This window comes from Diospyros lotus, chromosome 10, assembly GCF_014633365.1.
Source record: "Diospyros lotus cultivar Yz01 chromosome 10, ASM1463336v1, whole genome shotgun sequence".
Classification (NCBI taxonomy): Eukaryota; Viridiplantae; Streptophyta; class Magnoliopsida; order Ericales; family Ebenaceae; genus Diospyros; species Diospyros lotus.
In genome coordinates, this window is record NC_068347.1 from 5,834,890 (window position 1) to 5,906,978 (window position 72,089).

Genomic DNA, 72,089 nt, shown 5'->3' on the forward strand with positions numbered 1-72,089 from the left:
TGAGGATCAAATTAGGCATCCCAATCACAGGTGAATTTGAATTCCAAGTCACAATTATAACAAACTACATCTTGACACGAAATTTAAATATGAAATTATTCATAATTCGTTATTCCAACAAAATCATAGAGAATTAATCTCCTTGATGAATACCAAAGAAATCCACAACACGCTTACTATAGTGGATATCTTCAACTACACTCAAAGCATAGGCAACAAGATCACCCTCAACATCTCTTTACCAACCTTAATGACTCCATATTCACCAATATAAATCCACCTTGATAACTCCATCTTCATCTAAATCCATCCGTCCAAAATTACACTCATCATAACTTGCCATAGTGAAAATCTAATATTTCAATCCAATAATGGAATATCATACTTCAAGGTAGTCATTATGAAGATCAAATAACCCCAAATAATATCAAACGATAGATAAATAAAAGCCTAATAGAAAACATACCAAGATAGAGAATCTGGGCTAGATAGATTTGGTAGGTTTGATCTAGTTTAATGGGTTAAATCTGACCGAATTTGGGTAGAGGCAATTTGGGCACAACTTGAAGCTTAAACCATGTGTCAATGGCGAAGCGTGAGGGTTGACGACAATAGCGTCTTGAAAGATGACAGAAATGGCGACCAATGGTGGTGGCTTGGAAACCAACGACGACAACAGTAGAGAATGCCACTGATATCATTGACAATAGCTAGAGGCAGAGAGATGGTCGACAATGGCTGCTCCAAAAGTGAAAAAGGTGGCAATATGATGGAGATTGGCGGCGATCGGTAGCAACAAAGAATAAGTCCAACAGTAATGACTGTACCAAGCTAAGAGATGGCTGACGACAGTGAAGGTCGCCATGGTCAATGACGACAGAGGCGGCGGCAGTGACAAGTCAACAAAACCCTAGTTATGGAAAATGAAGAAAAAATGCAGATCCAATTGTTGAGATCTGACAAACATTGATGGTTTGATTCAAAGGCTCTGATACCAATTTATTACGAAATTAGATTTGAAAACAAACCAAAAAACAAATTGTCAATCACACACATAAACACAGAATTTTACATGAAAAATCCAAATTGGGAAATACTACGACTAGAAATAACAAAATATCACTAATCAAATATTGCTATAATAATTCCAGTGACCTAGGCACCTATTTATTGATCTAAAATCATCTATAGATGCACATAGGAAATCTTATCCTGATCAGAAGATGATTCATGAGGATATTCCTTCAAATGAGATAAGTTAAGAGGATATTTCTTCAGATGAAATAAATTCCAAACAAAATTAAATTTGATAACATCATAATCATAGTTAAATTCAAAGTCTTAATCATAGCCAAATTAGGCATCCCAATCACAGACAAATTTGAATTTCAGGTCACAATTACAACACTTTTAATGATGTATTTCTTTTATCTAATTTTTATTCTCATTTTTGGACGCCTTTGAAATCTAGTTTTATATATATATTCTATTTAATTCGAGATTAAATGATTTGTTTTCTAGGTATATTACCTATTTAATCTTTTAAATTTTTATTTTTTTCATCTACTCATTCTTGGCAATTGTAACTGCCAAGAAAACATGTAAACTTTTACCAACAATTGTAACCGTCTAGAAAAGTTGTGAGTATTGTTGATGACAGTTGCAATGCCAACATACCCCAGATTTTGTTGATGATGAGCTTAGTGATGATAAAGCTCACTTTTATTGACGATTTTCATTTCTCCAACGCTTGTCCTCTCAACAGTTGGCAAAAACACTGGAAGACTATTGGGAAAACTTTTCTAGGCGATTTCAATGCCTTCTCCTGACAGTTTTCACCCGTTAGGAAAGATCGTTCCTCTTATAGTGTGGCTTAAGTAATTTGCATTGGGTAAAAGTACCTTAACTGATCATTTTAGACCTTAACCTATTTGGGTTATTCTTTGGGCCAAATTTGAACACAAATCAAGGTTAGGATTCAAGCTTTTCTAAGCCTAATAAGCTTCCAGCCTGAGGTAGTGAGGTTTTCTCTAACTCTTTAAAGATTCCCTTCATTAACCTGCCCAATTTTTAGCTCGTTTAGCCCAAATAAATAACCTAATCAAGTCAAAGAAAGACCTCTATGTTTTTGCCCTTTATAACGTGGCTTTATACATGTCCAAATTTGTGAACACCATAAAAACATTCAAATAGGGATTTCAATGGGGTCTGAGAATATACAAAATCTTGAAACTATTCTGTACATAAACAACAATTTTAGCTTCATCAAGACCATTATTTTCATTCCCCTCCCAATATCATACTTAGGGCACTGATATGATGGACCAAAACTCACGGTCCGAACGGGGTCTTTTCCTCCCTAAATGAGATCCCCATGAGCAGTTTTTCATTTAAGAAAAACTTGTAGAATGACGAGCTTAAACCATCTGGTAGGGGCTTTCTTGGTGATAATGGTGGAAGCGATGGGGCGGTGACAGGTAAGGATTTTGTCGAGTCTGATGCTTTTGGGTGGCCAAAATAGAAGCTCCAGATGGACAAACCAAGGAACACAATAGCCAGCACAATAAGTAACATGGTCATGAATAATGCTATTTGGTTCATTTTTTAAAGACAAAACTGAAAAATAATAAATGAGGTTAGTAAAAATTAAACAAAACTTTTCATCTAAAAATAAAAACAAAAACAAAACTAAAATAGAAGAAGTGCCATAAACAAAAGAAGAAAGGAAAAAGTTACCTTGTAATCGAGAAAATACAAGTTCAACTCACTTGCAGCAAGAACTTACCTTTAGTTATACTTATATAGAAGAGAAAATTAGCTTTTGCCACCACAATCCCATCACCCCACCTACCACATTCAAATCAAATTTACCTTATGGCTCCCAATAGAAACTTTTACTACTGAAACTGGTGCTTTGAATAGAAAAATAGTAGGTTAAATGGAAAAGCGACAAATTAATGTAACCGACTCTAGTTTTGGGTTCCTTTTTGAGGTCGATAAAAATTCATATAAAAAAAAGGAAAAAAATACATTGGATTAAACCAATTTGGTGCTCCTTTAACATGATTTGGTCTTCGATCCAAGAATTTTAAAAATTTTGATTCTAGTTTAATTCGATTTGGTCTAGAGTAAAGGAACAACCTTACCAACCATCTTCTTTTTTGGATAAAAATCCCTTATTCAATAGAGATTTTAAACTCTCAATCTTTCAGTTTCAAAGAAAAAGTCATGGTGGCAATAAATGAGGTGAGTTAAAAGAAATATAAAAAGGCTATATGGAAGCTAGTGTCTACAAACTCATTCCAACCCAATTTATTATCTATCAATACTTATGAAAATATGTAACAAGTTTAAAATATGAAAGATAATTTGTTTAAGAGGGGAGTGAATTAAGCTCACCCAAATTTCAAAAAATTACTTAAAAGAAAATAAAATAAGAATGTAGCACACATCAATTTATGGTGATTCAGCCCCAACTGCTTACTCTACTACCTCAACTCCTCGTAAGAATTTTCAACAATTTGCTATATGTAGCTTTTAAAAGCCTAAGCTGGAACCTTTAAATAGATTTTACAATGATATAGCTAGAACCTTTACACAGTGTGCTTTTGAGGCTCAAGCACGTAACTTTTTAGCTCAACAAGCAAAGGGTTTTATAAGTAAAAATACTTAGAGAAGCTAAACAATTTTGCACTCTAGATGAATGAGGCTTCTCACTTGGGTTTCAGAGAATAAAGGATATCATAATTGCAACACACTTTCTATTAGAACAAAAAACAATAGATATAATTTTAAAGAACTTCTTTGAGTTTAAGACTTAAGTAGGATTTTCTCAAATCAACATTATCTATTTTGTCTTAAGTCTCTCAATATATATAGCTTTTGCTTCTTCAGTGCACTTGTTAGTTTTTCTAAAGAATAAACCTTTAACACATGTAACTTGCAAGTATTTGAAGTTTTTTTGTTTATACAAAGTACATAGTCATGTGTTGTCATAGTCATAGGTAGTAGTGGAGTCATCATGTTGACTAAGTCTTTAGGCGTGTTTTTATCCTTATTTGTTACTACACGTTGGGAATTTTTCAGTCATTTTACCTGGTCAGTAGGGATTTTGTTTTACATGATGTGTAGTGTCTACTTCAAATTTGATTTATTGTGTGTGGTTCGACCCTATGTTTGATTTGATTTTATGCAAATGATTTAACTTGTGAATTGTTGTTTTCATGTGGGAAGTTCGTTCCAAAAAGTTTTATACCAGTGCATTTAGTTTTGTGTGTTAAAATACATGCATTGAAATGTTGATTTTATGTGATGCATGGTAGGTAATAGTGGCATTGGCATGTTTGTGTTATCCGTGTGAGATGTAGGATGTCAACCTAAGGTAGAGCCTTGAGTGATAGCACTCGAGATGAATGTCAAGGAATAATGCTATGTGACCCACTTGTGACGAGGCTGAGAGTCGACACCACCCTATGGTACTCAAGTGATAAGGCTGAGAGTCGACACCACCCCAGATATGCTTTTGAGAAATAACATTATTGTCAAGGTGAAAGTTGATTACGAGGATAGTGCTGATGTGATCCTCTTGTGGCCAAGGATAGTATTGATGTGATCCCATTCAAATTTTATTCAAGTTCAAAGTAAGTTATATGAGTAACTTATTATATGTTTCAACTAAATTCAGATTCGAATAACTTTTAATATGGTCAAGAATTTCTTCAGAAATTAGATTCTACAGGTTCATCTCAATCCCATCTACAAAGCCCCAGTATTGAGCTCAACCTAATTTATCTTGATCTTATTGAATTTTATACTTAAAATTAGCTTTCACTTCACAAATTTGGCCAATTTATAATACTTAACAAATTACACTTAGGCCATATTTCTTCATAAATTTTCGTTAAGTTCTCCTAGAGTCCTCCTAGTGCCCGTTAGTTCAACAAATGATCACAAAGCCCCCTATCAAATCTTAATTCAATTAGTTCAAAAATAATTTTTAATATCCAAAATTCTCTACAATTTTTTAATATTACATTTAATAGCCCTTAAAGGAATTTTATTCCCAAAAATTTCCTTAACCTTAATTCCTCCAAATTTTTATAAAAGTCTGGGGTGTTACATCATAGCCCAAACTGCCTAGCCTAGAAACTTATCCCCCTTTAAACCTGATTTTTGCTCAACCTTTGAAAACCTGCACATGTAAGAGCTTGTCAATGTTTTAATGATTTCATCTAAGCATAATATGGCAGTTTAGCACAATTCTAAACAGCTTGCGAGTTGTGTTAGCCAAATTGTCTAACCCTTTCACTCTTGTTTTTCTCATTTGCCTCCTACTTAAATTTGCACGCAAAACATCCTTAAAGAACCTAAGGTCCTTGTTAACATGAAATAAAACCTTTAATTATTAAGAAAAACAAAATAAAAGACTTTACCAAGCACTCCTCAATCTCATAATTTTGAAATGGGATTGAACTTTTTTGGCCTCTTTATCTTGCTACTCCTTGTTCTAACCTAGACCGTCCAGCTCCAATCTGGCCCCTCCCTCGTGGCCAAATCTTGACCCATCCCTCGGCCCAATCTGGCCCCTCCCTCATGGCCCAATCTTAGCCCAATCTGGCCCCCTCCCTTATGGCATAATCTCAGCCCATCTCTCAGCCCAATCTGGTCTCTCCCTCATGGCCCATTCTCGACCCTACGCTAGTCTACAACAACATCATTGCAGCTTCTACTGGGTATCCGCGCGTCCACCCCAAATCTTATCCTCATTAATAGCAGATCACATCCACATTAATAAGGGTCTCATCGACACCATACTACTACCTGGGAACCCACATTGGCGCCGGATACTCAATCTCATCACCTACAAACGCACGACGCATGGATGCAGGAGGACGTCTCCCCCTCCTATATCAATCAGCTCTTTTCAGAGTCAAGGTATGTTCTACCCTCTGACCTACTAATACACTATCATTTCTTTACTCTCTCACTCACTCAAGCGTCGGAGTGCTTGTAAGTGCCAGTCGCCCCCCGGACAAACCCGTTGCTGGAGCCCACGCCTTATCGTCGCGATCCCATCTCCAATCGCTCCCATTGGTTAGGAAGGAACATAACCCAACCCAATTGTTAAAAGGTAGGGTTTTCACCATGAAAACACGTTCTTCCATTTCTTCATTTTCTTTTTCTTATTTCTCTTCCTTTCTTTCGAAGATGTGACCAAAAAAAATGCAAAATGAAATTTCAAAACTCTAAGTGTCCTTTATATGAGGCTCATGAATAGCCTTATAGCCTTGTTCCCATTCAAATAGCCTTATAGCCTTGTTCCCATTCAAAATGCTCTTAGGGCTTTATAATTTTGATTTTAAGACTTTCTAAAAATGCTCCTACTTATCCTTGGCTTTGATAACTTTTGTTGTTGTCAAAATACAACAATAGAAACTTGTTTTGAGTGAGGAAAACTGTCGTCTAAAGCCGTATAAGATGTTGTCGTTTGAAAGTATAGCAATCGAGAGAGCCGGTCTTGTAGAGAGACTCCACTGACCTGGTGCCTAATTCTGTTGAGGGCTTTCAGAGGGGGATTAGCGCACCTCTCAGAGAGGACTGGACTGGCTTCTGAACTGGCACGAGAACACTTAGCGTGGAGTTGTAATGATGTCGCTGCAGATTGGTGCAGGGCTAAAATCGAGCCTCAGGCTTAAGGCTACAATCGGACTAGAGACCATGATTTGGTCGAGATTGGGGCGTGGGTTGATGATAAGGCCACAGGCCGAGATTGGGGTGTGGGTTGATAATAAGGCCACGAGCCGAGATTGGCCCGTGGGCTGCCAAGGCCAAAGGTTAAGATTGGGCCATGGGCTGCCAAGGCCAAAGGCCAGAATTGGGCAATTGGGCCATGTGCCAAAGGCCGAGATTAGGCCGATACGATCTAAGGGGCAAAATTGTCACTTGACATTATTAAATAATCCATCCAATGTCCTCCAAAATATTAAATAATCAATAATACACTCAATGCCCTATTATTGTATTTCGTATACTTAAATTCATTAAACGCATAACATAATATATTAATACAAAAATATCACATTAAATCTCAATTTTAAATGTCCAAATAATATTTCTATTAAATAATCCATACTTCAATAAAATTAAATCATTATAATGTTTGGACTAATTAATAAATTCACATATATAGATGTGAAGTTTTTTCTTTTAAGAATAAATTGTTCTCTTCGTATTTCAATTTTTAGTATTGATTTTTGAATTCATTTTTAATTTTATATTTTGAGTGTGTTTTGAAATTGTTGAAAACTTATTTATTATCTATAGTATTTTTGCATTTTAAAAATTTTATACATGTTTGTGATGAAAACTAAAATGATTTTTTTTATTATGAATTTTCTTTGTAAAATTTTTTATTATTATTTAAAATATAAAAATAAACACATTTATATTACTTTAAAAAATTAAAAATAACTTAAAAATAGTAAAAAGAACATGGCTTATCTGAATTCTAAAATAAACTAAATTTATATTTTCATCTTCATATTTTAACATAATTTTTTATTATTTTAATTATATTTTTAAATTAATTTAATTCATATACTTTAATATTTTTTTATAACAATTAAATTTTTTTTATTATTTCAATTACATTCATGAACTTAAAATTTCAAATTGATTTAAAAAAAAATTTATCATTTCACTTTATTTTGTTTTTATACATAAAAATATAAAAATTAAATTAACTCAAAAATATTTCAAGTTGGCACACCAAAAAACTCAAAAGTATTCGAGTTAAATAGACTTGAAAATTAAGTTTAAAGATATAATTAAAATAATAAAAATTTTAAGTGATCATGCAAAAAAAAATTTAAAAATATAAGAATAAAAATACGAATATGGCCTTTTGTGGGGTGGAAATCCCATTTGGACGCTGCATTCGCGCACCAGAGTGTCCAAACGCAAGGGGGCCGAATATGGTTCTCATCCGAATCAATTACGGACCAGAAAGCAGTCCTGAAAAGTAGTATTTCTTGCAAAACCAAAATAAGATGTCCGCGACTCGTATCAATCAACACAGTGCACTGCCGACTTAACAAATTATATTTTCGCATTTAACTAAGTTCCCTAAACTAAAATGTCTAAGTCTCCAGCTAAAACTAGAACAGAAATCCCAACAAGGCCAAAAAGAAAGATAAAGCCAACACCAAAATCCTCTAATCGAAGAGGCTGAAACCCATATCCTGCGACCAACGAGAAAGAGCACACGTCAGAAAAAGAAGTTTAAGAGTCCACAAATCAGATGCCAAGGTTCAAAAGAGAGTTTACCCCATCAGATTCCTCTTCTACTTTCTCCTCTTTCTTTGGCTCTTCTGCAGGAGCAGCGGCTGCAGCAGCAGCAGCACCACCACCACTACCAACAGCAGCTGCCACTGCAACACCACCGCCACCACCAGCTGGAACTGAAGCCAATTTTTCTCTTCCACAAGCTATCAGTTCAGTAATGTCTTTTCCCTCAACTTCTTTCAAGAGGAATTCAATTTTCTCATCCTCAGCCTCAGCTCCAACTGTCCCCAATGAATAAAACAAAAATAAATAAAAAGCTTTCATTGAGGCAGCTAACTAATCTACATCTCTCACAACAAAATCAAAAACTCCTGTATCAGTATCAATATTTACTCACAAGTAACTTTCAGTCAACAGTTTACATGCTCGGCATATGTAAAAATGATCAGGACCATGATAATTGGTCTGGCGTAGTTATACAACCGCATTGGGCTAACCCCTCATCCAATGTGGTTAGATAACTGTATTGGACTCTCAACTCATTATCCAAATTGATTTACATGCCCAATGAAATATTACATTAGATTTGAAAGGATAAAGGCACGTATAGTTGTGGCAAACAAGAGAAACAGGAACAACAAGAACACAACTTTAGGAGTAACAAAAATCACACGCATCCTATGCCCAACCATCTGCATGGTTACCTAAGCCTGTGATACAAATAGAAAGATTCAACACTTACATAAGCATCATATCAGAGTTAAAAACCTGGGAAACACAAGAAATTAAACTGCTCATAATTCCTTTACAATATCTAATCATAAGCTCCATTATAAGAATCTGGGGTAGCAGAAATCGTTAACCCTATTAGCAAACCTTAAAACAAACTAGCAACATCCAATGCAACATTGTCAGCAGCCCCATTGCCAATGCCAATCCAACAAATATCCCAAGTCACAACTCTAATACCAATATATAATAGCAATCAGTTTTCTGAACAAGTTTGCCCCCTTTATCAAAAATTAAGGACATTTTGCTCCATACCATAAAAGCAGCATTGCTCCATCACAAAGGATTACCTGTACTCCAAATTTTAGTATGAAGATTTAATGAATAACGTTTGTGCAAAAGTTGAGGGTTCATAGTTAGAGGATGGTGTTCATAGTTAAGAGGATGGTGTTGTGGCTAAACTATATATTCTCGTTATGTTGTTTTTTTCTCAAACAATTATAATACAACCTAACTACTGCTATTCTGCTAATCTAAAAATTCAACCACAACAGCAGCTCATGCAACCACATAGATTGAAGCCTAGGAACAAAAAAATATATAATATTATAACAGCAGACAAATAGAAAATATAAAAAACAACAGAATCCAACCTAGGATATACATGAAATATAACATTCAGAAACACATATAGGTATAAAGTTCTGAGAGAGTGCGCCTTTCACTTTTTAATACTAATATTAAAAAAGTTTCGAGAGAGGAATCAAATATACCGCGATCGAATATAGACGAAACTCTATATGACCCTAGAAACATATGGACGGAAAATATAGACCAAAACCACGAAATCATACCAACATTACTGATTAATTATCATCCTTTATCACCAAAGCTAAGAACAGTATAAAGACGGAAAACGATCGGAGTGCGGACATTTCTAGGCGAGACGGTACCTGAACAGAGAATGTGTCTCAAATCATCGGTGGAAGGGCTGGCGTTGCCTCCCAAAACGGCGAGCAAGTACGCAGCAATAATCTTCATTTTCCTGAGGCTGAAATCCACAAAGACAAACCACGCTATGAATTCCTTTAGATCTGAAAGACACGATAACAAATCACTCTATGAATTTCTTCTTCAGATCCAGAGAGAAGATTCAGAGCAAATGAGAGAGAGAGAGAGAGAGAGAGAGAGAGAGAGAGAGAGAGAGAGAGAGAGAGCGTACCAGCAGGTTCAGATCGTTTGGAGAGAAACTAGGGTTTTGGGTTCAGATCGTTTGGAGGTCCAGAGAGGTACTAGGCTACGGCTGAATTGCTAAGGTCCTGTTTGATATTTAGATAGTACATTATATCTCTTTTGATGAAATTATTTAATAATATTTAGGTTCAATTTAGAGTTCCTTCCTTCACGAAGAACTTTGAATAATCATTTTAATTATAATTAACGAACAAAAAGAGGAATTCATGAAGTTTATTGAGATTATTAGGCATAAAATTAGAAAAAATATGAAATAAAATTAAAAATTTCCTAATTCTTTTAAGAAATGACACATCTCAAGAAGATAGGGGTGTTACATTTGAGGAAACCATTAAAAGATCGTTGGAAAAACTTAGGTTGCGTTCTCTTTATTTTTTAATTTTTAATTTTGAATTTTAAATTTATTTTCAATTTTCTATTTTGACATTCTGTTTTTAGAAAATTAAAAAGCGTGTTCCCTTTGAAATTTTGAAAATAATTTTTTAATGATATTTTAGTTAATAAATTTGATTATTCAATAAATTAGAAATATTTAATTTTAATATATTATTAAAAAAATATACATTTTAAAGTTAATGAATTTTGTAATATTTTTTTCATTACAATAATAAAATATGAATAAATAAATAAATAAATGTATTTTGAGTTTAGAGTTTGTTTTGAATGAAAACACTCAAAATAATTTTTTGTTATTTTGAGTTTTTTTATAATTTTTTTTTATTTTCAAAAATATATTTTTAAAAATAACAAAAAAAAATGAGTTTTTATTATTTTAAAAAATCAAAAACTAAAAATAACTTACAAAACCATAAAGAGAAAGCAACTTACCTTAGCAATTTCCATGCCTTTTCTTACCTTATCAATTTCCATGCCTTTTCTTCAACCAACAGGAAAAATCCTCTTGATTACTTGATTAAAATCTTTTGTTACTTAATAATAAGTTTTTAATCGATTAAAAGTTTAAGTATAAAGACTTGTCATTCTGGCCAATATTTATTACTAGATTAAAATATATATTACTTGATTATTTAGTCAATTAACTATTTAGATATTTGATTAAAATTATTTCATCACTTATTCAAATAAAACACAATTAATGGATAAAAAAGACCAGAGGAACAAAAGAAAATCATAAAAATAGTCCTACTCTTAGGGGTGAGCAAAAGTTCGGTTAAACCAAACTAACCGAATCGAACCAACAAATTTGGTCAGTTCGGTTCGATTTTTCAAAATGAACAGTTCAGTTCGGTTATTTTTGCCCTTAAAAATCAATTCTTCGGTTTGGTTCGGTTATTTTAGTAAAAATAATCGAAAAACTGAACCGAACCAAATAACAATACCCCCTCCCCTCGAACCGAACCGCCCCTCTCCCTCACGCTGGCGCGACAACCCCCCTGCCGAACCAAATCGACCCCCCCTCCCTCACACGGGCGCGGCACCCCATGTCTGCTACCGTCTTCTCTTCACTCTTCTCTTCGTCATTCTCTCTCTAAGACTCTATCCCTCTCGCCATTTCGTCTTTCTCTTTGAGATCTGGCCGGCTGCAGCACTACCTCATCTCATCTCTTCATAGATCTCAGATCTAGTCGCGCGGCAGCACTGCCTCATGGTCATATCTTCGTCCCTTCTCTCTTCCTCCACCACCACTCGCCGTTGTCGATGGCGAAGACAAAGGCTCTTCGAGTTCGAGGCTTCATAGATTAGGCCGCCTCATCCCTTCGTCTCTTCTCTCTCCCTCCACCATCCCTCGTCGTCGTCGATGGCGAAGACGAAGGCCGAAGACGAAGATGACGCCGATGCGAGCTGCTGCCGATGGCCAGAGACGAAGATGACGCCGATGGTTTTTAGATTAGTTTTCTGGGTACAACTTCTCTTTTGCATTGAAAGTTTGAAACCTAGATCTACTAAAATTTAACCATTAGATGTTTTTAATTTTTGGGTATGTGGGTCACCGTGGTTAGGGCAATCCGATGATCGGTTCCAATCATCGGAATCACTGGCCGACTAGGTGGCCGGCGACAACAACAAGGCAGTCTCTTGTTTATTTTTGTGTTATAGTTCATTTTTGATTCATTTTCTGTTCGATTCGGTTAGTATGGTGTAGGCTTCGGTTAGTTCGGTTTCAATTAGTTCGGTTAGTTGGGGTGGGTCGATCGGTTCGGTTCGATTATTACATATAGTTCGGTTCGGTTCGGTTCATAATTTTTGAGCGGTTCGGTTCTGTTATAACCGATTGCACACCCCTACCTACTCTAGAAAGGAAAAACAAAAACAATGATTGCTTTTGAAAACAAAAATAAAATATATCATATGATTTTTTACCTTTATTTTCAAAAAACAAAAATAGATAAAATGAAGCATTAACTTTTTGGGAATTTTTAGAAATGCCTAAATGGCGTTTTTATGCTAGGTTGGGTCTTTCAACCCAATACCATTTTAGATCGTAGCAAAGAGGAACTCACACTTGACTTTTAATTGCATGACAATGGATAGCTTGCCTTCGAAGAAGAGATATACCTCTTATGACCAACTTCATATTGTTTTTGGCCCTCTAACGACCTATTAATAGTCATCTAACAATCTTACTTTGCTAACAAGTTAAATCATGGTAGATCAAGCTACAACATACCTTCCTAATCTCGAAGGATCCTCTGACAACCAACCATTGTTCTTCCCCAACTCTAATAGTCCCCTAGTGTGTAGATAGCAAGGTATAAGGAGGCACTTGCCTCTCTTGTCTTGTCTAAGTCCAACTATATGTCTCTCTCATTCAAGAGCTATTAAAAGCTTTACATGAATCCCTAATGACATTCATCGACTTATAACAACCTTTGACTAGTTTCAACCACCTCTAACAACCTTGATTACCTTTGTTATTTTTCATTTACATTACGGTTATCTTGGCATGACATTTTAGACAAAAGTTCTATTACTTATATCCTAATTAATTACATTTATCAAAAAAATTCCATCACCATATGAAAAAGAAACATATTTTTGCTTCACTTTTCAAATTTTTTAAAATAACAATGAAAGTCAAATAACAAATTTAGTTTTTATTTTTCAAAATCAAAACAGAGACTAGATATAAAAATATGAAAACAAACATATAAAAGTGAACAACAAAATCATATATGACAAAATGAACAATAAAAATGGGAAAAAAAATTCCAATTCACCATGTTGAGGGGATTTGAGAGTTTATATTTTATCCCAAATTGGATACCAATTGGGATACGACTTCTCTATATTTCTTTTCTACTCCGCTTCTCTTATTCATCAACATAGTATTAGAGCAAGATTCTTAACAAAAAAAAAAAACTAATACATCCTTAACCCATCTCATCTTGTCTTATGTTATTTTCTTTTGTTTCCCTTTTTTATTCTATCTTGATGATTTGAGAAAAACTACCCAACACTACAACAAAAATGATTTGTTGATGCATCTTTTTTAGGATATTTTTTAAAAAGTGCCCTCTAAAATACCATTTTAAGACACAATCTAAAGAAATGCCCCAATACAATAACTCTAATGAGGCACAACAATTAAGTGCTCTAAAAGATAAATCTAAGTGCCCTATGAAATATCATTTTACGGTATAATTTAAATAAGTATTCCAATAAAATAATTCTAATAAGGCACGACGATGAAGTGCCCTAATAGACAAATCTAAGTGCCCTAATAAACAAATCTAATAGGGCATAATTTTTTAAATGCTCAATTAAAATAATTCTAATGAGACACTTTGATGAAATGTCCTAATAAACAAATCTTAAGTGCCCCAATAGAATAATTCTAATGAAACTTAGATATACTATAAAATTAATATACACATATATTAATAAAATAATGTGTAAATTAGGTGGTCACACGGGTGCAAGAAGAAGGAAAAATTCAAGGTTCAAGATAAGGGGAAGGGTAAGTTGGAGTTAAGAAAAGGCTTTGCAGAGAATGTGAAGAATAAATTTATAGTGATTTTTGAGATATTTTTAAGTGTCACAACAAACTTAAATTTATAGTTATTTTTTAGGCATCTGTAAGTGATTCAATACGTTTTGGGGGCACAATTACACGCGACATTATTATTAGTGCCCTAATAGTTAAAATGCTCTAATAAACTATCCATTAAGGTATTTTTAAATGTCTCTTAATCCAAAATTTGTTGTAGTGCAACGGTATCAACATTAGGAAGCAACTAAGGCGACGTGCAAAGTTGTGTTGTTATCAAGAGCCATTCATATCCTAGAGAAAATAGGGTTGTTTATATCGGCGAGCATGTCGTTTTATCACACTTATTCACAAAGGTTGGGTTGCTCACAAGGGTGGTGTTAGTGATATGCCCTAATGTTAGATTTAGATGACATATGTTGGGCAATATGATGGTATTAGTGATATACCCTAATACTACATTTAGATGACATCTATTAGACAATATGATTTATTTTTGTGAATTAATAAAATGGTCATATATCTTCATTCATATATCTTCAGTTTTATGTGATTGAGCTCTTAATCTCTTATTGAAAATCTCATTCTTAAGTTCTTAAGAATAGTGTGGTAAGGTTCTTTAATACAAGCTTTCTTAAAATGTTAACAGTGCTTAGATTTCTCAAATAGGGACTTTGATTTTTCAATTACATACTAATACATGATTTACTGCATGTGATTAGTATGAGATGCTAATGATAAAGAATAATGAGTCACATGCCATATTACATGAAATGCATATAGTGAACACGTGGTGGATGTTGGTTAAACATTTGTTGAAGGTGATCTGACTAACAAATCGCATGGCTGAGAAGATTAATGATCTATTATTAGTTGTGATTGTGTAACTAATTCTCAAACTTGACGCGACAGAGTTGTCCTGTATGTTGGTGTCAAAGATTTGCTGGCATGCAAAACCATCCAAGTGAGGTGAAAATGCTCACTGTGTGGTCTCTCTTCTATTAATGTATGGAGGCCAGTGATTATTAGATAGGATTTATTAACCTCCAGTATGAGGTGAACATCTAATGCGATTTTTGTTGGTGGTTAATTGGTAAAACCCCTAGTCAGGGTAAGAAATGTTGAAAGTGAGTTTTTAATGTGTCATCTCAATCACACAAAATTAGATCTTGGTATAGTCATCAAGTTCAATGAGCTTAATCAATCCATAACTCTCACTTGATCGAGATATTAGTTAATGAAAGGATTATATTACACAAAAATCATCAGTCGAAATATGATCACATGAAGCATGACTTCATTACCTTATAGGATAGTCTTGATATAATGCTAGTTGTCACTCAAGACCTTTTAGGATATTTTGAGAAGATTGATAAATTCTCAAAATAGGTTGAAAAGAGTTTGATCAATGTCAAAGGGGTTTGACATTTCCTTATTGTTATTTGGTAATGAACCTAGAAGGTCACATACTCGAAAGCAAAGCAATAAATTAGTGATGCTTAGCAATGAGTTCTTGATCATCATCAAGAGTTAATTACGTTAAATATTGTTAAGAGTTAACAAGGGGTCAAAGTACTGTGAAGAGATAATGGGGATATTGTTAAGAATTAAAGAGCATGTTGTTAAAGAGTTAACGGGTGTCTAAGTTCCATTAAGAGTTAATAAAAGTGCTATTAACAATCAATAGCGAGCCTAGATTCAATTAAACGAAAGTTTTAATGGAATATACAAAATTGTCACTGGTAATTCCAGCAGATTTTGATGGTGAAAAAGATGAGGAAATGTAGCAATCTATTGAAAATGTACAACAACCAATCAAAATGTTCCAACAGATGTTCATAGCTCACTTGCAGTAGGAGCTGAAATAGAAGAAGAACGACCCCAGCATGTTAGAAAAAGATATGCTTGGATGATTGATTTCGAGGTATCTGATTTCGATGATTCACTCGCACATTTTGCTTTATTTTCAGATTGTGATCTTGTAGCTTTTTGAAGATGTTGTAAAAGAATCAAAAGGGAAAACGGTTATGGATGATGAAATTGCGGCTATAGAAAGAAACAACACTTGGAAATTGACAGAACTTCCAAAAGGGGAAAAGAATATTGGCATGAAATGGATGTACAAGACAAAGCTGAAAGAAAATGGCAAAGTCAACAAGTACAAGACGCACTTAGTAGCTAAAGGATATAAGCAAGAGTTTGGCGTGGACTATAGAGAAGTCTTTGCTCTAGTAGCACGACATGACACAATCAGACTGGTGATTGCATCGGCAGCACAAAACTCATGTCCTATCTTCTAATTGGACATAAAATCAGCTTTTTTACATGGATATTTGTAAGAACAAGTATTTATTGATCAATCTCCTAGTTATATTAAGGTTGGAAATGAGCATAAAGTTTATAAATTAAATAAAGTTTTATATGAATTAAAACAAGCCCCACGAGCTTGGTATAGTCGGATTGATACTTATTTTCTGAAGAAAAGTTTTAAAAAATGTCCATATGAGCACACATTTTTTGTTCAAATTGGTGATGGAGGAAAAATGCTCGTTGTTTGTCTAAATGTGGATGATTTAATTTCCATTAGAAATGATAATGCCATGTTTGAAAATTTTAAGAAGTCCATGATGGTTGAGTTTGACATGTCCAATCTTGGAATGATGCATTATTTTCTAGGTATTGAAATGGAACAATCTACTGCTAGGATTTTCATTTCTCAAAAGAAATGTGCGAGAAATTTTAGATAAGTTTAAAATGAAGAATTGCAATTCAGTGGGCACACTAATGGAGACAGGTAGAAAGCTTGTTAAAGATTCTAAAGAAAGAAAAGTAGACAACACTCTCTACAAGCAAATTGTGGGAAGTTTAATGTATGTGACAACAATAAGGCCACGTAAATGAAGCATGATGTGAGTCTCATTAGTAGGTACATGGAGTTCCCCGGGAGAAATGCATTTTCTAGCTGCCAAGAGGATTTTTTGATAGTTACAAGGAACCATTGAATATGGATTGTTCTACAAGAATGGTGAAAAGTTAGATTTGTTTGGTTTTACTGATACTGACTATGCAGGTGATCTTGATGATAGGAAGAGTACATCTGGTTACAGGGCCGGACCTTTCATGAGGCCCGTGAGGCAGTTGCCTCAGGGCCCATGAAAAATTATGTATTTGGGGGCCCAAAAATTGGAACCCCTCTTTTTGCTAAGGGCCCAACTGCCTAGCCCAGCCGCCACGGTTTACCCCATCCCCATCTCACTCTGCGTTCGCCCTTGCCCTTCTTCCCCTCTCGCTCTCGCTTTCGCTGCCGTCTCTTGCTCTGTTGCTCTGTAACTCCCTCTGTCATCGTCATCATCGCGCCTCGCCTTCGCTCTCGCCTTTCTCTCCTTTCGCTGCTCCGTCGGATCGTCACCCTTCGCCTTCGCTTTCTCGCCTCTTGCTGCTCGATCGACGGTCGCTCGCCCTCGTGGCCGGTCACCGGTGGCTCGCTGCCTCGCTCTCTCTCAGTCGCTCCAGGTGGCTCGCCTTCGCTCTCACCTCTTACTCCCTCTCTCTCCTTTCGCTGCTCAATGGCGTCGGATCGTCGCCCTTCACCCTCGTTTTCTCGCCTCTTGCTGTGCTTGGTCAGCGGTCGCTCACCTTCGTGGCCGATCACCGGTGCCTCTTTGCCTCGCTCTTAGCCTCTCACTCGCTCTAGCCTCCAGATCTGAGATCTTGCTGCCTCAAATTCAGTCCTTGAAGCAGATCTGCTTCTCCAGAATCCAGATCTACTTAGTGCTTAGCTTCAACCGGTTAGTTTCTCCTTCACAAATCATTTTCATTTTGTTTAGTTTGTGATACGTTGGGAGATTTGGATTATTTGATAGGTTGCATATGTCTATTTTATTGATGTTGGCTTTATTGATGTTGGCTGAATCTAGCAAAAGAAAATTTAATTTTATTGATGTCTCATTTTATTTATACACGTGATAATTGTTTTATTTTTAGAAATTGTAATTAGAGTATAGAGATGCCTGGTTCATTTTATTTTTCTTCTTATTATTACAAGTCTAGATAAAAATTAAGTTGAACATTATTATTACTTAAGTGTGTCGTGTAATGTCATAATATTTTTTTTCTTCTGACTTTTGTTAGGTTTAGGCAATAGTCACAAATCATGCCTCCTAAACATATGTCTGGAGCTCAAAAAAGAAAAAGAAAACAGAGGGAAGAAGCATTAGTTCAACATCAAGCCGGTGATATGTTTAAATACTTTAATAGCAGCAAAATAACACGAGGAGAAGAAATAGTTGAAAACTTGGGTGAAACTTCAGTAGAGGAAGAAGAAACTTGGAATGATAATGTCAATGAACAAGGAGACTTAGTTGATGAATTGAATGAAGACAAAGATGATCACGTTGATGTCAATGAATTAAACAAGAAAGAAGAAGACAATATTCAACATAAAGATTCATTGATTAATTTTTATGATCCAGGGTGTTGGGATAAAATAGACCAAAATGTGAGAGATTTGTTAGTAGAGAAGGGTCCAAAAAGAGTTGATGGAGTTTTGTTTCCTAAAGATAGTAGTGGTAGGCATTTTGAATTATCACAATATAAGCGAGTATTGCTCAATGGAGAAACAAATGATAGGGGATGGCTAGTATATTCAGTTCATTTGGACAAGGTTTTTTGCTTTTGTTGTAAGTTGTTCAAGACTCAAAAAACAATGAGTAAAATTGGTCCGTTGGGAAATGAAGGATACAGAGATTGGCATAATATGGGTCGGGCTCTTAAAAATCATGAAGCAAGTAAGGAGCATATAGATTGCATGACTAGTTGGATTGAATTAGAAACAAGACTGAGTAAAAATAAAACAATTGATCAAAGTGTGCAGATTGAAATCAATAAAGAAAGAGAACACTGGAGACAAGTGTTGAAGAGGATAATAGCTGTTGTGCAAAGATTGGCAAAAAATAACTTGGCATTTCGAAAAGATTGTGAGAAGCTTTATGTGGAAAACAATGGTCTTTTTTTGCAAATGATTGAAATGATTGCTGAGTTTGATTCGATTATGAAAGAGCACATTCGACGTATTCAAGCACATGAGACTCATTATACATATTTGGGCCCTAAAATTCAAAATGAATTAATACAAATGATGGCAAATGAGGTAAAAATTTCAATTATTAGAAAAGTTAAACAAGCAAAATATTTTTCGGTCATATTAGATTGTACGCCAGATGCTAGTCATGAGGAGCAAATGTCTCTTGTAATACGATGTGTGGATTATTCAGCAAACTCTGTAATGGTAGAAGAATATTGGGTAGAATTTTTGAAGGTTGATGATACATCAAGGCTTGGACTTTTTACTAAGCTTAAAAACATGTTGACCAATCTTGAGCTGGACATTGATGATATAAGAGGTCGGGGGTATGACAATGGGTCTAATATGAAAGGGAAGCATAAAGGTGTACAGACAAGATTACTTGAAATAAATCTGAGGGCTTTTTATACTCCATGTGGTTGTCATAGTCTTAATTTGACTTTATGTGATATGGCAAATTGTTGTCCTAAAGCTATGTCATTTTTTGGAGTGATACAACGCATCTATACATTGTTTTCTTCATCTACCAAGCGATGGAAAATTTTCAAAGATCATGTGAAAGGTCTTACACTTTAGCCATTGTCACAAACACGTTGGAAAAGTCATGTTGAAAGTGTTAGGCTTATAAAAGAGCAAACTGTACAAATAATAGATGCTTTATTTGATTTGGTAGATACTAGTAAAGATCCTAAAACAAAGAGCGAAGCTGAGTCCTTAGCAGCATATGAACTTCAGAATTTTGAGTTCTTGCTTGGCATGGTAATTTGGTACAAGTTATTGCATGCAATCAACACTGTAAGTAAATTTCTTCAAGCTGAAAATATGGATATTGATGTTGCTATTAGTCTTTTAGAAGGACTTCTTTTGTTTCTTGATGACTATAGAGAATCTGGGTTTGATAAGGCCATGGTTGAAGCGAAAAAAATAGCAAATGAAATGGGAGTTGAAGCTGTATTTTGAGAAAAATGCATGATTCGAAGAAAGAAACAGTTTGATGAGGATGGCAGTGATGAGATAACACAATCAGCAAAAGATTCTTTTAGAGTAAATTATTTCCTCTTCATAATTGATCGAGCTCGTTCTTCATTTCAAACTAGATTTAAACAATTTAAAAAATATGAGGAAATATTTGGATTTCTGTTTAATTTGGAGAGGTTGAAGTGTGTTGATGATGCTACTTTATTGGGGTCTTGTAAGAATCTTGAAAAATCCTTAACACATAATGGTCATTCTGATATTGATGGAGATGATTTGTTTTTGGAGTTGACAATCTTGAAATACTCTTTACCTAAAGAAACAAAAAAAACAATTGATGTGGTGAACTATTTGAAGAGAATGGATGGATATTTTCCAAATGCTTGTGTAGCCTACAGAATTTTGTTAACTATACCAATTACAGTTGCATTTGCAAAAAGAAGTTTCTCCAAATTGAAGTTGATCAAGACTTATCTCCACTCAACTATGTCACAAGATAGATTGAATGGATTGGCTATGTTGTCTATTGAGAAAAAAATGCTCGAACAACTTGATTATGTAAACTTGATTGATATTTCTGCCTCCAAAACTACAAGAAGAGTAGTTTTTAATTAATAATTTAGAAAAATTTCAATTTTATCCTTTGATATGGTGTAAATATTTATTTATTTATTTTATATTTTATTATAAAAAAATAAAATTTAAATGTACTCTACGATTTGGGGGCCCATTTTTGCATTTCGCCTCAGGGCCCCCAAATCTCAAGTACGGCACTGTCTGGTTATATATTCATGATGGGTTTAGCAGTTGTTTCATGCTGTTTAAAGAAGCAACCGATTGTTACTTTATCAATAATTGAAGCTGGGTTCATAGCTACAACTGCATGTGCTTGCCAAGCTATTTGGTTGAGGAAAATTCTTGAGGAGATGCACTTCAAGCAACAAGAACCCACTTTAGTTTATTGTGACAACAGTTCAACAATTAAACTCTCAAAGAATCATGTTCTACATGGAAGAAGCAAGCACATTGATGTCAAGTATCATTTCTTAAAGAGACCTCTCAAAAGATGGAGTTATTGATCTAGTTTTACGTAGAAGCGAAGATCAAGTGGCTGATATTTTGACAAAACCCCTCAAATTGGATAATTTTCTAAAGCTACAGAGATTACTTGGAGTTTGCACTATGGAAGATCAAATTTGAGGAAGGGTTCTGCATCATAGCTAAACTAAAAGTCTGCAGATGTTCAGTTTAAGGGAGGGAATGCTAGAGATAATTTGTTTATGTTTGTCCTAGTCTACAGGGTTTGTTAGTCATGGTCCTAATCATTAGCAATTGTTTGATAGTGGAGTTTGTTGAAGACTGAGTCTTTAGTTAATATTTCTATATATTAGTGGGTTTGTATTCCTAATTTTATGCAAGAATTTGTTATCAGCTCTATATAGAGATAGCTTCTGATTGTAAGTGAAGATATCAAGCAGTGAGTAATAATATTTCTTTCATTAAAATTCGTTTGTCTACTCTTATTCATTTTTGTATCAGAAACCCTAAATTTGAAACCTACAATCTTGACAATTGGTATCAAAGTAGTCCATTCTTGGATTGCTATTCACAACCTGCATCTACAAGTTTTGGAATTATGGCAGACGATACTCGAATGAAACAACTAGAGGTGCAAGTCAACTAAGTTAACTCCCTGGTAACCAATTGAAGAATTTTTCAATATTGGATGGATTGGATGATGGTAACCAACTAAGTTAACTCCCTAGCGGCCATGAGATTGGATGGATTCTTGCAGATATTTTTCAATATTCCACAGTTAAACCTATTGAAGAACTTTCAACCCAAAGAGAATGGGATCCAATCTTGGAAGGTAATGGCTTAAATCTTAGACAAATTAGAACTCCTAAAATAGAAGTTGAAAATATGCATGACAATGAGTCTATGGCCGCTAGGATGAATGGTAGAAGGATAGAGAACAATTCAAAGAATAATTCCTATACTCCGTGTGTTATCCCTATGTCAAAATTAGAGATTCCTATGTTTAATGGCAAGAACCTTAGATGGTGGGTCAGGAGATGTCAAAAGTTTTTTTAGTTTTATAATATAGGAGAGTCTCAAAAGGTTAACCTGGCTTTAGTTTACTTAAATGATGCAACTAATGCATGGTTTCAAAGTTGGGCGAGACATAGAGAAGAATGTGTTTAGTAGGACTATGGAAAAATTTTGTGAGAAATTTGGGGACAAAAAAATGAATGGTGTTCTAGAAAAATTCAATAGATTGAGACAACTTAGAATGATTTTGGAATATCAAACCAAGTTGGAAAAACTTAAATCACTAATGATCATTACCAGCCTATCTCTTTCAAAAGCATATTTTGTTTCAAGTTTTATAAAGGGCTAGTGAGGAACTTAGGCTAATAGTGAAGATGTTGCAACCTACAATAGTTAAGCTATAGCAGCTGAGAAGGTAAAATTGCAAGAATTGACAAAAGATGCCAAATTCAAGAAGCATATCCAGGAATCAAGTTTTTCGTATTCACCTACTCGTTCTATGGACCCATTTGCACCTAGATAACAATACTTGAGAATTTCTATCAAATCTCTTTAACTCAATTTCCTCAAGTTGCTCAGTTTGATTTTCTTGAGAATAAGATAATTTTGAAGGATAGGAAAATGTTGTGACTCAAGAATTAGGAAGTAATCGAAAGTAGCAATTAAAATGTTATTTTACAATTACAACTGTTAGTAAAATCTATTAATAGGACTGTTATGTTGCCGCCCGACTTAGAGAGAGGGGTGGGCCCCATGCATGTGGGGCCCCCGCCCCTCCCCTCCCCCCCTCTAAGTCGGGCAACTGCTATGTTGCCCGACGGTGGGCGACATAACAGTGCCCTCTATTAATAATATAACTAAATAACTACTTCAAGTAACTGAATAATTACTGTGAATAAGCATATATAAAGCTATGCCATTTTGTACTAAGATTGAGAATGAATTTGTTAAAATTCTCTTGTTTTCTCTCTATCCATGCATGAGGTTCATCACTTCGTTAAAATTGGTTTTGTACTGCCTTTGTCCTTGCTTTACATACAAGTTTTCACAACATGAACATGTAAAATTCTAGTTAAAAATGAGCAATTTTACCATTGCTACTAAAGCCCGCCCAAAAAGGAATAGCTTGATTGTTTTGCTACATATGGCTTCTTATAAGATAGCATCTAGACTATGAAAAAGCAATGAATTTGTAGATTATTTCATCTACAAATTATGCAAGATGAATGACCATATATTATAACATAGTCCAAACACTTTCCAAATGTCCCACTACATTGCAACTTCTCAAGATCATACCAACACAAAAACAATGAATTAAATGTAAAAATAGTACCTTAGACTGCAATATGTGAAATTCCCTGTAAATAACTTGGAGCGCCTATTCATGGAACAACAATTTCTCTAATCTTTCAATCCTTAGTGAAGATCCAACTTCAAATAACTTTCAATTATCTTTTCTTGTGACAAATCAGTATAATATCCCTTCCCTGCAACCAAACCTTCTTCCCTGGCAATCCTCTCGACTTCTAGTTGAACCAAATCACCTCCTACTGTACTTGGATCCAACAAGTTGCAAGCTACTTCAATTACATCTTGGTCATGAACAAGCGCCATGGCTTGCACAGATTGAAGTCCCTTACCTCTCCCACTTACCCTTCTTGCGATTCTCCCAACTGCAGCAATGTCAGTAGAGTAGACCGGGACATTATAGTTATCAACCCACAAGGTTGCTCCAATAACTACTAAGCCCTTTTCTTGAACTGCATAAGATGGACCCTCGTCTGGCTTTAGTGGCAACAACTCTGATTTAGGCCCTCCAGCCCAGTGGTTTCCACCCAAATTAGGCTTAAAATACCCCAACTCTCGCCTGATTGAATCGAGTGTTCTTCCCTCTTTATGGGCAAATCCATACAAGAATGTTGGCACTGCAAGCAAACTATGTTTCAATTAAATTAACTAATCAAAATTGCATTTCAAAAATAACATACATACATATGTGTTTTATGTATAACTTCCCATATGCAGTTCCCCTAACAGAAACATGAACAGATATGAAGTTAATCATATAATTACTTGGAGAAAAACATGAACAGAAATGTTTTTGTATACAGATTTATTGTGGTGAGCAACATGCTAAAAACGATGAAATTAAATGTTTTATCCTTTTCTAGAACCAGTCTAGATGTCTTATATTATGCTAAAGACACAAACCTTGCATGGTTGAGCCAATATCAGCAGCTAGAGATCTCGCAATCCCTGCCATTTGGTCCAAAGAAGTAGAACCTAATGGATGGAAACAAATATGGTCCACAACCCCAAGTCGAGGATGACTTCCACTGTGCGAGTTGAAGTCAATGGCATCGAAAGCAGTTTTAACCATGGCAAACACAACACTCTTCAGAGGACACAAAATTGAGGATGGCTTTGGTGCCAACTTGGAGACAAGGGTGTAACCAACTCTATTGTAAGCCTCATCTTCAAAACGGTTGACAATGGCAACTTGCGGGAATAGGACAGCTGCTCGTTCAATTGAATTGAGGGCAGCCTTGTTTCGGCTCTCAGATATGTATACCTTACAACAACCAAGCATCACGTTCCTCATTCTTTCTTGCTTTACCCTTCATAAACTGCAGAACAGATGAGATGAGATAAATAACATACAAGAGCTTTGTGGAAAAAATTTCTCTTGGTCCCCATCATCATACTAACACTACAAATGAAAATGTAACGAGTATAGTAAGCTCAAAGTATTTGCAAAGGGCAAATGCAAATTAAATAGAAAAAACAATGCAATTAAATAAATAGTTTAAAGCTAAAGTAATAAACACCACAATCAACAAGTTGGCAGCAACTTTTGTAAGGGTATAAATGTTGTTTGTTATTTAATAACATTCCATTTCGTTTATTTCCATAATTCTCCCAAACGAGGAGAAAATAATTTCCATTACTTTCCATCCTCTTATCCCCCAAAGGTTCCAACTCATTTTTTCATTATAATACATTATATTCCATGACTAAATCTCTCCCAAAGATAGAATCACAATCCAAAAGATATAGTTCATCTATATAAACCAAAAGAATCAAACTAAGCAACAAATGTAGAATATAATCACCCATAAGTGAAAATAAAAGATCATAAATCCTCCACACAACTAAATGGACAACACTATCATCATCAACTATACCTTATCCTAACCAAACTAGAGTATTCATAATGTCAATCAATTTTTAAAAGTCGCATTGACAACTTCAAATTAAACTCCATACTTTGGTTTTGAACAACCAAAGCCTTCACATATCCACTATATTCCATCTTTGCATTCAAATTGGCACAAACAAATCTAAATTTGAGCTTAAGAGATTCCATAATCACAATCACAAACTCACTTTCTGGATCCAACACCGAATACTTCCAAAGCAAGGAATTAAATTATAATAAATGAGAGATGAAAATATAGAAAATGGGATGAAAGTTTTTTTTTTTTTTTTCTTGTATGGGATGATAAGATAACTCGAAGGAAGTAATTAATAGGACAAGCACTTTTAGTCTCCTCTTCATCCAATTTCCTCTAATTTGCAAGAGATTAAAAGTGTTTATTTTAAAAAGATTTGATGGAAAAAGTTTCCATCCAATCCATTTCTATTACATTATTAAAAAGGCTCCTAAAGGAAGCGAATATATTTTCATCCTTCACCATTCAATTTAATTCCATTACTTCACGCTCTCCCAAACACACCTTGAGGGGGGAAAATAGGAAACAAAATGTTTACAATAAATTTGTATAAATTTCTTTATTTAAAAGATAAATTTAATTCCTTTCTAAATTTAAATCATGTTTTTACTTTTTTTAGTGGTTAATTACAAAAAAGAAAAATTTTAACTGTGTTTTTAATTTTAGATCGAACTTTTAGCAAGGCATGTTAAAAAGTCACAATTACATAAAGGCATGAGAAATTAATAAGATGCAGCTAGTTAGTAAAGTTAGGTTTTGGAATATTTTAAATTAAAAGGTCATGATTACATAAAAGCATCTTTTGGCAAGTCAAAGGCTAAGTCTGAGCGAAACCTAAATAAAGGGGGACTTAGCCTCAAAATTGGCCATCCTTGGACTTGTTTGGCCAAAAGAACAAAAAAAAGGAAGAAAGTTTGAGATTTTATAGGAGGATCACTCCATAACCTCAAAGGTTCAACTCTCCTCAACCATTTTCAACCTAGGTTAAGTATACAAGAAAAGAGAAGAAGCGAGAGGCAACCACAGAGCTTTGGGCCAAGTCTACTCACGAGCAAGGGAGGAACTTGGGTGAATTCATTTTCTTAATTCTCTTTGATCAATGGCTACGTCTTGCTCAAACAAAGTCCTAGAGTGACATAATGTCCTTGCATGTGTCCTTAGGTGCAAAAGTGAAGCAAGATTAAAGCTTGAAGAGGGTTAGGCACACAACTAGTATACCCAAGAGGCTAAGGAGCTTGGATAAGATTCATTTTTAATTCTTTCGACGATCAACTCTTATAACCTATGTAAACCAACCCCCTAGTGTCCTAATGTGATCTTGCAAGTGCCATTTGAGCCATATGTGAAGCAAGATTTGAATTGGAAGAGGCATTCTATTCAGCTAAGTTATACTGGCTTTAAGGTGAGTTTTGGTTGGTAAGACTTGTTTCGATCATCGATTTCATGTTATAATTAGATTACTCATGACCCCTAGTGCCTAGATATTCACTTGTGAGTGTTTATTTTTGCAAGGAAAGAAGCAAAATCATATCAGAAGCAATAGAGGCTCTCAGCCAAGGTTACCCAATTGCTAAGGGCTAATCTTTGAAGGTATAATCTCTCTTGATTTCAGGTTTAAGGCTACAAATAATGCTAAGAAGTCCTTAGAGTGTGTATGGCATTGCATGTGTGAATGTGTGCAAATATGAACCAAATAATGGGTTTTAAGATATAAACCTCTCGACTATAGGGAAAACAAGAGTGAGGGGTTGTTTTGGTTAATAAAGCCTAGATGTTTGGATTAAAAATGGTTTATTTAGATGATTTGGAGCCCCTGTGTGATGATATGTTGATACATATGCTTAGTTGGGTCATTATGAGCTTACTGAAGATATAGTGCCTATATTGTGATGATTGTGGCTTAAGTAAGCCTAATCGATGTGCTAACCTTGACGTATGTTACCTCAAAGCAAGCAAATCAAGACGATCAGTTGTCAACTCAAGTTTTGGGGGCCTGTGACTAGCACTAATCCCAAGACGAAGACGTCGAAGAGGACTCCACCCTAGGACTAGAAAATATAAGGTATGTTATACTAAAATATCAAATCTCCCTCAAAAACGTTAAACAATAAGAGTTGAGTCTTGTAAACTATTGAATATAAAGTATATTATATCGACTAGTAGAGAATGCAGTAAAGCATGCATCAAGGAGAGAACAGGTATTGATATAATACTATGTATTGTAATAATAAGACAAGTAACAATAGCACAAATGTGAAAAACATGCTACAAAAAAAGCAAGTACACAAGGGTTGTATAGTACCATTTCAAGTGTGTATGAGCCCATTCATTAGGGAACTTGACACACCCTATGCATTTTGTTATTTAAAAACCATTTTATATAACCAACAATCAAAATAGAAAGCATGAATGCAACAAATGTGGGAACAGCCAGTAGAACCATTCCGCATATCTTCTACATAAAATGCCATAATAGCAATAACAATAGTACATAATGGCATATAGCAGCCTAAGGCTACTGATAGCAGTATTGACGCATATTATTCTCTACTCAAATGTCAAAGTTGCCTGACCTGACCTGACAAGCCAGACCCAACTTGACCTTTTATAGAGGGTCAGATTAAGCCCAATATTTCTAGCCCCATAGCTCGTCTCAACTCACTCCCATGGGCCCAACTCATTTGCTCATTCAGCCTTAACAAAGGCCAAATAGGTTCATTGTAAACACTAACGACAAACCTATCTAGGTTCATTTTCTTTCTCTAACAATGGTTGCCAATCGTTGACCATCACCGACCACTATTTTTTTTTTTAATTAAAGAAGATGGGAGAGAAAATGAAGAGTAAAATGGCAGTTATTTTATTCTATGTTTAACAATAGGAAAGGTTATTGTTATTTTCAAAATGTGAGAGATAGTTCTTGCAATTATGTCAAATTTAATTTTTACTACAAAACATATCTATATAACTATAAATATTACAATTTTGACATTTAAAATTAATAAATCTAATACATTAAAAATTATACCCAATGTTACAATTATCATGACCCAACTAGTAATTAAAGGGCAATATAGCAATAGTATTATAATAATAGTTAGGAGATATTTTAGAAGCACATGGGGTGCATGTGCTAGGCCGCTATTGAGCTTGTAATGTCTATATAAGGCTATTGCTATTGGTTTGTTGGGGCACGCTGAAAAATTATGGAATTGAAATTCTAATTTCTTCTCTCTACCATTCTTCCTCTCTCGTTCTTTTTCCTCTTTCTTCTGTTCTTCTATCTCTCCCTCATTTCTCTCTACATCATTCCCCATTTCTATCCAAATATCCCTCTAAACTCTCTGTCCCTAATCCTAAGCCTCTTGGATCCCTCCGAATGCCAATTTTAGCCCGTCATGAACCCTAGGTTCATGACAAATGATATCAAAGCAGTCGATCCTTAGCTGTGAATTTGATTCCAGTTGATTGAAACTTGCAAGTCCAACCCAGACGGTGAGAAGCAAATCTGGGTGACTTCTGGAACCCATCACAGTTATCAAATTTTCAGATATACCTGGGAGAGCAAATTCAGGGCCATCGACTCCTTCTGTTTGATTTAATCAAGCTCAGATTGAGAAGGCTTTGAAGGCGATCTGGGTGAGGCGAGCACGAACTACGATGGTGATCAAAGCCAGTTTGGCAAAACTTCGACAATCCTAGTTCGTCGCTTGAAGGCGATTCAAGAAGCAGCAACTTCCAATGAAGACACGAAGGAGAAGTAGGAGGATTGGATCGTGGCCAAGACTCCAGTAATCTGGACCAAACTTGAAGACGAGGATTCACGAACTGGAGCGACTAGATCTGGGTCGCTGAGTTGGTGGGACACGAACTAAGGAGCATTCGTGATTGGTTGTGGGTTGCGACCGTCCAAGGCAAGCGTAAGTCCATCGAAGGTGAAGCGGACGGCCTAGACCATTATGACCCAGACCGGTAAGCTTCCTATAAGTGTGGTTGTGGCAGTTTTAATCAGGAATTCCGTTCGAAATTCTGTGGGTGTGGTCGCTAGATCGAAAGGCACGGTGATGCTGTAATTTTTTGGGTCGAGAAGCAATTCTGACCGTTCGGGTGAAGCGAGCTGCCCACCTTGATCAAAAGGGGATTCCGACCATTATCGAAGAATCAACTCAGAGAGAACCGACCCCATAACCAGCGACTGAAGCAACGAGCAAGGTAGGTTGTTCCAACTGATCCTTGGTGGAATTCCTTAGTAACGACTAACAGCGAGCAGTGATTTTCGTTGGTGATTTGGAGGCGACTACTAAGAGGAAGACGGCCATTGATTCTCATGGTTAGATTCCAATTGTGATTTTCGGCTGGGAATTGGATGCTTTAGGAGACTCCAGGAGGCCATCAAGTCGCTGTAACTAGCAACTTCTTTTGTTCCCAAAATAGGCTGGAATTTGGAGAAGCAACGCCTGAAATTTGACACTTCTTGGATCAGCTTCAGGGTGACTATTGAGAGGTACATACGGAAGAGAAGTGAGGGATTTAGGATGTACAAAGCTCCTGTTTATTGGCCTTCAAGTTGTCCTACTCGTGAAGCTAGGGGAAGCAGTGCATACATGGAGCAGATGAGCCTTCAATTGCAGCAGAAGAAAGCTTCCTTTTCAGTTGGAATGGAACCTCAATGGCAGCCAAAGAAGGCTGCATTTTCAATTGGCAGCAACAAGGAACAGAAGAAGGGGATCAGCCAAGTTGACAAGGAAACAAGAAGTGTAACATATGAAGAGTGTAAGGAATTCAGTCGAATGTTCCGCGAGAAGCTACAGGAGTTTACAATGATACAGATTAAGAAGTATCATTACAACTTTCTAACGAAATACTTTAATGATTATCACGGAAGTTTTAACAAAGAGGAATTCCTAAAAATGGAGCAGCAGGAGGAGAAGTTAAAAGAAAGAGCAAACAAGGAAGCAAGGAGCATTGATCATTTTATGGAAGAGTTGAAGCATGAATCAGAAATGAAGGAAAGGTGGAACCAGGAGTGTGGTGAACACCGCAATGAAAATTATGCCCCATCCAACCAAAATGATGAGTTGTCAGATGATTTTAAACCAGATGGGAAGCCTAGATCAGTTGATAATGGAGATCTGCAAGCTACCAAGCTGAGTGTTGGAAATTTGTCTCCTCAGATAGATGAAAATTCAGTTATTAAACAAGCGATAAATCATGTTGGGACTAAAGAACCATTGGCTAGAACTGAAGAAAACTTGTCAAGGGTAACTAATAATTCTGAAGAAGCAAAGAGAGGTTATAAAGACATCAATTTAGGCCAAATTTTGCAAGAGAATGAAGCTAAAAATTGTGTTGAGAATCAATCTACAAATCAGATTGATGATGAGAACTGCTATGAAGATGGCCTACTTGTAGCTGAAATATCTTCCAATGTTGTGAAGGTGTGTAGAACTGATCCTAAAATGTGCCACAATGTTGCTGTAAATTTTGAGGTTGAGGAGCAACATCAATTAAAGGCTGGAGAACTACAAGTTTTAGCTATTGCTTGTGACCAGAAGTAGCTAAATTCAATGGAAGCACTAGATGAGAATATATTGACTGGATTTGGCATCATTTTGAATCCTCAATCTATGGGTACAAGCTATCTTAATTTGGTAGCTATCACCAACCCACGGGAAATGGTATGCTGCTCCTTGGAGGAAGATGCAGCTTTGATTGCACTAATTATCATTTTTGTTTCAGCTGAGGAGTATCCAAGAACAAAGAAAAAACGGCCTAGAAAGGGAATGATAAAAGAAAGAACAACCAAGCTAGAGAGAGTTGGTATTGGTTGAGGAGCAATGGCTAAATTGTTGTAAGTTCTTGGGAACAAGAACTCTCTCAAGGAGGGGAGAATTGTTATGACCCAAGTAGTAATTAAAGGGCAATATAGTAATAGTATTATAATAATAGTTAGGAGATACTTTAGAAACACATGGTGTGCATGTGCTAGACCGCTATTGAGCTTGTAAACTGCTATTGGTTTGTTGGGGCATGCTAAAAATTATGGAATTGAAATTCTAATTTATTCTCTCTACCATTCTTCTTCTCTCGTTCTTCTTCCTCTCTCTTTTATTCTTTTGTCTCTCCCTCATTTCTCTCTACATCCTTCCCCATTTCTGTCCAAATATCCCTCTAAACTTTATGTCCCTAATCTTAAGCCTCTTGGATCCCTCCGAATGCCAATTTCAGCCCGTCATGAACCCTAGGTTCATGACAACAATGACCATCAATAAAAATTATATAAATATTATTAATTTGATCATTAAGACAATCCCTAAAAATTATTGCATTTTATCTTAGAGAACATGTATTTATTACATTTTAGTTTAAATTTTTAAATATTTTTATAAGTTAGTGATTGTATTTTTATATTTTATTAAATAATAAAGTTATTTTAAATTTAAAATAATTCATTTATTACATTTTAATTAATGCCTTCAAGTCACTTGTGAACATGCCGAGCTCTTTTAATTTTGTATTCAAAGTTGGCTTAATACATATGAGATCCACCCAACAATTAAAAACTATAGTATTTAGTCCCTGATGTACAAAATGTTAAGATTCAATATCTCAACTATTAAAAATTGTTGCTTTAAATCCTTATTGTAACGAAACATTAGCATGAACGCGCCTATTTCCATAACTGACATGCCACGTGAATGAGCAGTTAACAATATTTGAATAGACTGACTAGTTTGTTGTGTTCTCTCAACAATTAAAAAATATGGCGTTTGATCCGTAATATACAAAAATATCAAGATTCCATATCTAAACTATTAAAAATTGTTGCTTTAAGTCCTTACTTTGAAATATAAAAGAGGATATAAACAAGAGACTGAGAAAACAATGAAACCGAATTCAACAAAGAGAAAAGATGGAGATTAGTTCTATTATATTTTGTGATTGAAAATAGAAGAACATAGCGGTTTTTGGATTAGTGATTTAGAGATTTAGATGTTTGGGATTTAGAGTTTTTTTAAGCTATGGGTAATTTGGTCTTTTGCCCATCAAAATAAATTTTAATCTGATGTGTCTCACTAACATGACTTTTTTATGACATAACACTATTTTTTTTCTATGTGTATATATCTTCTACATAACATAAATAACAACTTTGTTTACTCTCGATCAGAGTAAGGAATTAAAGCAATAATATTTAATAGTTGAGATAAAGAATCTTGACATTTTTGTACATAAGAGATCAAATATCATATTTTTTAATTGTTGAGAGAACACAACAAACCAGTCAATCTATTTAAATACTGTTAGCTAGTCACCCATATGGCGTCACTCGCAAAAATATACAAATTCATACATGCTCTAACGTTCTATCATGATAAAAACTTAAAAGTAACCATTTTTATTAGTTGATATATAAAATCTTAACATTTGATGCATCAAAAATTAAACATCATATTTTTAATTGTTGAGTTACATCAAATGTATTATGCCTTCAAAGTTTCAGATCTGTGGGCAAATCTCTTTGACCTTCAACTCTTCACAGATACTCAGAAAATATTATTATCTCTAATTATTAATTAACAAACTAATTAAGAACATGGCTGTGCATTGTATCGCAGGCAGCTAGACAATTAAAGTGAGGATTCGCTCGCTGCCCGCGGCCGGTCGTCAACAGCCAGCATGTTATTCAGGCGATCGAACCCGATCACCAAATTTTCCCGATCATGCTTATTAGCATATCTAAAATTGAAAACAATTCAACGGTCAGATTTCTATAAATCTGAAAATTAATTTTCCGCCTAAAAGTTGTTGTTGGCCACCGCCGATTCCCATGATCAAGACTGGTAATCAGATTCCCCTAACTGCGATGATTCATATATTGAAAAATAAGAATGATCTAATGGCTACATTGCAGCGGATCTAAAATTTAATTTTCTTAGTGAAAACTAGCGTTTCCAGAATAGCGTCACCAGCCACGGCGGATTTCGATGATCGGAACCGACCACCAAACTCCCCTTAGCTCTACGACCCGCATATTCGAAAATCAAAAAGATCTAACGATCCAATCTTAATAGATCTAAGCTTAAAGAAGTTAGATATTTAAACCTAGCTCATGTATATACATAGCATGTGTATATATATAGACCAGAAACGTTAAAGAAAGAAGGGAACTAAAGATCTTACCAGGGAGGGGCGCAAGACCCCATTGCAACCGTCGCTATTGACTTGTCGAAAAACGGCCGAACACTGTCTGTTCGTCGGAAGTTGAGAGCTTTTTGAGATATTGAGAGAGAGATACGTGCAGGTGAATTAAGTGAGCTATTTGGGTCGGATCCTGCAAAAAACGGGTCAAATCTAGCTTGTCAAATTCGGTTCTTTTTTTAATTTTTAGATATTTAAAATTATATGTAATTAAATAAAAAAATTCATTATCTATTCATTGAATTTAATTCCTTGTCCCATTATCTAATAATGATACTCAACATGTTCAGTAAATAAATAAATAAAATCATTTAATTTATTTATTTCACCTTCATTTTTTTTCTCTCTACTTTTTTCTCTTGTATTTACTCATAGGTTAAATTTCTTTAAATAAAAATGCATTTAAATGTTTTTAGCGTCATTTAATGGAGGTAATAATTTTTGAACCATGCTAATTGTATTCCTTGGGTACACACGTCAAAATGACAAAAATACCCATTTCTTCTCTGCAAATTTACTTCCCTTCACCCAACGATACCATGCCCGCCTCTTCTCTATTCTCTCCCCCCTTCACATGGCTACCTCTAGCAATTGCCAGTCACCGCCATCCTGTCACCACCTTTGCCTCGTCGCCTCGCCTCTCGTGGTCTCGCGAGTCAATCGTCGCTAAGGATGTATGGGTGAGGTAGCGCAAGACGACGAGACAAAGGCAGCAACGAACGATTGCTGGAGGTGGCCACGGAAAGAGGGGAGAGAAGAAAGATGACAACCATGTTCACTACAAGAAGTTTGGGTTTTAGCGACGAAAATATTTTGTCGCTAAAGCCAAAAATCCATCACTAAAGGATTAGCGACGGACCCTTTCCGTTGCTAAAATCGTTGTCGCTAATTTTTTTTTGCAACGGATCCGTCACCAATTTAGCGACGGATTAGCGACAGAAATATTTCTGTCGCTAAGTGTAATTTTTTAAATTTAGCGACAGAAATTTATTCCATCACTAATATTGTAATTTTTAAAAAATTTAGCGACGGAATTTTTCATCGCTAAAATATATTTAAAATATAAAAAAATAAATAATTTTAAAAATAAAAATTATTTTAGCAAATTAAAAAAATAATAAATAATTAATTAATTAAAAAAATTAGTGAAGGAAAATTTATGTCGCTAAAACATATTAAAAAATTATTTTATTAAAAAATAAATGAATTAATTAAAAAATTATTTTGCCGAATTTAAAAATTATATTTTTTGGAAATGACATCACTAAAATAAATATATTTATTTTTTAAAATATAATTAATTATTAAATTAACCTAATTATCAAACAGTAGCATTTAAAGTTAAAAAATAAGTTATTCTCAAAAAAAAAAAAAAAAAGTGCATGAGAAAAGAGATTAAATAGTAGAAGGTAAGACAAACCTAATGTGAAATGAGATGAACGCTACAATTCAAAACATGACAAAAACTATTCCATAAGAGTAAAATGAAAAGCTTTAAAAGGACCAAAACTAAAGGAGTTATGGTCGCGAAGTGAGGAGATAGCATAATCCTATCGAAATTGTGCAACAACACTGGCACAAGTACAAGGAGAAAATAGGCAAACTCAAACCATAAATTCATTTCCAAGGCAAAAAATGCTCACACAAGCAAAAAATACTCACACAATCCAGTTATACATATACAGCTATATATATGATGATTTTAAAAGATGATATTAAAACTCATGATGATTTTACATGTGAAAAGACTGTAAAAGGGCTTTCTGTGAGCTATACATTGAAAACATTTCCTTAAAGTTACAAATGTCTTTGAAAATAATTGCACTCATTATCAAAGGTACTCTTGCAAGAAAAGAATTTCATATTGGTCAAATCATTTTCAAGCCTGTAAAAATCAAAAAGGGAAACAGAAACAAAAAGGACATATCTTGAAAATACTGTGTTATACTTTTTATGTCCTTGTTATTAATAAGGCCACAATGTATACAATTTTGCTTCTTAAAAGGAGAAACTTTCATGTGGACTTAAAGATAATATGGGGTAATACTTTCTAATGATTGTATCATTGTACTACTAACCCTAAGGATCCAACAAGAAATTGGGTGCCAAAATGCCCATCCAAAGTTTCATAGGTGCAGAATTGAAAAAGACAACATTCAAAGGAAAAATGTCCAGTGCAACCACATTCAAGATGACAAGGAAATGGACACCTTCATATATAAAGAAAATGTTGAAATACAAATCAAAGATAAGAGTATAGCTAAGGTATACTCTTTACATAAACATTCAGCATTATCTGATATGAACAAACACATTGTTCATATCAGAGCTTAGTGCAATCTTTGAGACATGAGAACAAACAAAAAACGATATTTTTATTAGTCTCACAAAAAATAATGCCCATCAAACACCCTCCAAATTGTTCCCATGGGACCAATAACATCAAAGCATCAACAAGCATTCATACAAGGACTTTGTTGGATTAAGAACATTGTTGTATCCCGTTATAAACTAATGTTTTCAACTTTGTAATCCATATTTTAATACTAAAAATAACAATAAAAAGGACTTTGTTGTCACGAAACCCAAGGCAACATTCTAACAATGAAAAGGACTTATATTCATCTGATATTTTGGTCTTACACACATCCAAGTTCAAGTATTTTATTATTGATGAAGCTAATTCCAGTTGCAATTATCTGATACCAACAATTGCCAATATATACCTTTTTCGTTTACCGGTTAAAAGATCTTGTGCATATATATGAAAATATAGATCATAGTTAAAACTTGAAAGGCTAAGAGGCGGCTCACACCATAGACAAATAAAAGGCTCCAAATTACACATGTCAGCTATGCAAATCCACATACGGAATAAAAGACTAATCTAGGTTGCAAGCAAAGCATATCAGTAGCAAAGGGAAAACAAACAAAACAACGCAAAAAATAACAAGATATAGGAAAGGAACATAAAAAGAATTAAACAGAAAGGAATGAACCTGGAAAAAATACTGAAGACACTGCAAAGTTACTAAAACTTACTAAATTTAACACATATGAGCGGCTTCAAAAACAAACTTCAGAAATAAAAAGTCAAACAAATACCAAAAAAAATTCTCCCCAGCTACTGACCGAGCGAGCGGGCGAGCTGCGAGCGAGCGAGCGGGCGAGCTGCGAGCGAGCGAGCGGGCGAGCTGCGAGCGAGCGAGCGAGCAAGCGAGAGCGAGAGAGCGAGCAAGCCAGGGGCGAGGGCGAGGCAGCCAGCCGCGAGCGTGGGCAAGGGCTAGGGCTAGGGCGACGGCGAGCCGCGACCGCGAGGGCTAGGGCGATGGCAGCAGCGAGCCGCAACCGCGAGGGCAAGGGCGAGGCAGCGAAAGCGAGGGCGAGAGAGAGCGAGGGCGAGACAGAAAAAGAGAGCCAGAGAGGAAGAAGGGTTTGCAGCCACTGATTTGGGGATTTGAGGCGGGAATCTCCCCGCCTCTTTCTTATTTTTATTTAATAATTAAATTAAAAAATATATAATTTATAAAAATATATATTAATAATTAATTAATAAATAAAAATAATATAATTTAAAATTATGATAACTGATAAAATAATTTAAATTATTAAATTTTAAATTAATATTTATTTAAAAAATTAATTATATTATAAATTAAATAAATATAATAAATTATTTTGATATATTAAATTATTTATGATTAATTTGTTATCTCAAATAATTAATTTTTTTCTATAAATAAAAATTACATTAAACGAATACTATAAAATATATACAAATTGTCAAGGTAGATCTCGAGTCTCAAAAAAAATAATAAGACAAAACTTGTGAACAATCAAAGTAACGATATACGATTATCATACAAAGAAATCAAACGATGATCAACAAAATAATGAAGAGTTTGACGCACGAAAATGAACATTTAGAGAGTTTAAAAATGGTTTTGATAATATTTCTATAAAAAATAAAGAGACACTTCATGAATTTATTTAAAAAATTAATTTCTTTCTAATAAAATTTGAATGTTCGAGTTAAGTTTTAAAAACTATTATTATATGCTTAATTTGCACAATTATCGTCAATATATAATAATATTTTTTTATATGGGAGAATGTTTTGATCAAAATGCAAGACAAGTGTCTCTTGGTGTCTCCGAGAGGTTTGGCAAGAGAAAAACAAGTTTTGGAAGCGAATGAAATCACTTGCAAATCTTCTGATATATAAGTCAGTTTTATGTTCAAAATGAAATTATAGTTTTATTCAAATTGTGAGTACATCTTAATTTAGCAGAAAATTCTCTTATTTATAGAGAAAAATAGATTGACAAGGTAAGACCTAAACTCCTTTTTATATAATACAATCTCTCGATATTGTTTCATTTTTGTGATTTTTAAAATTTAAAATAATAAAAATTTTAACAATATTATGGTTTCTAAAGTTTTTATTTATTTTTTAAATGTAGTGTTTGTTTACATTTTGTATACATTTAATAAATGTAACAGCCCACTTCTTCAAGGCGTGTTATGCCTGGGAAATTTGGTCTATTTTTATTTTTTTTTATCATTACATTATCCCGAAATTCCCTAAGACCTTATCTAGTGCGAGATATCTACACTAGAAAATAAATATAAAACGGAAGCTGAATCAAACCTGCTCATGGTAATGCATATAATAACTGGACATGACATTCATTACAAAGTTAATTTATAAGCGTCTGACGATAAATATAATGTACATAATTCTTAAAGTACTCATATTACAACATAACATGGTACATTTACTCGCTTTTTGACGTTTCGCGTCACTACACATCACCAATCTCGAAATCATCTCTACAAGTCTCGACTGGAACGTTGAATGTTCCAGGGGCGAACCCAAGTTAGATGATGAACCATCTAAGTAAGGGTACATAATGTTATGTCATGAGTGTATGCAGTGTCTTTCATCGTAGGTGTCAACTGCACCCCTCATGCTATCTACCATTTTAGCACCCCTCATGAGTGTATGGGTGCACCCTTGGTAAGGCAGCGATGCCAGTTCGTATTCCCTACGGCCTCATATGCGTGTGATCGATGATATCAACGTGTATTTATACATTTCATAGTCATGTATGCAGTCTACGTAATGGATACATATCAGGGCATGTCAATATAATGAAAACATTTTCGAGAAAATACCACTCACATTTTCAAGCTTATTGGGCTACCTCGATATTTGTGCCTTGCCTCGATTTGCGTGCCAACCTCAAAATTTGCACGAGTCTCTTCAACTTCAACCTCAAAGTATCATAATCACCATAATTATTTAAATAAGTATTAAAACCCATTTTTTCCATAATTTCTGACATTTCCTTAAATTTTCCTTCTATTTCTTCCTAATTTCCCTCAATAAATCCAAACTAAATATTTCGAAACTATTTTCTCAAATATTTCTCTACAAAAATTCATAAAATGATATTCTTGAATTTCGGAAATTTTTAGGGAATTTTACTCACCTTGATTTAGCATCTCCGACTTCCTCGGTATGCGTGCCATATTCCCGAAACGCGTGCCCGAGCTGTTTTTCTCACCAAAATCTCCGAAATATCATCGAAACATAATTTCCTATTTTTTCGACATTTTCTAGAATTTTTACCATCATTTTCCTTTTTTTTCTTTTTTCTTCTACTTCATCTTCTTCCTCCGGCTTCTCTTCCAGCGCCTGCAACTCCTTTTCTCCCATTCTTTCTTTCTTTCTTTTTCCTTTCTTTATTTCTTTCTTCTTTTTCTCTTCTTCTTCTTCTTCTCTTCCTTCCTCTGTTCTTCTTCTTCGCACAGCCTCTGTGCGCACGAACCAACCCCGCCCAGCCGCTGCGCCGCTACAATCCCAGCCTCGTCATCGCCTGTTCCGGCCTCTATCAACCTTGCTGCCCTCACCGCCACTCACCTTGGCACCCCACGAGCCGCTGGCCGTGGCTGGTAGCTCCTTGCTGGTTGCGGCCATGGCCGCCCAACTATTGGAAGCTTGCGGCCATGGTTGCCGCAAGCTGTTGCGGCCCTTGGCCACCCTCGCGGTTGCCTTCGACCTCCATCATCGGCTCCCACTCTCTCTCTCTGACTCTCCTCTTGATGCTTCTCACACGGCCAATCGTATCCCAATTTATAGAACTCCCTGCCTTGGCCACTACTCCACATTAATTGCTCCAAATCTTCATGTGCTACCTTTTATAGAATTCACGCTGCCACAATCTTTCTATTTTGCGCAAATCTCGAATGGAAAAGCATGGTTGTGGCATGGAATGAGCTTGCAGGGAATGGTGATTAGGAATTGCAGGCTATGGCATAACTGCCATCACTCACACGCACACACGTACAATTATATATATATAATTATATAATTATATATTATATTATACATTTAAATTCCATTTCTTATTTTTTATTTTACTTGGATAATTTTGTAATTATAATTATACCCCTAAATACTGAATTAATTTGCATTTTAATACCGAAAACGAAAAATTAATAACTTCAAAGTTACTCGATAATGACGATTTTGCCCTAGTGTCTTAACCGGGCTATCGTTTCATCCCGAGACTACTGAAGGGTTGCTCATTACGCAAAACCGGAGCCCCCTAGGGTTCCATTAATTTTTCGGGAGTTTTCTACGACAATTCGATTTTGCAGTCAAAATAATAGCTGTATTTTAGTTGTACCGAAAACTATTCCAAATTTTATTTCTTTTGCCACCATAAATCTTAACTTGGAACTCATATCGAGACCATATCATTTTCCTTAGACAATTTCACTCCGAGGCATTCCCTGCAGTCGATTCGGTACTTATAACTGCTATCAAATTAATTTTTCGGTATTCTAAACCTATTAAAATTATGTGGCAACCTTATACGAACATGAAGTATTACAATAAATATTATCAATAGTTAATTATTATACATTTAATATATTTTTTATTTTATGCACATAAAATATATTAATTGATATATTTAAAATTTAAAAATATTATTTTTTTAAATTTAATATATTTATTTAAATTAAAATTTTACAAATTAAATTTTTTATATTCATCTCATGTTTAAATGAATATGTAATTTTAAATTTATTTTAATTTTTTTTTATATTTATACATTAATATATTTAATTTTTATAAAATTTAAATATTTATATATTTAAATATTCAGCTCAAATTTAAATATTTATAAATTAATTAACTAAAAAATAAAAAAATTAAATTCAACAACGGATTGAATATTTCATCGCTAAAATTAATTTTTAATTTTTGTTATTTAAATAAATATTTAAATTAATTTATTTATTTTTAATTTTAGAGACGAAAATATATTTCGTCACTAAATTTAATGACAGAATATATTTTCATTGCTGTTAGAACAGTAGGTTCTATAGTACACATCAAGAGAGGGGTGAATTGGTTATTTTAAAAACTTAATTGATAGAACTTTGAAATCCTTTTGATTGAAAATAAAAACTTAATGCAAGTGAGGATAATGAAATGCTAGCAGTGATAAACAAATAAAAAGAAACATAAGCAAGAGAGAACACAAAGATTTATAGTGGTTCAGCTTAACCCAAACCTAATCCACTACCTTAACTCCTCACCAAGGATTTTTCAAACCATCCACTATCAACCCCCTACTCAACCCGAGTAGGTCCTCTAGTCCGAGACTAGGAATTACAACCTCCCACTCAAATGGGCCCTTTAGCTACACAAGCTAGGAAAATAACAACGATACAAATGAAAGAGAGAAACTAAGAGTTAACACTCTTAGTTACAAGTTTTCTCACAATGAAAACTAGGTTTAAGAATAGATTTACAATGATAGAACAAAGCCTTGCATAGAAAAATATAACAATGAAAGCACAGAGAACATTGTAAGCACGAATAAAATTATTTGTAATATTTAGATCATCTCGTTTTCGTCCATTAGCCTTCTCTTGATCATCCATGACATGTATATATAAGTGTCCCACAAAGTTGAAGAGAAATATAGCCGTTTGGAGCCGTTGGGATTTGTAAAAGTAGCCGTCGGAAGCTTTCTGCGAAACACATAGTCGATAGAGAAAATAGGTTAGTCGACTATTTCTTCAAGTAAAAACCAAACATAGTCGACAGACAGAAAGTGATAGTCAACTATTTCTAACAAAAAAATCCTATAGTCGACAGATACATATGCACAGTCGACTATTAAAAAATTGTGAAGAAAATTTTGAATTTTATGAACAAAAATAGTCGACAGATGAAAAGCCATAGTCGACTATCCTTATATGATAGTCGGCAGATTCAAAAATAGTCGACAGATGCCATAAATAGTCAACAGATCAAAAACAGCATAGTCGACTATCCTTTTGCATAGTCGACTATCCTTAACAGCATAGTCGACTATTCTTAGGCATAATCAACAGATTGAAGCCCACAGTCGACAGATGAGAAAGATTTTCAACAGAATGTCCTCATTTTGTTTAATTTATATTTTACCTTCCATTTACTTTAATACATAAATGTAAATAAGAAAGTACCCCTCATTTGGATTCAATAAAAATATCAAAAAAATCAAAATCCATAAGAATAAAAAAGTAGAATTTGGGTTTTAGTAAGAATTTAGGATTTTGCGATTTTACCACCTCCAAGATATACACTTTTCATTTCTTGAAAAATTCGTTAAAAATCATTTTATCACTAATGAATGTTAGTTATTGAATTACCGGGAGTTAGTTTTCTAAAAAGAAAATATTTTCATATATGTCTCCTTATAAGGTGCTAGTCTTCCAGACTTAGAAAAATATTGAAGCGTTATCAAAACGAGTTTCAAGACATGATGCATGAACTAAAGGATTTTTCATACGATTAAATTTCAAACCAAAACTTTTCATGCATGCTTCAAAATATGAAAGCTTATTCTGAAGAATGAGATTAACATAAATGATTTTTCATACTTAAGATTGGATTTTCATCAAACACATTTATGTTCAAGTTGGTCTTTTGCCTTAGAACAATTTTAGCTCTATGTTGACCAATGACTTCAAAGCGAATTTGAAAATCATTTTGGGAGATTCTTTTAAGACTAAATACTTGACTTTGCAAATCTCTAACTAATATAGAAAATCATAAATCTTTTTTGTTTTCATTTTAACAAAGCACTTGAGATTGATTTTTGTTGAAACCACCACCTTAATTCATGATTTAGGGATTTAATAAAATATATTTTTCATCATCAAAAATAAGTATATCAAAGCAAAACAACAATTGCTAATATTAAAATTAAAAAAATTTGTAATTAGCTAAAAAAAAATTTCGTTGCTAATTACGAAATTTATGTTTAATTTAAATTTTTTTAAAAAATTAACGATGGAATAAATTTTAATCACTAAATTTAGCGACGGATTATTTATTTATGTCGCTAAATTAAGAATAAATAAATAAATTTTAATATTTATTTTAATATTAAAAAAATATTTTTTTTAGTGACAGAATGTTCAATCTGTCGCTAAAATTAGCGACGAAAAAAATTTTTCATTGCTATTTTTTTTAAAAAAATTGTTTTTAATTTTGTTTATTGATTTAGCGACGGAATACTATTTCGTCACTAGTTTGCATTGCTAATCCATTGCTAATTTTACAAAAAAATTTCTCCTTACTCTATCGATAAATAGCGATGAAAATTTTCGTTGTTAAAATCTAAAATTCTTGTAGTGAATTGCATGTTGTTACTGGGTGAGGGGAGAGAAAAGAAGAACAAGGAAGAGGCTTTTACAATTTTACAAATTAAGCGAGAGTATTTTTGTCATTTGAATTATGTTTTGAACTCTAAGTTGTAGTCTAAGGAGCAACTAGTATTTTTGATAATCTTTATTTATTGTCACGAGCTAAATTTCGATGGATGCATGACTGACACTAATCCCAAGATAGGGTGACAAATGACCCCATCTCACAATTAATAAGTCATATATATAAATAATAAATGAAAAACATTCTCATTCAAGAGATGTTTAATAGAAATTAAATATATCTTATCTTAGCAATGTTCAAAAAGAGCAGCATACCCAATATGAGAGATGCCCCCAATTTGTTAATTTTTCCTAAATTCTATGTTACAAAAATATTCTCTTTCTTTATAGTTTTGAAAAAAATGTTTTAAAATTAATGTTTTTTGCATACGTTTTGATGTAGGTAACTAGGTTACACAAAAACAAAAAACAGATACGATACAAAACAGAAACGAGAAAATATTATTTTTTTAAAAAACAAAGACAGAAATATGAGAAAAACATTAAATAAAAAGATATAGGGACTTTTTATAAATATAATTTTTAATATAAATTATTAAAAAAATAATTATTAAATATAAAAATAAATATAAATTTCATAATACATGCAAATAAATTTTGAAAACAAATTCTAGAAAAAAATTAAAAATTTTGACTTAGAGATAGAAAAATTTTCGTTTTTATTTGTGGATGAAAATGTGTTTCAAATGGAAAATGTGTTTTTAATATTCCAAAATGGCTACAAAAAGTTTCTAAAATTACAAAAATAGCTCAAAAACGTTTACTGTCATTTCAGAAATGAAAACATTTTGGAAATGCTGAAGCTACGCACCGTGAAGTTTCTATGCATCATAGCGAGTGAATGCTTGAATCTCTTTTTATCTTTGTATGGTATTTGTGATAATTGTGATGCAAAATTTAAATTTGACTGTAATTGAGATAAATCTACAATTGAAGATTTATCTCATTCGTAACTTATCTTTTGATTAAGATACAGACAAGTTAATTTTTTTATATACATTTATAAATGAATAATAGATTTATAAATAGAAACCAACATACTAGAATTATTATGGTAATAATATCATCATAATGATATTTTGTTCTTTTAACTCGTAATTTTTTATAATTTAGATTTCTTATGTATTTAATGATTTGATCATAATTTATTTTCAATTCTAAATTTTAACTCATTCATAGTTTGTTTTGAAGTCCTCATTTTAATTGTTGAGTAATCCCTCCAAGTACAAAGAATTTGGGATTTAAGAGTGACTAGTTGCGAATTATTGACCTCGTTTTGGTTACCCTATTATGCTAATAATACGTGCATATATGATATTTCGTTCTGTCATCACGGTTTCTCTTCCAATGATGGCCGACCATTATATCATAAATGGCGAAATTCATATTTATTTCTTTACATTTTTATTTTTTTATGTGGTCATTTAAATTTTTAGTGTTTCAATTATATTCTTGAACTTGATTTTCAAGTTAATTTAATTCATATACTTTGATACTTTTTTTATGTAGCTATTCGAACCTTTCGTTATTCAATTACACTCATAAACTTGTATTTTCGAGTCAATTTAACACCCATATATTTTTATGTGTAAAAAGAAGATAAAATAAGGTGATAAAGTACACATTATATTTTGTTTACGTCAAAATATAGGAGTTAAATTAAGTTGAAAATGTAGGCTTATGGATGTAATCGAAATAATAAAAAGATCAAAGACAAAAATATAAAAGTTTGGCCTATTATAAATAGTTGATCTAAACGGCATTTGCCTTATCTAAAAATGAATAAGAAGAAAAACCAGGAGTATAGGAAACCATAGCAAGATGAAATTTAACAATTCAGGAGCTGATTGTTTCTGCTATTACTAATCTTATAGACTTTTTAGTACGTCGAATTTGTTGTTATTTTGATTATATATTTGAATTTGTATTTTTTAGTCAATTTAACTCATATTTTTATGTATAAAAAAAAGTAAAATAAGATGACAAAGTTCATTTCACAATACAAAAGTTAAATTGATTAAAAAATATAGATGAATGATATAATTGAAACAATAAAAAATTCGAATTGTTATACGAAAAAAATGTCAACGCATAGAGATTAAATTGACTCAAAAATGCATGTCTAAGTAATTAATCAAAATAACAAAATGTTCAAGTAACTTTGGTCACCATATTTTAAATGTTCTAATAGGGGAAGAGATTGGCTCCAATACATTGGACTTGAATGTCGAAGATTTCCAGACGAAGGGTCTTCAATGGTAGAGCCTCAAAGAATTAAATTTACAGTCATATAAGGCCATCTCCAATGTTGACTTCATTTCATCGCTAAGTCATATTTTGAGGAGGAAATCGTTGGAAACCTCTCCAACAGGCCTCCTTATCCAACGATTTCCTTTTCAAATTTATTTGGAGCTTCAAAATGCTCCATATAAATGAGGAGTGATTTTTTGCTCTTTACCTTTCTCTAATGGCTATCATCTGTTGCATCTATGATTTGAAGAAGAATCCAATGGCTCTTTGTTGCATCTGAAAATTAAAGAAAACTCTAGCGACGAGTAGCAGCGGCGACGACCACAAGGAGAAGCATAGGCGATCACGATGGTAGAGAAGAATGAGCACTGACAAGGCAACATGAGGCGGCCGTGGCAAGGAGCAGCGGAGAAGAAGAACCAGATTCGACGAGAAGTAGCGCGATCGCACCAAAGAAGAACTAGATCCGGCTACCAGCAATGGCGGCTCCCTCCTCTAGCATCCAACGACTACCTCTTCAATCTGGGTTTGTGATTTTTATTATGTATTTTATATAAATTTTGTATATATTGAAGTATTGGGTTTTAATTATATTTTGTTTATTTTGTGTATTTGATTATATATTTGTTTGTATGCGAATATTTGATTAATTTGTGTATTTGATTATACATTTCTTTGTATGAAAATATTTGATTAATTTGTGTATTTGATTATACATTTCTTTGTATGCAAATATTTTATTAATTTGTGTATTTGATTATACATTTGTTTGTATACGAATATTTAATTAATTTGTATATTTGATTATACATTTGTTTGTATTCAAATTTTGATTAAATTTTGAATTATGAAAATATTTCAAATAATGTTGTTAAATAATCATTTTTAAAAAGCATTAGTAAATTTATTTACAAATATATTAAATATTATAAAAATCTAATATCGTCATATTTATTATTAAATCATCAAATAACTAAGAATTTTTATAGTAATAAAAATTATAAGTGAGATAAAATAAATATAATTAAAATTTATTAATAAATAAGTGGGATAGGGATTAAAATAGAGAAAAGAATAGGGACTCTGGTTGGAGTATGACACAATTTTTTAGATAAAATTAAGATAGAGAATAAATTATTTATAATATAATAAAGAGTAAAATAAGAAGAAGGGTTTGAGATGGCTTAAAGAAGCACATGAAGAACACAACAACACCCAGAACCATGTCAAATCCTGAGAACCGTAACTTTATAGGTTGGTTCCTAACGTGTGCTTGATGATGTGCCCTTATTGTGGAAGCTTATTGAGTTTGCGATAACGGTAGTCAGCATATGTTTTGGTTGGATATTTGGGAGGGTTCCTCCGATCGATGAGCTCAGGAAGAGGTCCAATTGTTGCTTCACAAGGCGGCACCACAAAGACAGCCCAAGACATGCGCGTTCTTTCCCCGTCCACCAAGCTCTTGTGAAGAACACTCTTGTACTTGCCGTTGCTCAGTACCTGAAACAAAATGTCCTGTCTATGTAAGTTCCCAACTCCCAACTCCTCATCGATGCCAAATTCAACAACTGATTGTAGTTGGCAAAATAAATATTATTTTATTTCTCGCACCTACACGTTTTTTTATTTAGATGCTCAAACTTTTTTTTATTTCAATTACATCCTCAAATTATGCATTTCGAATCAATTGCACCTCTGAACTTTTTGTTATTTTAATATACACTCTTGAACTATACTTAATTTATTACTCTCAACAAAATTATCGAACTGTGCACTTGACTTGAAATTATATAGTTCAGGAGTATAATTGATTTAAAATTACGTAGTTCAATGAAAAATTGAAACGGCAAAAAATTTCAATGTCTAAACGAAAAAAATGTGCAAAGACAGGGGGTAAAATATGTATTTGGCCATTGTAGTTTCGCACAGCTACCAGTTAATAGCAGTGGCTTTAGTACTTATCTCTCTAGATAATACGGCTAAATAGTATAAATGATAACTGAACTTTGTACTAAGGTATAAAAATGTCACTAAACTTCAATTTAATATACAATTCCATAATTATTGTCAATTGTCATTAAAAAAAACTAACGGAATGTTGACATAACTAACAACGTGAACGGTTAAATAGCATAAATGATCACTAAATTTCTACACAAAAGTATAAAAAGGTCATTGAACTAAACGCTAGCATTCTGTTAAACTCTTTTAATGATAATTGACGGCAGTTATAGAATTATATATTAAATTAAAATTTAATGACTACTTATACTATTTAACTAACTAATATGAAATGAAACAAAAGTATAAAAATGTCATTAAACTAAACGTCAGCATTCCGTTAGACTCTTTTAATGATAATTAACGGTATTTATAGAATTATATATTAAATTAAAATTTAATGACTATTTAACTAAATAATATGAAATGAAACAAAAGTATAAAAAGGTCATTGAAATAAACGTCAGCATTCCGTTAGACTATTTTAATGATAATTGACGGTAGTTATAGAATTATATATTAAATTAAAATTTAATAATTATTTATACTATTTAACTAAATAATATGAAATGAAACAAAAGTATAAAAAGGTCATTGAACTAAACGTCAGCATTCCGTTAGACTCTTTTAATGATAATTAACGGTATTTATAGAATTATATATTAAATTAAAATTTAATGACTATTTAACTAAATAATATGAAATGAAACAAAAGTATAAAAAGGTCATTGAAATAAACCACAGCATTCCGTTAGACTATTTTAATGATAATTGACGGTAGTTATAGAATTATATATTAAATTAAAATTTAATAACTATTTATACTATTTAACTAAATAATATGAAATGAAACAAAAGTATAAAAAGGTCATTGAACTAAACGTCAGCATTTCGTTAGACTCTTTTAATGATAATTAATGATAATTATAGAATTATATATTAAATTAAAATTTAATGACTATTTAACTAAATAATACGAAATGAAACAAAAGTATAAAAAGGTCATTGAACTAAACGTCAGCATTCCGTTAGACTCTTTTAATGATAATTAACGGTAGTTATAGAATTATATATTAAATTAAAATTTAATGACTATTTATACTATTTAACTAACTAATATGAAATGAAACAAAAGTATAAAAAGGTCATTGAACTAAACATCAGCATTCCGTTAGACTCTTTTAATGATAATTAACGGTAATTATAGAATTGTATATTAAATTAAAATTTAGTGACTATTTATACTATTTAACTAAATAATATAAAATGAATATGTGGTTTGAACCATTATACTTGAATATGTGTTTTGATGATACGTATTACCTCAATTTGATCACCAACATGGACAAAGAGTGCATTTGGCAAGTAGTGGACAGGAAGCCAGTGGGAATCTTTCCAGACTTGAAGACCTGGAACTTCATTAGGAAAGAGGAGCGTTAGGGCAGACATGTCAGTGTGGGGTTCAACTCCAAGGGCCTGCTCCGGCTGAGGCCGCGGACATGGCGGGTACATGTTAATTTTCATTTCTATTCCAATGTCTTCTTCTTCTTCATGGCCTACCAAACCCCATTTCAAAGCCTTCCCCTCAAGCCCTAGTCCTTCCGACAGCAATTCCAATAGTTTGTTTGTCAGTTTCAGGATCTCCACTTTGTATTCCTCTATCACTCCCCTGCATTACACATATCATCCTTAAAAACATTAAATAATATAAATAATTACTGAATTTTTCACTAACATATAAAAAAGTCACTGAATTTTAATTTATAATCAAAAGATCATTAAATTTTAATTTAGTATACAATTCTATAGCAACCTTTAATTGTCGTTAAAAGAGACTAATGGGATGTTGATACGTCTAATAACATGCACGGTTAAATAGTATAAATGGTCATTGAATTTTATACAAAAGTACAAAAAGATCATTGAACTTGTTACTGGACTTTGCACTAAGGTACAAAAGATTACTGAACTTTGTACTAAAGTACAAAAATGTTAGTATTTCATTAGCCTATTTTAATAGTAATTGCCAATAGTTATTAATTTATATATTAAATTGAAGTTCATTAACATTTTGCCTACAAATTGAAATTCAATAACCTGTACCTTAGTGTAAAATTTAGTGACTATTTATGATATTTAGGCTCATTAGAAACATCTATCAAACAACCTAGAATTGCATGTCCAACTACTCTACATAACAAGAGTGGAACAATGTTAGGATTGGATTGCATAAAGCACTACAAAAATCAAGAGAAAAAAATGACACAAGAATAGTTGGCCTCAAGAGACATAGTTTTGCATAAGAAACCCACAAAACCCCTCTTGGATATTCTTTTGGCTGGGGAATTAATTAACCCTCAATTGATCGAGGAGTGTGGATGGATGGGGATGGGACAAAGATGGATATTGAAAATAAAAGTAAGAGAGGTCGTATGAAGGACGCGTATTCTATACCAAATAAGACAGATAACTCTAACTCAAGATACATACTCAAGAAATCTAAGTCCTAGTTAAGAATGAGAGAAAGAAAAAGAAGAAAATGCCCTAGAGAGAGCCAAAAAGGGCTCTAGTGCAACGAGTCTAGTTCTTATTGATCCAACTTGATGATCTAACTTTTTTCATATTTTATATTTATATGTTGTAAGGTTAGATCTATGTTAGCTTTATTAATTTGCGTCTTTTATTGCGGTTTCTCGAGAGATGTCATAGCGTAAACTATATATATACGCCTTGTGATTTTCTCTGTCAATATAATTTACTTATAGAAAACAAAAACAAATATTCCAATATCAAATCTAAATAAGATTCTCTCTTCTAAACCTGACTAGGCTACATGTTGTCTAGATACTCAATCTCAATCACATATGAATTTAAAGAATTATATACCTACTAGCTAACACGTATCATCAATCCATACATATATACCTTTCTACCTACCTGTAAGAAGGCAGGTGCTGATCAGGCCACATACGATGGTTGACCATGGAAGGTGGGTGGATGTAATGGAAGAAATAGTGAACCCTCTCAACAGCCTTGTCATGGTGGTCGTCGGGGAGGGATCTGGCCATCTTGGCCCCGTAGCCCTCAAACTTGGCATTAAGAGGATCATTAGCGAGGCTCTCTTTGTGGTGCTCGGGAAGGTCGAACAGTTGCTGGCCGGCCTCGCGGAGGCGCTGCATCAAGAGAGACGGGATGCCGTGATCGGTGAGCAGGAAAATTCCCCACTCGCTACAGGCCGTTGATATCTCACGAACCACCGCTGCCTTATCATGAGATAGAGAGATCACCGGCACGCCGACGCCGGCGCCCACGTCGACGCCGACGCCCATGCCTGCCTTTCTTAAATTATTATTAGTTAATGAGACAATTAATGGAATGAAACTCTCTCTCTAGCCAAGCAACGTCTTTACTTTACTACTTGTGTGTATATATATATATATATATATATTAATGAGGACGTTAAGGTTAGAAAATTTATTGCACACTAATGGCAGCCCTTTGAGGAAACAACAAAGCATAATTATAAAAAATATGGATTTGCTTCACTTTTACCATGATTTTAGTAAAAAATTCTTTTTTTATATGGTCTAAGTGCAAAATTAGCTTTAATGCCCCCATTCTTTCAAGCTTGATATCACACCCCGTCTAACACCACATGTTATTGGTGTTAGAAAACAAGATAAAATTTCAAGAGTGCTCTTTGAGAAAGAGACGAGAAATGAAATGATGGTGCCTTGGGGGAGGGCCATTATGGTAATTTGGATAATGAGCAGTTCGGCGGGCACTAAGGGCAATTTTGAGAAGTAAAATAACAAATTGTTGAATCGACGGCAGGAAATGCCCCAGAACTTGGATGTCCAAGAAATGGGGCAAGGGATTGTCGAGTGTTTTGAGATGAGACTAATGACGCACAAAAAAGGCAGATCGGGAATAGTTTTCGATACAGCTGCTATATAAGCTTAAATTATTGGCTGAATCGAATGTTAGTGAGAGACAATCGAAAAATCACTGGTAAGTCAGAGGGGCCCGAAGAGTGGTCTAGTTTTATGAATGAGTCAATCTGAAGCGTTTTTAGGCTGAGATAAGGTCCTATGCAAACGCAGTAATGAAATCGATTTTATCGAGTAATAGATCGATTATTAATTTTGGGATAAATCGAGATTTTAGTGGTTTGATGGAAATTGATTTAAGACCTTGAAGGGTCTAAGTACGATTATTAAAAATTCTGAACTGGGATTAATGAGATTAAAGTGGGGATTTATGTGTAATTCTCACATAATTATGTGTAATATATGTAATATATATATATATACGTGGTTGTGCGTGAGCTGGAGGCCAAGTGTTTAACAGTGGTCCTTGCAAATTCAAAATCTCATTTGCATTCGGATTGTTGAGAGCTCTTAGTCGAATTCAATGTGTGTGAGAGAGAGAGAGCGCAATGGCGTGAGAAGAGAGTGAAATAGATGGCCGACCGGTGCTGACCGGATTTGTAGCGGCCATGGCGGTATGGCAGCGAAGGGCGGTTGATCAACGGCTACGATGGAGGTGGCTAATAGTGGCGGCCGATGGCAGGCCGGATGCAGCCGAAAGAGGTGGCGGCCCAAGTTAAGCAGCAGCGGCTAGATTTGCAACAGCCATGGCTGAAGTGGCGATAGATGTACATATATTATCTTGTTTACATTCATTTGCACCCAGACTGAGTCATTGTGACTCATGAGGTTTTACCTCGTGTTGTAGATGTTGCAAGTCTAGAGGAAAACAGTGATGATGTCAGGAGCATGAAGTGGCGATGCGTGTTGTTACCTAGTTTGTATGTTGTATTTATTCTTATATATATTCATGTGTGTTAAATATGTATGTCATGGACTCTAGATGGTATATAGTGGGTTGTAATCTGCATAGAGTAGCTGGGCTTATGAGAATTATTATTCTATATGGCTTTGGTTTGGGTGAGCCAAGTTTTGAATGGTGTGCGATTCGGTATTGAATTTCCCATAATTCCCCAGTACTTAGCAAAATGTTCATATGTTATTTTGTGCATGGGTCACATTTGGCTTGCTGTGGGGTGAGCTGAAAAAATGTGAAGCTCACTCAGGTTTCGGGTCCCATTCCGCTGTATTCTCTTTTGTGTGTTTTAGGATCGATTCCTCGAGTGGAGCAAAAAGAAGGACGAAACCTAGTCCCCACCTAGGGCGTTTCTTATTGAAATATGGTCCATTTAGTAAAGGTTAGCTTGGTGAGTGAGTCGTCTGGTTGATTATTCACTGTGGCGCCTCGAAAGTGGGAGCGGGGCGTTACACTCCCACATTATATAGACTTTTGGAGGAAAAACACCAAAATAAGCTAAAGGATCAAGTAAGCAAGAAAAGATATCGAATCAATTGTAGGGATGACTATTGATGAGGGGTCAATGTTTCTTAAATCTTAATGAATTATATCCCCATTTTGGCTTTATATTTATGCTTAAAATAAATAATTATTCACATTACATATTATTTCAAGATGAAACAAGGAAGTTGACTTATACAATTAATTAGGGGCATAAATTGAAGACGTTGGATTACCCATTATTGTTGTTCAAATTCAAGGGCCAATTATGGAGTCTAGAGGATGTTTCAAGTGCACTTGGCCCAACTATCAAATGGAATCCAACATAAGAAAGGCTCAAGACCAATCAAAGGCCCAACAAAGCCCAACTTGTGGAAGACTTTTCTTTGTTTTGTATTTTTATAACTGTTTTACCATCTAAAGTCTTTTGTATTCTTATGAGTATTCCACTACCTAAAGTCTTTTGTATTTTTTGTCTTTTACCTAATTTTTTTTCACTAGTTAGGTGAATGTTTTGTGAGTGCCTATTAGCTATAATTATGTCTAGTTGTATAATTTTAAATTGTGTGGTTTGTATTGCATCTTATGGGCTATAAATAGCTCACTTGGGTGCATTTGTGAGGGGGTTATTATTCTTGAATGAAAGTTTAGTTGTGTTCTTAGAGTTTTTCTTTGAGAATTGCTCTTGTTCTCTCTTCTTTCCTCTCTTATGATATTTCTTCTTTTCTTTCTTCTCTTGAATTCTCATATTATTTATTGTTACTTTATTATCCACCGCCTAAATGGCCAGTTAGTCTCTGCCATTAAATTTCTATAATTTTTAATTTACGTCTTTTTATTATCCACTGCCTCAATGGTCGGTTAATTTCTGTTGTTTTAATTCCTGTAATTTAAATTCTGTTATTTAAATTATGCCATTTAAATTCTTGTCAATTAATTTTCAAATGAAGATGAGTAGCTAAATCCAATCTTGGGTTAAGGCAAGGACAGTGTCCAACGCCAATGATTCTCAAAGAAAGCTGCATTTTAAATGAGTGACATTAATTTAAATGTCAATATGAGTGTGTATTAATTATTAAGAAATCACTAGGTTTGGATTGGAGCGTAAGCCTAACTTAGAGCTTTCATGCCATGTATGAGAGTTACTAGAACTGGAAACGCTATCATACCCAAACCCGAATGATTAATTTAGTTGTTTTGTGTATTAATTGCAATTGAATTTATGGTAGTTACTTAAACTAGAATCTCGCATATCATGTATGGGGATTGCTTAAACTAGAACTATCATTATCTTTAATTGCATTTAATAACAAACCCTCGTATCTGAAATTAAATTAATGTTGCTAATCCTTTCTGCTAAAAATTGGGGATCAACGGATTGGTGCTGAAATTGTCTTAACTCAAGTGTTATCCAATTTCATATTCTCATATTCAGTGTTTATTTTAACTTCTGCCTTGCTTTATTTCCTAGTATCTGTTATTTGAAAATCCATAAAAAAATCATGTTACCAATTCATCCAAATGTGTGTGTGTGTGACATTCTTTTTCTTTTACTATAAATGAATCTTTCAGTGGACGATCTGAACTCATCCAGAAAATACAAATTTGACTTTGAACTACAACTGCACTCGTACACTGACGAGTATAAACCTCTCACCTAAATAAAGAAAAAAAATATAAAAATTTTATTGTGTTTTAATTACAGGGTGAGAGTGCAGCCAACTATGGACCCTAGAGTGTCACATGCAATATTAGGGTGATGAGAAGCAACTCAAGACGAGTTGAATGGTGCAATTGAATTCAAAAACATGAATCAACATTGAACAACCAAAATTCTAACTTGACAAATTAATATCAAAAAACAATGTCAAAAAAGTCAATCGAACCCTAAAGGGGTCTGTTTAGTGCAAAGAGTAAACCTGAGAAAGTTTTAAAAGATACAAAGGTCTTATAATTAAAAGCGGTGTTAAAAAAGGAGGCTACTGCAAATTCATTCCAATCGAAATCATAGGCACCAGGCCCAATTAATCAGGCCTAGTTGGTGCTTATGCGGGGCCTAGCTACTAGGGTCGCTTAATTTTTTTTTGCAATTCACTAGCCAAAATGACTTCGTTTGGCCTAAGCAATCAAATCCCCAAAGAAATCCCCCCATTCCTCCTTCGTGTGATACTTCAACAGTGTTCAGAAAAAAAAATCCTAAATCCTTAATTCTTCTCACTCTTCCCCTTTCGTCGTTGCCTCTACAAATGTCGTCTATTTCCCCCGTCACCACTACAACTCTTGTTTTTTTTTTTCCTCATTCCTCAACCTCAAGCTCAGGTAAAATCCTCAAAGAGCAAACAACTTGTAAATACTCAAAGACTTAAAAAGAAGTCAAATGATGTCGGATAGGAGTACGAAAGCATTGTCCAAGGCTTCCTCAGTTCTTAAAAAGAAGTCAAACGATGTCGAATAGGAGTATGGAATGTTAATTGATCCGACAAATATGGATAAAGTTAAATGCAAGATGTGTGGTAAAGTTATATTTGGAGGAGTTTACAGAGTAAAAGAACACATCAGCCACATTTTAGGAAATGTTTTGCATGTCGAAAATCTTCTCTAGATGATCAAGCCAACTGCAAGAATACTATTATCGAGACAAAGAGTAAGAAGAAGAATAAAAATGAGGAAGATTTGACGAGATCCTCTGTTAATATTTTTGAAATGGGGAATGATGAAAATGAATTGCAAGAGTTAGGGAGCAGAAAAATGCCCCGTACTCTTGGCCCTATCGATAAGTTTACAAGCTCCATCAGCCCTGAAACTTGTTCGAGTGCAGGAATGATGCAAAGGCAATAAAATATCAATGAAACACTCTTTAAAGAGAGGACATAACCTGTTTGTGAATATTGTGCTAGATGGGTGTACGAAGTTAGTATACCTTTCAATGCTATTGATTATGATAGCTTCAAATTATTTGTTGAGGTAGTCGGTCAATTTGGGTTAGGCTTCAAACCTCCTAGTTAATACCAATTTAGGGAATCGTTATTAAAGGGAGAAGTTGACAGAATGAAAGTGTTACTAAAGAAGCATGAAGAAGAATGGGCATGAAATGGGTGCTTCATTATGACAGATGTTTGGACAAACAAAAAATAAGGAGTATCATGAACTTGTGTGTTAATTCTAATGCGGGTATTGCTTTTCTTTCTTCCAAAGAGTTTTCAGATGAAGTACATACAAGTGAACTCATCTTTGAGTATGTGGACAAGTGCATTGATCAAGTTGAGCCACAAAATGTCATCAAAATAGTAACAGACAATGCTGCCAACAATATAGGAGCGATAAAATTATAAAGGTAAAGAAGCCACATATCTTTTAGACCTCATTGCTACTCACACCATCAATTTGATGCTTAAAAGTATTTGAAAACTATTGAGGTATAAGAAAGTCATTGATCAGGCCAAGAGTTTGACAATCTTCATTTATGCACACCATAAGTGTAAGCACCCCCTCCCGGATATCCCCAACCACCCGGACTACCCAAACGGGACCGCCTACGGAAGGATAAAGAATGAAATATAAAACAAAAACCACCCTGGCATGCATACACAAAACTTAAAACAGCGGAAGCTAAGCTATACACCTGCATGCACTATGGGTACTCTGCTAGCACAGTGGGCACACGATAAACAAATACAAACAGACACATGTGCCAACATACAAGAGACACGAGAAATGACCTGGCATAGTAAAAATAATAAAGTAACTCCTACTCAAACATCAGAGTTGACAGGGACTGACGGGATTGCCTGTACACCATACCTACTCTGCCGCTAAAAGTTGACTCTATTGCCCTTGACCCACGCTACTACTACCTGGAATGATGGAAAGCAAAGTAAGTCAAGAGACTCAGCAAACATAAGGAACGAAATGCTAACGGCTGTATAAATCCAATAAACTCTCCCTAGAACACCAACCCCCAAGCACACACAAGCCATGAGACGCTACAACATAATAGTATAGCATAATAAAAGTATATACTAGTCATTAGGGCCCACACAAGACACACGGCACCCAAGTCCTATACCAACCTACTGCTGCCCTAGAAGGCAATAAATACCTCCTGCAAACCTGTGCGCGCTATCCCGGGTCGGTGCTCCTGACACCCGTGTGCTCGCGTCGGTCCTCCCGTCACCTGAGCCATAGAATAACCAAGCCATAGGCTCCCTCGGAACGGTTCTCACGTCCGAGACTGATGAACTATCGGTAACCATGCAATGCACATAAAAATGAAATGGCATAGTGAGCATCAACGTGATACAATGACGCCCATACATCCAGACATCAAGCCATGGTCCACCCACATAGTAAATCACATCGATGCATATGCCCGTGCTGGATGCAACCTAACCACGCTAGAATGATCGTGTCCAAGCATACTCAATAAATGAATACCCCAACATGCATCCCGTACCCATGTGCATATCAAACCATGAATGGTAATACAACATATCAAATCATGCAATAAATCACATACTGGCAGAGCTAATCAGCTTAGCAATGTCCGGCACCGGTCAACGGTTAATAACTAGGAGTGTCCACCCGACGATCCACTTCAGGGCCATACAATAGTCTACCCCATCGTCACCAAACAGCCAACCATTGCCCCACTGCTTGATAGCTCTAACTAAACCAAAAATAAACCCGAGAAAATCGTAAATAAACCTGCACGTTTAGGAACCTAGTCCCCAAGTTAGGTTTGGCATCATTCCAAAAGGACTGGGGGCGGTTCAAACCCCCGTTGGCTTTCAACAATTAAAATTCTAGAAGTTCCAGATTTAATTTAAATTAAAACAAATGAATAAAAACTCAATAAATCATGCTAGGCGCCGAACTAGAATAAGGGAGGGGATAAAATACAAGAAACCATGGAGTCTCTCACGGGAATTAAAGAATAAGAGGAGAGGGTTATGAACTTGTCTTTACACAGCCGTTTTTGGCCTTTTTTGTGCTCCCGCTGCGAAGTAAAACGTTTAATAGCGATTAATAAAATCGTAGCTCACACTAATTAAATCTAACCGTGTAATATAAATAATTTAGTCGTCTAAAATCCCACGTAGAATCATCACAAATAAAATCCCAATAAGTCTCATATTTATTTTAAATTAAATCGCGCTAATAAAATCCTCGTTTCGTATAATTAATACACGAAACCGAAACGAATTAAAAGAATAAGAGAGGTTCATAAAATGGAAAGAGGTTGCGAAGGGTAGAGGGAGTTTGCCTCTATTTAGCTGTTTACAACGTTTCTATGCTCGCACACTACCAAATTAATACACGCTGTAAAATAGAATAAACTCCCAAAATTAATAAAATTGGACCCAAAAATAAATTCTAACCGTATAGAATGTTTAATACATATTTCTTTACTTACCTGGCTATTTAAACTTGGATTAAACCAAGTTGAATCTTGGATTTCCCTCAAATTTCTCCAGCTTTTTCCCCATACGCGCTACTTCTTCTTCTTTAATTTCTTATTCTGATCGCTGCTTCAAAGAAGGCTGAATTTGGCTTTTAAATTGCCCAAAACAAATGGTAGAGGAGCGGCCACGTGGCAGCCGTTGGGCCAAGCTCGCGGCCATTGCCTTTAGGGCTAAAACGACGTCGTTTCGGTCCCTCCTTAGCCAATTAAAATCGGCAAAAGCCCAACCTCGCACGCACACCCCCGCAGATCGATCCTGCGTCCAGTCGCTGGTCGCCCTCGAGCGTGACCGCTCGCGCCTGCGCTCACCTTCAACCATATATGCGCTCCAATTAACTTTAAAGTGATTTGCGACCACTTTCACAAATCGCTTTCAACACCCCCAAATTTCCATTAATTGCACATACGCCCGAACTTCCATTTCCTCTCATTACACTTTCATCCTATAATTTCTAGAAATCCACCCAAAACATTTTATTTCAATCTTTCTTTAAATTAACCTAATAAATAATTATTTCCAACTACCATCAAATAATTCAACATTTCCTATAACTATTTCCAAATAATTTATTTTATTATTTCCATAAATATCCCCAAATAATTTAATTAATTACCTTTAATTCCTATTTTCCTCAAAACCACATAAATAACTACTTTCTCTTACATTCCTAAATATTCAATAACACCCTCAAACACCGATTTGAATAATTATTATTTATTCTCAAATTTTAGGATATTACAATAAGACCTTATCCTTGATGAGATCATTTACGAAGAAGAGGGATATAGTAAGACTAGAAGTCACTAGATTCGCTTCTTCTTTCCTTACTCTACAAAGTTTGATGGAGAAAAAGGCCCAAATGAGGACAATGTTTACCAGCTTTGAATAGGAAGAGTGTAAATGGTCGAAAACTATTGAAAGAAAAGCAGCCTATGCTATTATGTAAGCATTGCTTTTTGGAATGGTGTGACTTTATGCCTTAAGATTTTTACACCTTTGGTGAAGGTGCTTCGAATTGTTGATGCAGATAGAAAGCCTTTTATGAAAGGCTTTTTATGAAGAGAGATTAAGCAGGTAAAAGAAGATATTAAGGACACCCTAAATAATCTTGAGAAGAACTATTAACCTATTATGGAGATTATTAAAGCAAGAGTGAAAGACAAGTTAGATAGTCAACTGCATTTTACGGCTTACCTTTTGAATCCCTATTATTTTTTCAAGGATATGGATATACCACTTGATGATGAATTGATGGATGGGTTTTTTAACTGTGGAGATGTTTTATGATTGTGAATTGCAAGGTCATGTTATAAATGTTGAGTTACCAAAGTATACTCATAAAGATGGAGCTTTTGGAAAATCGTGGATAGCTCTAGGGTGTGTAAACAATGATAACAATTATAATCCAGGTATAAAATTCCTTTAATCATTTCTTAGTTTTAATCAATTTTAATTCCTTTAATCTTTTCTTAGTTTCTATTGTGTATTAGTGTATAAATTTGTTTACTTTATACTTGTTTGACCCATGTAGTTACATGGTGGATAACTTGTGGAAATCAAACTCCAAACTTGCAATGAATGGTAAGAATGATCCTCTCGTTTGCCACTAGTTCATTTGGTTGTGAAAGAAATTGAATCACTTTGAAGGGGTTGGTGTATATTTTAAAACGTTTTTAATATTTTAATTTCATTATCTATATGAATTGTATTTTTTTAATATCAATTAGTTATCCTTATCCACTTATCATTTATATTGCTATTGCTTTTATTTTTTTTATGTAGATACATACAAAGAAAAAAAAAAAAGACTAGACGCGAATTGATTGAACAATCTAGTCTATGTCCAATTTAATACGAAATTGATGAACAAGTAAAAAAGGAAGAAGGAAAGGAATGTTGATGTGCTATTTGCTAGTGATGCTAGTAATGCATAAGGATAGAACATTGATGAAGGAGATGACGAAGAAATTGAGCCTGGTACAGGGCTCACTTGGGAAGTGGTTTGTGAAGCATTTAGAGGAGACGATGTAACGCCCCACTTTCCAACATACTCAACAATGCGAAATATAAACCGACATCACGTACGGGCGTTATGGAAACCCTTACCAATGGAAGCATTGGATCGAACCTACAAGCTTAACCAAAGCTAAATAAAGGGGTTTCCATTAGATTTTCTTTACAAGCATAATAAATGCACATGGCTTCCAATACGCCAAAAACATAACATACCACTATAGGTGCAACTTTAGGACACCCACACACACATCTTACAACCTTGAATATCCCAGCTACTATTTACAATACATCATTTGGATTATAAGGGTACATAATGGTATAAAACCCGAAGCTAGCTACAAAACCCAAAGCTAGCCTAACTCCACTTCTTTGCCCTTACTCGAATTGGAACCTGGAACACCTGACACTTCTGATATAACTGGAACGTTGAATGTTCTAGGGGTATAAAACACCCGAGTTAGATATTACATCTAAGTGAGTGGTAAGAAAGAAAGAAACAACACATGCAAGAGAAAAATGCAATATAACAGGAAGTCTCCCCGAGTCACCATCATCCTTGCCAGCACTTGTGTGAAACACCTCAGCCCCACCTGTAGGCTAAGCCTCACTTGAAGGCACGTGATCATGGTCCAACCCTTCATGCCTCACCTCTAGGTACGGCCCCACCTGTAGGCACGAGATTGCCCCCTCCCCGATCATCGCGGCGCTTCTCCAACAAGCGGCCAACCATCATATATAAGTTTTCGATCCAGCAATAGCAACTATCACCAAATAACATGTTGAAGACAAAGTAGAAAGAATATGTACAAACTAAGGAATATCAAGTAGGCACGGCCTCACTTGTAGGCACGGTGCACAAACCAAGGAAAATATGATATGTAAACCACAAGCTACGTGCAAGAGTAGTCATTTTTAATCCCATCGACGAACCACAACAACAAACTCCGTGATGCAAGCAAAATAGGAAAGAAATGCTCGAAAGTAAGGAAACATGAGATGTAAGCAACAACCATCCACAAGTGGAAACCAAGACTGATCAATAGGAATAAAGGAGCATGCATAAGAACCACTCACAAATGAAATCAATAATGATCACGAGGAAGCATGAACAAGAACCACTCACAAATGAAATCAAGAATGATCAAGAGGAAGCATGCACAAGAACCACTCACCTTGATCGTTTTCCCTTCGATAGCACTATTCACAGCCCGATTTCAAGCACTAGGGACTGTTTCTGCAGAAATCACGCATTTCAGTGAACCGAACCTTAAATATTTTTACATGGGGTTATAGACAATTAAAATAGAAGAATTGTGGTAAAAATTTTAGATCAAACGGAAGCCGGATGCGCCCTCACGTGCCCCCAGAAGAGTGGTCACACGCCACATCATTCCCTGTTACAGATTCTGCAACCTAAAATTAAAAATACTATAACTTGCTCATTTTTTCTCTGATTCGCTCTTTGTTTGAACTTACAGACTCCTCTTTTCGTGCTCTACGACCCTACGGAAAGAGAACCAACTTATATCTTCGATTTTCTCCCTATTTTTGCTGCTTTCCAATGAGGTATCTTTACCTTTCATCTGCTTTGCTTTCTTTGATTTCTTTCTTCTCCTTGTTGCACTTGCTCTCTTGCTATATTTTAGCTTTAAGTGGGTCTCTCCCCCTCCCCTTTATATAGTCTCTCAAGTCCCCAAATCTCAAGATATCCCTTAGCCCTTAAGTCACCCCATTTTCTTCTAAAGCCATCATTACAATCCTTGAATTTTCCCTTTGATTTTATCTTCCTATGCAAGTTTCCATTTCCTTCCAATCCCAAGCCTCCAAATCTCACTTCCACATGACTTCTAGGATAAGAATCCATTATGGCCATTATCTCTTCCTTTCTAAGCCAATCTCTTTATTCCAAGCTAAGCCACCTTAAGACTTTTGGGGTAAAATTCATTATTACAACTTCCAAGCTAAGCCACCTTAAAACTTTTGGGGTAAAATTCATCATTCTTCCATAAGACTTTAAGGTGAAGTTCCAAATCCAATCCTATCTCTCCAAGTTATGTCTTCTAGGGTAAGGAATCATCATTGTAATCATTCCATTTATTACGTTAATGTCCTGAATCAAAATACCATTCATTTTGCTACAATAATTTTCATTACATCATCCAAGCTTTATATCAAGTTTTGGGGTATTACAGACGAGATGCTTCAACCTTGAAGAAGTTCTAGGGTGAGAGAACTTCATGAAGATGATTTCCAATCAAAAGAAGAAATGAGCAAGAAATCAATGAATTTGATTAAGTCTGATGAAGATCATGTATTGGAAGAATGTGGAGAGGAAGAAATCCAATTAGATAGTTAGATTCTTCGGATATGGTATGTATGTGCATTTGGGAAAATATGTATTTTATTTAAATAATTTTACTTTGATATCTTTTACTTGTTGGACAAACTTGTGAGCTGACACAGTTTACACATAATGCATTATTGATGTTTCTGTCTTATTGAATCTAGAATTGATCTATAACAGTTTGTTTTCTCAGGCTTAATTTTATTATTTCACTTGTCTTTCTAACTTTGATTTACTTGAAAGAACATCAAATTATATCAAAAAGTTAAAAAAAATAGTAGTTTGTCTAAGCCCCACCTAGGCACTAGTCTGGCGCCCAATTAGCCCCTAGCACATTTTAGAACACTAATTAAAAATGTAGGGATGCAATATTGGGTCCTATCGAGTAAAACTAACTTAATAATTTCCAAGACAATCATTAAAAAACTAATTTTAAGTGTAACTAAGGCTTAAGAGAGATGACTAAGATATGATTCTTCAAGAATTGTTAAGTTTAATATAAGATTCAATTACTTAGTGACACCGGGAGGTTGCATGAATCCAAAAGAATTAAGGATGACAAGGCAAGATAAAAGAAGTTAAACAATATAATTGTAAATTAGTTGAATAAGTGGTGGCTAGTTTATGAGTGGGTTGTTCAACTTCTAAAAATAGTGGTGGCTTTTGAAGATTATGTGTGGCCTTGGATTTTAAGTGTCCATTGTCTTTAAATAATCAAGGATAGTGTTGCAAGAATTCAATGAATTTGGCAATTTATTGATGTTATATTCTAGAAAATGGGTTCAAACTCAAGGAAAAAAATCTAAAAAGAAGAACTACGAAGGGTCACTAAGAGACCTTTCTGAAAAGGTAAACCCCTGGAAACCCTCCAAGAATTTCTCAAGTGATACTGGGTAATCCTTCCAGGAGCTTCTCTAGAATCATTCAGTCTTGGAAGCCTTTTCTAATATCAAGAGACCTTTCAGGGAACTCCCTCAAGCCCCATGATCCCAAGAGAAGTGGGTACTTTCCCACCTCTCAATTCCACCCTCTACTCATGCTACACATCTATTGTTCCTGCATTTTTATTAAGTGAGATTAACTTAAGTATAAAGACTTGTGTGAGAGATACCCTACACCCCTAATTATTTTTATCTTACATATCTCCTACCAACTAGAAGTTGAAGACAAATACTCTTTCGCTATTATGAAATAATTATTGTATTTAGAAAACAATAATTGATGTCTCATTTTACTAATTAGTCTAATATATATATATAATGTTAAAATTAATTATTAAATTTAAAATTTACTAAAACTTAAGAAAAATTTATTAAAACCTACCTGATTAATCTTTCCTATCACCTTGGACCAAGAAATTGATTTTTAATGTCATGCATTTGAGATTATTAAAGCAAGTTGTGACTTAATATTATAAAAACATTTGATTAAAATAATATTATTTTTTAAAAAATCCCAAATTAGTATTGGTTCTAAAGTATTTTCGATTCTAGTATTCATATCACTCACACTTAAACAAATAATAAGTATCACCAATACATTGTTTGGCTTAGAAACGCTCCTAGTAAGTGCGTTTATAAGGCCCTGCTTAACCAATTATTGGTCTAACCTTTTGTTAACCCAATGAAGTATTATAAAAATATTTTTAACCTATAAAGTTGCCCAAAAATACCCAATAAGAACAAAACAATAAACACTACCAACAACAATGAAGCTAACTTAATATGTCAACCAAAAATACACTCCACAATCAAAACATAACTAAAAGAACATAGCCTAAAATCTAGTAATAGAGCAAGGTAGAGCCACGTCCCTTATGGCCAACTCGTGCCAGGGATGTCAAGAACATGGTTGGGTAAATTGTTTGTTCATGCTAATGGCTCCTAAGTGCATTTCACTCATCTCGGTTATGTGAGGCTATTAGTGAATCCGCAATAACCACCCTACCTTGATAGTGATGCCTAAGAACATATGGGTGGCGCTAAAAGTGTTACGGTCGCGTCACATGCTGGTGCATCTTGTAATTAGATTAGTTAGGTCTGGGATGGTGGGAAATAGTCTAACCTTTGTACCTCATCACAACGATTAGCAACATCAATGGCACCATCATCCCCATCACCAACTCTAATCTAATCTCTTCTCTAGTGTCTTGGTTGTGATGGACAGTCTGTAGTAGTCATTGTAGCTAACATAGTGATAATATGCACATGTCTAAGGTCTAGGAGGGTCATGGTATCCAATCCCTTTTAGAGACTCCTAGGTTCATGTGGGGCTACATCTTGATTTGCATCTACCTCATTGCTTCACCTTTTCTTATCAATCAAATCCTTGTTTGAGAACTCCTTAAAAGGGGCAAGTAGCTCGAAAGCTAAGGGCTAACCCCACATGGGTTGCATCCTCCACATGAGTGAAGTCTCATGGACAAGTGGTACCTCTACATGGATAGGTTTCATGGACAAGAGGTACCTCCACTTGGTTGGGCTCATCATCACCCCTTGAGGCTTCCAACAATGTATCCTCATCTTCATCTTCCTCTTTATCAACATCATCAATCTCATTATCCTTGCCTATGTCATGATGCAACCCATTAAACATAGACACCCCATTATGGCATACTAATTCTCGCATGTTGTAAGCGATGGTTCATGATGCCTTGCTTTCATATCTAGGCAAATTTGGAGAAATTCTAAATACATTTTATGACACACTTCAATAACTATCTCTTACCCAAGATCATTCCTTAAAATGATCGCCTCGAATAACCCATCACCTCGAGTAAAGACGACCACAATCTTTAGTTCTATTGTAGTAGTTTCTAATACGTCCCACCTCTTCTTATTCTAAATTGAATGTGCTCCCCACTAACATGTCGCTTGCTAGGTTGGCTCCACTTCTCCCACTACCCATTTCAATGACAATCCACTCTTATTGTCTGAGTATCCATCATCTGAAATCCAATACTTTTGAGATTCCAAATATACACATTACATAAAATTTCAGCAACATCATAAGTGTGTGTGCCTAAAACTTATTGTGATGATGTAGTATATGAAAACATACTATGGGACTATTTATTTAAAATAATGAGGTTCTCAAGAAATTAGCATCAATGGCAAGAGGAGGAACATGTAGGGTTAGTTTTTATAATAGTAGAGCTCTGAAAGGCAACAATAATAACCCAAATCCAAATAATGGGAAAAAAGGATTAAAAATTAGAGGGAATAGAAACCCAAATGAAAAGAAAAACAAGTGTTGCTTTTATTTTGATGATGTTCTAAACTTGTATTTTAAATCTTGTTCCAAAATGAAAGTGTTATCATCAAGCTATACCATTTGTGATCATTAAGTCTTTAAGGTTTTGAACATGACAAACTAAGCCTTATGAAAATCAAAGTTTTTTAACTTAACTGTTCCTTGAAAATAGATTTGAACTTGTCTTTTAAAATCCATGGAATCTTGTAAAATTCAAAATTTTTTAAAAGACAAACAAAATAGCTTGAAAATGCAACAAAAAAAAAAAATAATCTTTGAATCTAGTGAAAAACTGTCAACCTATTCTTCTAAACTGTCGACTGGTTCTTGAAACAAGTCAATCAATTTAACGCACTCATTCTGGAGCAATGTTCAAGGTCAAAACTATAACGACTCATTTCTAGGTACCAGTGAAGTGTGTGGACATGGAATATTTACTTTATTTGAATGATAATTTTAAGGAATTATCTAAGTTATTTTCAAATGATGTGGCAAAGGAAGTGGAAATATAAAAAAGTCAAAGAGTTGACTTGAGTGGTAGTAGGACCCACATGTGTGCAAGGTATGTGTATATTTGTTTTATGTCATTTGAGGTATGGATTAATAAAGAAATTTTAACTTAATGTTATGGAATATCTATAAGTGGAATAAGACCAAGGGGGACATGCTTGGCATTTTCAATAAAGGGGGTTATTATTAATGAAAGTGGAAGAGTATATAAAGGGAAGGAAATGGAATTTAAACACAAAATTAAGAGAAGAAAGGGGAACCAATCAGGGAGGAGCAAAGGGAGAGCTAGGGTAAGCTTCCTAAACTCTTTTTCTTGTAAATTAAAACTCTGAGGAAGGGTTAAAGCTGGTGGTAGCCCCGAATTTCACCTTCTTCTTCTTCCTTTTGCTTAGATTTTCTTCTTGCTTTGGATTGTGGTGAAAGCTAAGGCTTGTGGTGGATCTTCCAAGTGAAACCCTAAGTGGAGAAGTTTGACAAGGCAAGTTCTACTCATCTCTTCTTTTTTTTTTATTCTTTGATTTTGGTGTATGGTGAAAACTTCTAAGTTTTGAAGAAATTCTTTCTTTGGAAGCTATGTAAAAATGTTTGTAAATCTCCCAAACCTCTTGCTTGATCTTGCTAGTTTCATTTGGACTTCAAAATAGGATATGTTCTACCATATAACCCTTTGGGAATGATGTGTTTGTTGTTAGGATGTAGTTGGTGCAAGTATTTGTGCTTAACTTGCATGTTTTGAGGGTTTTTGGGGTAGTTCTCGGCTATGACTTGTCGACTGTTTTTGGGAAATGGTCAATCGTTTCTGCCTTATGGTAGTTTGCGCTTGCTCTACTATTTTGGACATAATTTTTAGCTTAAATATTCGATTTGAGATCTGTTTGATGCGTTGTAAACTAGACTCGATAAGCTTCAATTTAACATAGGATTCGAATTATTTGGCCAAGTTTGGAGTGGTTTCTTATTAGTACCAAAATATGTTTAGATGTACTTGAGAATAATTATGCATTCATTGGTGAGGTGTTATGTGAGTTGGGGATTCATGATAGGCCTGCTTGAGAATGATGATGAGCTAGTATTGGGCCATATGGGAACTTTTATTTGGGGAGAATTACACATGTATGAATTAAATGGGAAGTTTTGGGGGGTTAATGTGCATGTAAGGGCTGGTAAATGAGTTGGGAAGTGGATCGTTTAGAGATATGAATTGGGAGATAGAATTCACGAATGTTCTTTTATAACGTGTGGACACTTCCCTTGAGGATTGCTTTTGAATTTGGTTGTGGAAGTGGATGTCCAAGTATACACCATGGATGTAATTATAGTTCTGGGAAGAGATAAAAGGTACCGTATGAATTCATGTGCATGTGTAGACTATAGGGGTGATCACGATTTTCGGAGAATAAAAGTTGTGATTATATTGATTGACCTCCCTTTCAGACTAGAACACCACGACAATGAGGCTACTGCACACTTTGCATATGGTATCATAGGCATGTGCTAGTTTAACGGGAGTAAGTTGGGAGCAAACTGAGAATGCTACTATGATGAGGCCATTTCATACTTGGCGTGTGGTATCATAGATGTGTGTCGGTGCCACAAAAATGAGCTATTTGAGGGCACCACTATGATGAGACCACTGCATGCCTAGCGTGTGGTACCATAGGTGGGTGCTAGATAGCAGGGGACTGTAGAGCAGACTGAAGGCACTGCTATGATGAGGACACTGCACACTTGGCGTGTGGTATCATATGATGGGTTCGGGAGACTATATGATAACAAGATTACTGAATTATGCCTTATCCAAGCTATAATAGGAGCTTGTTATTTGTGTGGATTATACTGATATCGGTTATGATTATATCCATGATGTTCCATGTTACAATTCTACCTATGTTACTCCATGCTACGATCATACCATATATTGTTTGTTATTGCTTATTGAGTCTCAATTATGATATATCTCATGCTCCATTTCATTATATTATATTTGTTGTGCATTGCAACTCATTCTTTCTCTTTACATTATTCCAGGTGCAGGTAAAGCGAAGGATGAAAGGGGTCCTAGCAAGCCATGATCTGTTAGATTAGATATGTCCAGAGTTCACCTGAATAAAAGGTCTTGGGGACGCTTGTTGGTTTATGCCATACTAATGGTTGTATTTTGTTGTTGTTTGGGCTTGTTGTGTTTCCCCTTTGGGATAGCCTAATGGAATGTAAATGATAACACTTATTTTGTTCTATATGAAAAAAAATAATGGAATCATTGTTAATTGTTGTTGATGGCATGCATGATCTTGATTGAGTTTTACTCTGTTTCCATCTTGAGAGGATTTTCCCTCAGAATTTCTATGCTAGCGGAACTTCAGGAGGCGAGCCCTCATAGTTTGGTAACAGAGCCTTTATATTGGACTTCGGGTCTCTACAAAAACAGTCAACTAGATTTTTATTCTTCTTTAAAATTGTCAACTAATTACTTAAAATTGTCAATTGTCAACAATCCAATAAGCATACTCTCAGTTGTTTGCTATCAACTGATTTTGTAAACTTAATAGTTGAAAATTTTACCAAACTGTTGATTGTCTTTCAATATCTTAAAATAATTGTTGATTGCATTACAAAAACTGCCAACCTTTTCTATCAAGAAATTCTCTAACAACTAGTTTTCTTATGTCTAAAAACTATAAATATGACCTCCAACGGCTACATTAATTGAAGAGTGATCAAAAACTATAAGTATCAAGAAGTTTGAAGCTCAGTGGTAAGGAGAGATGAAGAGATTAAAGAGAAGATTGTGCTAAATCTTTCAATTCCATATTCTCACCATTCTTTGAGCTTTCACTATTTTATAATATTTTTCTCTTTCACAAGGCTTGATTATTTCCTTGTAATTTCTATTTTCAGCCTTGTTACAATTGTATTTCAAGAAAGAATTTTGTTTTTGAGAGTTACATCTCTCATTTCATTATACCTTTTATTTTGGTGCTTCCTAGTGGGTTGTGTTAAAAGAACTATCTTAAAGCTAGTTGGTGTAAAAAATTATGGTTTACAACCTAAAGATTTTATTAGTGGATTTCAAAATCTCCAATGAGAGCTAAAGAAGTGAATGTAAGCTTGAAATAGCCGAATCACTTTAAAATCATGTTGTTTTGAAATAGCCAAATCACTTTAAAATCATGTTGTCTCTTGTGCTTTTATATTTTCTCAAAGCTTTCCATTGTATAACACTTCAATTACACATTTTCCACCATAATTAACATTTAGAGTGTGTTTGATTGCACACATTTACTATGAAAAATAATCAAATACTATTAATTTTTCTATGAAAAAATATGTATGATACAAGCATTTAAAATTTATTTTCATGAAATTCATTTTTCAAGGGGGTGGGGTAGTTTTTGTTTTCCAGGCAATATTACCTAGAATTAAATTCTAGGTAATGCAATCAAACACGCATTTACTATTTTTCAAAGACCATTCTTCAAAACAATAATTTTTTTAAGGACCCAATTGGCCTTCTCTTGGATGTGTGGTGCAACCAAAGGTGACCTAACAACAAGGTTAGAAATCCAAGTCTTTCACCATCTTCCTTAAACAGGAAGCATGATTGAACTAAAAGATTGGTCTTATCCTCCAAATTATATTGTAAAAGAGAGCCATACTCACTAACAATACCATACAAAGAAGTTGTGGACACTATATGATATCAAATTTTTGTTAAGATTAAAGTCTTAATCCTAAATAACTAAAGAGAAATAATTAAAACAAACATGAAAAACACACAAGGTTTACAGTGGTTTACTCTAAATGTGAGAGCTACGTCCACTGTCGTTGCTGCAAGTTTTTCACTATAACCAAATTAGAGATTACAAGAACGCACACCAAGACTCTCTAATAACTACCCTAATATAAGCAAAATTAGGGTAACAAAAATACATGTAAAAATCCAAAATTGTCATTATAATAAAATTGCATATAAAAATTTCGCCCAGGATACTCTGCCCCCTACAACCCTCACGAGATGGGGGTTTACCACCCTCCCTTCCAACCCCTAGGTCAATTCAGGTGCTAACTTTGAATAGGGATAATATGCGTTAAGATGATAATTAAGCTCTACACACTAACAATTTTAACTAAATAAATTCTTGCAATTCCAAAACTCTATATCAATAACAATCAAATGCCCTTATCTTAGAGTAAAAACTTAAAGTTGAAAAGAGAGAACTTGAGGAGAAAATGACTGATAGAAATAGAAGAGAATTTGCAAGAATGGTGAGAATCACCACTAAGACTTCAGCTTATTGAGTTGTAGCCTATTTACTCTCAAGTTGGCTTTGGTCTATAACTTCAGTGGGCTTTGGTTATTGAATCATGGCTTGCCTCATACTCGGCAACAATCTCATTCGATGGGCTCAAATTTGGTCTATTTGAGATCTAAAATTTTATCTAATGAGATGGGTATAAAGAAAAGGTAAGAAATTGGGTAAAACATCTTGGGTTTATAACATTTATGTATCAATGAATATATATGGTCATGGTGAATTACAAGATTGGCCAAATTCATATTTTTGCCTTTATACTTTTATTTTTTTTTTTTTTTGTGACTATCTAAATTTTTCGTTATTTCGATTAAACTCTTAAATCTGATTTTTGAGTCGATTTAATCTCTGTACGTTGATCTTTTTTTCATGTGTCAAATCAAACTTTTCGTTGTTTGAATTATACCATTGTAATTGCATTTTTAAATCAATTTAACCCATGTACTTTCATGTGTAAAAAAAAAAAGATAAAGTGATATGATAAATTACACATCACTCTATTCACGTCAAAATACAAGGATTAAAATGACTCGAAAATATAAATTCATGAGTGTAATTGAAACAATAAAAAGTTTTGGTTGTCACACGAAAAAAAATTAAAATACATGAGATTAAATTGACTCGAAAATGTAGATTCTTGAGTGTAATCGAAATAACAAAAAATTAAAATAATCACACCAAAAAAAAATAAAAAATACAGACTACAAAAATATAGGGTTTGCCTTACAAGATTAGTCCCAAGTCAACCTCCGGAACGACCTATCTAATGCAACATTGGCTATACACTACTAGATTGCTCACCACCTATTCTGGTTGAGAGGCTTGCAGCTTAAATTATACCTAATGAAACCAAAATCAGCATTATATAGCAATAACAACTCCAAAAGGTAGTTGCTTTAAATTTTAATTGAGAATTTGTAATGCAAATGAATAAAAAAAATAATTTAAATTAGATAGGTATAAGTAATGTTCTAATAATCGGATTGAATTGGCCAATTGAATTAGAAAAATTGATTTCTTAGTAGAATCGTGGTTTTAACTCGTGAAAT

The 72,089-nt window shown here is 34.3% G+C and overlaps 4 protein-coding genes across 7 annotated transcripts; 1 reads left to right on the plus strand and 3 right to left on the minus strand.

Annotated features, from left to right (window-relative positions):
• Nucleotides 1-7,993: 7,993 nt before the first annotated feature.
• LOC127811020 (60S acidic ribosomal protein P2-like) lies at nucleotides 7,994-10,357 on the minus strand. 2 transcript variants are annotated; one of them, XM_052350699.1, is made up of 4 exons: nucleotides 10,235-10,357; nucleotides 9,966-10,106; nucleotides 8,326-8,564; nucleotides 7,994-8,240 (listed from the first exon to the last, which is right to left on the minus strand). In XM_052350699.1, the coding sequence occupies exons 2-4, from the start codon at nucleotides 10,051-10,053 to the stop codon at nucleotides 8,214-8,216; spliced, it is 354 nt and encodes a 117-aa protein (XP_052206659.1). In that variant the 5' UTR covers nucleotides 10,054-10,106; nucleotides 10,235-10,357; the 3' UTR covers nucleotides 7,994-8,213. The 2 variants fall into 2 exon arrangements, with proteins under 2 accessions (XP_052206659.1, XP_052206658.1); XM_052350698.1 differs by having other exon boundaries at nucleotides 9,966-10,063; nucleotides 10,235-10,340.
• A 9,142-nt stretch (nucleotides 10,358-19,499) lies between these two features.
• LOC127811058 (uncharacterized) lies at nucleotides 19,500-20,258 on the plus strand. Its single transcript, XM_052350774.1, has 2 exons — nucleotides 19,500-19,662; nucleotides 19,972-20,258. Exons 1-2 carry the CDS (start codon nucleotides 19,500-19,502, stop codon nucleotides 20,256-20,258), a joined length of 450 nt encoding a protein of 149 aa, XP_052206734.1.
• Nucleotides 20,259-23,404: 3,146 nt separating this feature from the next.
• LOC127810855 (uncharacterized) lies at nucleotides 23,405-37,206 on the minus strand. 3 transcript variants are annotated; one of them, XM_052350424.1, is made up of 4 exons: nucleotides 36,896-37,206; nucleotides 33,746-33,896; nucleotides 24,540-24,955; nucleotides 23,406-24,253 (listed from the first exon to the last, which is right to left on the minus strand). In XM_052350424.1, exons 3-4 carry the CDS (start codon nucleotides 24,928-24,930, stop codon nucleotides 23,745-23,747), a joined length of 900 nt encoding a protein of 299 aa, XP_052206384.1. In that variant the 5' UTR covers nucleotides 24,931-24,955; nucleotides 33,746-33,896; nucleotides 36,896-37,206; the 3' UTR covers nucleotides 23,406-23,744. The 3 variants fall into 3 exon arrangements, with proteins under 3 accessions (XP_052206386.1, XP_052206384.1, XP_052206385.1); XM_052350425.1 differs by having other exon boundaries at nucleotides 36,869-37,206; XM_052350426.1 differs by lacking the exons at nucleotides 33,746-33,896; nucleotides 36,896-37,206 and having other exon boundaries at nucleotides 23,405-24,253; nucleotides 24,540-24,948.
• Nucleotides 37,207-46,981: 9,775 nt separating this feature from the next.
• LOC127812059 (flavonol synthase/flavanone 3-hydroxylase-like) lies at nucleotides 46,982-51,175 on the minus strand. The gene is made up of 3 exons (XM_052352358.1): nucleotides 50,753-51,175; nucleotides 49,139-49,484; nucleotides 46,982-47,314 (listed from the first exon to the last, which is right to left on the minus strand). The coding sequence occupies exons 1-3, from the start codon at nucleotides 51,142-51,144 to the stop codon at nucleotides 47,102-47,104; spliced, it is 951 nt and encodes a 316-aa protein (XP_052208318.1). The 5' UTR covers nucleotides 51,145-51,175; the 3' UTR covers nucleotides 46,982-47,101.
• Between the last annotated feature and the right edge of the window lie 20,914 nt (nucleotides 51,176-72,089).

Bases quoted from the DNA above. Each gene is read 5' to 3' on its own strand.
- LOC127811058 (XM_052350774.1), top strand. From the start codon at position 19,500: ATGGTAGAAGAATATTGGGTAGAATTTTTGAAGGTTGATGATACATCA. The intron at 19,663-19,971 runs GTGTACAGACAA...TTGATTTGGTAG, and splicing joins TATGAAAGGGAAGCATAAAG to ATACTAGTAAAGATCCTAAA.
- LOC127811020 (XM_052350699.1), bottom strand. From the start codon at position 10,053: ATGAAGATTATTGCTGCGTACTTGCTCGCCGTTTTGGGAGGCAACGCC. The intron at 8,565-9,965 runs GTACCGTCTCGC...CATTGGGGACAG, and splicing joins GAGACACATTCTCTGTTCAG to TTGGAGCTGAGGCTGAGGAT. The intron at 8,241-8,325 runs GTAAACTCTCTT...CGTTGGTCGCAG, and splicing joins TAGAAGAGGAATCTGATGGG to GATATGGGTTTCAGCCTCTT.
- LOC127812059 (XM_052352358.1), bottom strand. From the start codon at position 51,144: ATGGGCGTCGGCGTCGACGTGGGCGCCGGCGTCGGCGTGCCGGTGATC. The intron at 49,485-50,752 runs GTAGGTAGAAAG...TGTGTAATGCAG, and splicing joins CAGCACCTGCCTTCTTACAG to GGGAGTGATAGAGGAATACA. The intron at 47,315-49,138 runs GTAATACGTATC...ATTTTGTTTCAG, and splicing joins ATGTTGGTGATCAAATTGAG to GTACTGAGCAACGGCAAGTA.
- LOC127810855 (XM_052350426.1), bottom strand. From the start codon at position 24,930: ATGAGGAACGTGATGCTTGGTTGTTGTAAGGTATACATATCTGAGAGC. The intron at 24,254-24,539 runs GTTTGTGTCTTT...GTTTGCTTGCAG, and splicing joins TATTGGCTCAACCATGCAAG to TGCCAACATTCTTGTATGGA.